Raw genomic sequence first — 61,490 nt, forward strand, 5'->3', positions numbered from 1 at the left:
GAGTTCAACAAGGCCGCTGCAAGACTGAAAGGATCGTCGGATCCGAGAGACACAAAGAATACTCAGAGCAAGCCCGAGGGCGGCTCAAGGAAGGGGAAAGAGAAAGTAGGAGCTAGAGAGATGAGCCCGAAGAAAGACGGGAGAAGGGGTGAACTTCAACCCAAGTACACCAACTACACTCCACTAGCTCTGCCCCGAAAGGAGATATTCAGCCTCAATAGAAATGACGAAAAGTGGAAACTACCTGGGAAGCTCAAGTCCAACCCAGCTCGGAGAAACAAGAACAAATGGTGCGAGTTCCATGATGACTTCGGTCACCATACCGAAGAATGCAACTCGCTGAAAGACAACATTGAGGACCTCGTTCGCCGAGGCTACCTGAAACAATACTTGTTAGACCGAAGGGAGGAAAAAGAAAAGGCCGCAAGCGGCAAACAACACGAGCAACCCCAGAAAAGGGTCTACGAAGCAACAGGGCACAAGAAAAATGACATCCTAGTGGTGTTCGGGGGACAGAAGTCTGGCCAGGCCAGCAAAAAACACCTAAGAGCCCTCTCCCATCGGGTCAACTTCAGCACGGTTGGAGACAACCAACCACACCCCCCGAACATGACCTTCACTGCTGATGATTGCTTCGGAGTCCAGTACAAACATGACGATCCTCTGGTCATTTCCATGGACCTCAACAACCACAACGTACATCGAGTGTTAGTCGACGGAGGAAGTGCCGTCAACATCATCTTCAGAAACTGCTTCGAGCAGCTGATCCTCGAAGAACCAGAGGAAGCACTGACGAAAGTCAGTTATCCTCTGATCGGATTCAACGGATCCGCAGCTATCCCTCGAGGAAAGATCACCCTGCCAGTCACAGTGGGCGAAGGCCAGGCAGCAAAAACCCTTCGGGACGAATTTTTGGTGATGGACTGCGACTCCGTATACAACGTAATCATGGGGAGAACCATGATTCACAAGATGCAAGCAGTCCCCTCCACATACCACCAGCTGATGATATACGTCTCGGATGCAGGATTCGCCGAACGAATCAGAGGTGATCAAGAAGTGGCGAGAAGAACCTGCCACACTGCTGTCCGAAAACCCAAATTGGAGGACGGCCCCGAGGAAGGAAAGGGAGCTAAGGGAGAGGAAAGCGAGGCAAAAAGGAGAAGAGCAAGCACGAGAAGCTTGTCTCCCGCAGAAGTTGATGCCCGCCCCGAAACCCTATCTCCCGAACCAGATCAAGAAATGGAGGATATCTTCCTCGAAGATAATTCAGACAGGAGCGTCCGAATAGGCAAGGGCCTAAGCTCGGGGCTCCGAATCGATTTGATCCGACTATTCAGGGATCACAAAGACATCTTTGCATGGTCAGCAGCAGATATGCCAGGGATAAATCCGAAGCTGATTTGTCACAAGCTGGATGTCAACGCTGAAGCTCGGCCAATCAAGCAAAAAAAGAGAAATTACTCCTCGGAGAAAAACAAAGCCATCGCCGAGGAAGTTAAAAAGTTGCAAGAGGCCGGATTCATCGAACCATGCATGTATCCGAAGTGGCTGGCCAACGTGGTGATGGTCAAGAAAGCGAACGGCTCATGGCGAATGTGCGTAGATTTCACAGATCTGAACCGAGCCTGCCCCAAAGACTGCTATCCCCTGCCAAGGATAGATCAACTGGTTGACTCCACCAGCGGCCATGCACTGCTCAGCTTCATGGATGCCTTTTCAGGCTACCACCAAGTATTCATGCACCCCGATGACAGGGCAAAGACAGCGTTCATCACAAGCGCAGGAGTGTTCAACTACAAAATGATGCCTTTCGGCTTGAAAAATGCCGGAGCCACCTACCAGAGGTTAGTTGACCACGTCTTCGCCGACCAGAAAGGGAGGAATGTGGAGGTCTACGTGGATGACTCCATCGTAAAAAGCATCAAGGAGGAAGACCATGTCAAAGACTTGGCAGAGACCTTCGGAAATCTGAGGAAATACAGCATGAAGCTGAACCCAAAAAAATGCGTCTTCGGGGTGAAGTCAGGGAAGTTCCTCGGATTCATGGTGAGCGAAAGAGGAATTGATGCGAACCCAGACAAAGTCCAAGCGGCATTGGATTTACCCGAGCCGAAGACCAAGAGAGATGTGCAGAGGCTAACCGGCAGGTTAGCCGCACTAACAAGGTTCATATCAAAAGCCTCGGACAAGGGAGCCCCCTTCTTCAAGGCACTGAAACCAAAGAACCTCCCCGGAGGAGAAGCAGAACCAGTCAAGAAAAAGGGGGTCCCGGGGAAAGTGGATCCCGAACTGATATGGGAACAGGAGCAAAAAGAAGCTTTTCAGCAACTCAGAGCCCACCTAGCTCAACTGCCGACACTGGCCAGACCAAAGGAGGGGGAAACCCTGTACCTATATGTCGCAGTTAGCCCTGGAACCGTCAGCGCAGTGCTTCTTCGGGAAGAAGAAAAGAAGCAACAGCCAATCTACTTCACCAGCCGAACACTCACAGGAGCCGAAACCCGGTACCCACTCATCGAGAAAGTCGCATATGCAGTAGTGGTAGCTGCACGAAAACTGAGGCCATACTTCGACTCCCACCAGATCACAGTGCTAACTGACCAACCGCTCGAAAAAGTACTCGACAAAATAGAGAGGTCAGGAAGATTGGCTGCCTGGGCCTTCGAACTATCAGAGTTCGGCATCAAATATCAGCCGAGGACAGCAATCAAAGCACAAGCATTGGCAGACTTCTTGGCCGAGTGCTCATACCAGGAAATGTTGGATGATACGAAAAGCACTTGGGAGGTCTTCACTGACGGATCTTCCACAGTAAACGGCTCAGGGGCAGGAGTTGTACTAATCCCCCCGACGGGGAAAAGCATAGAGTATGCATTGAAGTTCGGCTTCAAAGCAACCAACAACGAGGCCGAATACGAGGCCGCAATCGCAGGGATAGAGCTTTGTTTATCCCTGGAGGCCGAACATGTTCGCCTCAAAACTGATTCCCAGCTTGTAGCCAACCAGATCCGAGGGGAGTATGAGGCCAAATGGCCCAGCATGACAGCCTATTTAGCAAAAATTAAATCCTTAACGTCAAAGTTAAGATCCTTTGAAGTCATCCTCATTCCCCGAGGACAGAACACGCAAGCAGACGCACTGTCAAAACTCGCAAGCTCAACACTCGTCGACCTAAACAGGTCGGTCCACGTGGAAGTTCACCAAAAGAGAAGCATCGACTTGCTACCCACCACAGTATGCAGCTTACGTACCGAACCTAGCTGGATGGACGCAGTAGTTGCATACAAAGAAAGGGGAGAACTTCCCGAAGATAAGCTGCAAGCGAGAAAACTGAAAAGATTCAACAGATGGTTCATCATCAGCGCCGAAGGAGAGCTCATGAGGAAATCATTCTCTGCTCCGTTGCTAAAATGTGTGGGTCCAACAGACGCTGACTACATCCTAAGGGAAATCCACCTCGGGATATGCGGAAACCACATTGGAGGTAGGACATTAGCACATAAAGCCCTTCGGGCTGGGTACTGGTGGCCCACTATGGTTTCCGAGGCAAAGCAGATGGCAAGGAAATGCGAGAAATGCCAAAAGTTCGCACCAGCCATCCATCAACCAGCTCAAACCCTACAATCAACACTGTATCCCTTACCATTCGCACAGTGGGGGTTAGACATCATTGGTCCCTTCCCCTCAGCGACGAACCAGAAGAAGTGGTTGATTGTAGGAGTCGACTATTTTAGCAAATGGATCGAAGCCGAAGCTGTCTCCTCCATCACCGAACCTCAGGTCCGCAAGTTCATATGGCAGAACATCATCACAAGGTTCGGCATACCAAGACTGATGGTCTTCGACCACGGGAAACAGTTCGACAACACCCCGTTGCAAAAGTGGTGCAAACAGTTCGGCATACACCTAGCGTACTCGGCAGTCTGTCACCCACAAAGCAACGGGCAAGCCGAAGCTGCTAACAAACTCATCCTCAACGCACTCAAGAAAAGAGTCGAGGATGACAAAAACAAATGGTTAGAAGAGCTACCCGGAACGCTATGGTCCCTTCGGACCACTGAAAAAGAAGCTACCGGACAAACACCGTTCCACCTTGTATACGGATCCGAAGCTGTAATTCCTGTGGAAATCGGAACAGAAAGCCTGAGGATCCAGGCATACAACAGATATGATGGGCTCCAAGGAGAAAGCAACAATCAACTTCTATCCGAAGCTCTCGATCTACTGGACGAAGCTCGGAACGATGCAAGGACACTCAACGCAGCCTATTTGCAGAGGGTCAACAAGCATTACAACCGAAGAGTCAACGCCAGACCCCTAAAAGTCGGTGATCTAGTACTCAGAAACGCCGCCTCGGTTCAGAAAGGACGGATCCATGGCAAACTCTCAGCCACTTGGGAAGGACCATACATCATCCATTCCGAAAAAAGGCCAGGCACGTATATGCTGAAACAGTTAGATGGAACAATCCTGAAGAACCATTGGAATACCGATGTTCTCAAGAAATATTTTGTATGATCCCTGTCTGTAAACCAAGTAAGTTGTTTAATGAGAAGAGGAAAGCCATTGGCACCATGTGTTTCATTAAACTTATCTCTATAATTATTGTCCCTTTATATATATATGCAGCCTCGGATCTGATCAATCCGAGACTAAAAACAGGTTGACTTTGCCCATTCCTTGATAAAATGCAAGAAATGACCAAATCATACACTTCAGGGAATCGTCCAGAATCCTCGGATTCGCGGTACCCTAATAAAATTTGTTCGCAACAAACAGTCGCTCGAATCAAGTTATAAAACTCCGGCTCAGATCCACGGATCGCCGAAGGCATAACTAAAGAGGCAGACTAGCGATCTCTTGCCCAGGTTTCCGAACCACAAGAGATCGGAAGAACAATCCAAACCTCTGAGCAGATCGACGGATTTGAAGAGTCTGGAAACTAAAGAGTCTCTTAGCAGATCTACGGATTTGAAGAACTCGCAAAACTAAAGAGTCTCTTAGCAGATCTACGGATTTGAAGAACTCGCAAAACTAAAGAGTCTCTTAGCAGATCTACGGATTTGAAGAACTCGCAAAACTAAAGAGTCTCTTAGCAGATCTACGGATTTGAAGAACTCGCAAAACTAAAGAGTCTCTTAGCAGATCTACGGATTTGAAGAACTCGCAAAACTAAAGAGCCTCTTAACAGATCTACGGATTTGAAGAACTCGCAAAGTCAAAGAGTCTCTTAGCAGATCTACGGATTTGAAGAACTCGCAAAAGTTAAAAAGTCTCTTAACAGATCTACGGATGTAAAGAGCTCGCAAGATCAAAAGGTTTTTAGCAAGTCTACAGAAAGAGGAGCTCGAGAAATCTACGGATCTAAAGACCTAAAATTGCGAAAGTACAAATTGAAAAGAAGCAGCCAAGTAACAAACATTCATTTTTTATTCAATATTTGGGGGGAGTACAAATACACTGAAAACCTCAAAAATTGAAAACAAAATGAAACAGTTAAAATCGGCAGCCATCAACAGACAATACCGGCCTACCGAAGTACTAAAAGAAAGCAAAAAGAAATGAGTACAACGCAGCGCCGAGGCAAAAGGGGGAAAAGCAAGCACATATTCGGAAGTCCTCAACTGGAACCGACCGACTCTGAAGAAGACGACTGCCCGAATCCCTAACTCTTGGGAGTCTCAGGAGCGGCCCCTAGGGGAGCATCCTTCGAAGAACCCCCAGCAGTGGTATCACCTTCGGAAGTTGCCTTCTGGGCCCGAGCCTCTGCAAGAGCAGCTTGGCGTTCAGCTTCAGCTTCATCTCGATCAGCTTGGCATTCCACCAAGTGGTCCTCGGCCTGCATCCATAGAGGAACTTTCTCGTTCCAAGGGAAGTGAGGCATGTGCTTCGCAAACATGCGCCGAGCACCCAGGATTCCGTTCCAGTACTGCTCTCTACACTGATCAGCAGTGTAGAGGTTGACTCGCTCCTGCTCCAGCTTCCGAATATAGTCATCCTTTTCCCGAAGCTTCAGTCGAAGGACAGGCACCTTATCAGCTTGCTGCTGGATCAGCTCCCGATGCTGGACAAAATGGTGGAGCCTTAACTCCGCCTCTTTATGCTCCTTGTCGGCCGCTTCAAATTTAGACTTCATCTCCTGGAAGAGTCTATCTTTTTCCTCAAGTTCGCTAGCGAACTTAGCGGCCATATCCTTCTTTTCCTCAGCAAAGGAAGCGATCTTCTCAGCATCCTCTTCAACTCGGAAGATGAGCTGGCCAACCTCGGTCCCGATCTTCTCAGCAGACTCTCTAGCCTCGCGACTATAGTGAAGGTACAGCTGCTTGAGTTCCGTAAGCTCGGAGAGGAGTTGCCCAGCCTTCTGGTCCAAAATGGGAATATCACGAGCATAAGCCTCACGATATTTCCTCAGTTGTTTCTCCTCAACCGAGCTACACTCGGAAGCGAACGAAGACCAGAAAACAGCCTGGGAACGAGAGAAAGATGAGCAAAATAGGAAAAACATAAAACGAAAACACAACTCAAAGAGAAAAATCTAGCAAATTACCTCGTTCAGATAGTACTGGGCCATCATAGCCGGATTCCTCTCTTCGGCACCAGGAACCCTCCACTGCGGGTTAGCACGAAGCAGATTCTCCCGAGCAGCCTCGGGGCCCACCAAGGATCCCACGTGAGCCAAGGGGTCCTCTCCCAAAATCGGAGCCCTGGCATATCGAGCCATCGCCTCCCTTACTTCTTCGGGGATCCGTTTTAGCGGAACATCCGAACAGGGATCAGCATGGATCAGCCTATCCAGGGCCGAGGTAGAAGTAGAACCCAAAGTTGAGTGGCGCCTCTTCCTCGTCAAACCTTGCTCGGGCTGCTCCTCCTCTCCAGCAGAGGGAACCTCCTTCTGAACCTCGGGGACCGCAGCTTCGGGGCCCGAGAGATCTATCATCTCCTTGTCTGGACTCTTCTCCCTCTCGAAGGGAAGATCAGCAGACTCCTTCTTCTCCCCAGCTACCTCAGGGACATCCGAACCAGGAACAAAATCGGCTTCAATCGCCTCCATCACCTCGGTGATATCCTGGATTTCGATCCCCAAAGCAGCAGATGGTTTAAGGGGAGAAGGGATGATATCTTCCTCGATCAGCGGCTGATCCACGGGCGGCGGTTCAGCAACCACCACACTCTTTAACTTCTGCCCTGGCAAGGGCATGAAGTGAAGAAGATTCTTAGGAGGAGGCATGACTTCCGAAACCGCTTCCTACATAGCAAGCGTTCAAAGATTAGTTTCCGAAAAAGGGAGAAACGAACTACAAAAAATCCAAGTCAGAACAAATACCTTCTCCGAGGGCTGAGAAGCCTTCGCTTTCTTCGGATGCGTGGACGGCCTCAAAAGAGTGCTACCCTTCCTTTTGCGTTGATCCTAAAAAGGGGAGACCAAGGGTCAACGAATATAAAAGAAGAAAAAGGAAGAAATAGAGAAAAAAGCGGGAAATACCCGGTTCCTAGATAAAGTGATATCTATCCGAGCCGGAGATGAAACCGAAGGAACGGCACGCGGCACAGCGTCAGTCCCAGGACCCTAAAAAGATGGTCCAGGACCAAGACGTTAGCCGACGGCCAACCGAAAAGAAAAAGATAAACAGAAAATCGAGCTTATAAATGAACACTCACCGGGTCCGAAGTTGTCTTCAACTCAGGAAGCACAACCTTCACAGGAACAGCTTCAACAGAAGAGGCGGAATCCCACGGATCAGCTCGAACTTCGGATATCCGAGCAACCCCCGAAGGAGACAACACGTAATCCTTCAGACGAGGATTACGAGGGTTATCTTTTCCGAACTTGTACTCGGGAGCCGGGTCGTGAATAGTCTTCAAATCCAAAGAAATGCCCAACTTCTTAGGATCAATGCAGCTAAAGCCGTACTCTGCAAAAACAAAGCACAAAACATGTCAGCAAAACGAAACAGGAAAGAGGACAAACTCACTGAAAAAACGGTCTCAGCCGAAAGACACCTACCCCTGTCAAAAATCCTGCTGAGACCGGCAACAGCAAGAATGTCCTCCCTCAAAATGTAATTGAGATTCGGGAGCCAGCTAGACGGCAGTCGATGGTTATCCTCTTGAGCCAAGAACCACTGGAGGAGGTCCACATAGTGGCGATGGTTCCGATCTGGAGCTGCCACACCCCTCATATCAGGATCAGGAGCCACGAACCACTTCGGAGGACGATAAAAGTTGGGATGCTTCGGATCCGTCGGCACACGGACGAGCAACCACTCCGTCTTCCAATTGTGGTCAGAGCTAAGGTAGGGGTACGCCGTGATGTAGTTCGGATCCCCCCTCTTTCGGGACTTCTTGTTGACAATGGTCCACCAACCATACCCATCACCCTTGGAAGCATGGTTGAGAACCAGATCGTGAAGATCCCGAAAAATAGCGACAGAGCAAGGGAAATTGACGAAGTCACACACCCATCTAAATCCGATTATGTGCCTCATAGATTTGGGTGTGAGCTGGGCCAAACTAATGTTGTACGACACCAAAAGCTCGGATACGAACGGATCCAAAGGAAAGCGGAGACCATTCTCCAAATGGTGAGTGTACACGGAAATGAACCCCCTCGGTGGATGAGTCACCCGAGGACGCTCTTGTTCAGGAAGCTCGCACCAGTACCCCAAGGCATGCTGAATTCCGTATAGCTCCTCGGCCTTCCGATGATAATTCCCTAACTTCGCTTCCACCAACCAGTCACCGCTGACCGATTTCTCCAACGGACCGTCGATCTGCGTGGTCTCGTGCAAAATTGAGGCATACTTACCCTTCGGATCAGCTTCCGTCCAATGAACTGGAAACTCGGAGTAACGACGACGAGCACCCGAAAAGCCAGCTCTCTCACCAGAGGTTGCGCGTTCATCTTCGGAAGCATCCCAACCAATCGAACTCTTCACCAACGGCCTCTCCGAAGGTCGACCCCTCGAAGATTTCGGTAACCTCCCCGAAGGCACGTTCTCTCTCTCACTAGAGGAACCAACAACGAACTTGCTTTTGCCCCTATTCTTTGCCATGGTCGCGAAATCTCGATCTAGGGTTTAGAGTGAGGGGTAGAAGGAAGAGCGAAGAAAAAAGGAGAACTCAGAAGCAAATTACCTTTTTCCGAAGCGGAATTCGCCGATAAAGCGAACAACACAAGTTCCCGAAGTCTAAAGTTGGCCGAATTTCGTAGATCTGAAGAAGCAAATTGCACTGCGATCGCCGGAATTTAGAGAGAGAATGGGTTTGAAATAAGGAGTAAAAAGTTCAAAAGGAGCAAAGCACCCAGTATTTATAGAAAAGAGAAAGGGCGCATCAACTTCCTCAAACCCACGATCTCCATGACACATTACAATTCCCAACACTTGTCATCAATGCAAATCATCCCTTTTCAAAAAAGAGAGGGAACTTTCGGACTTCTGACAGCTGGAAACCCACCCATTTAATTCTAAATGGACCGGGTCTGGGGGGCATGTTGTTTGGGCTCCCAATTGATTCTCAATTGGGCCACTAAGTCCAAAGCCCAATGGCTCTAAACAACAACATCAAACCTACCAATGGCTATTCAGCCATCCATTAAGGCCCAAGGCCCAATAACAATAAATGACCTATGGGCATTTATTATGCAAACACGTCCAATTTACCGCCTTAAGACTACTCTTCTAGAGAACTTCTCTCTAGAATCCGAGCATCATTCTTACTTAGGCATCGGAGGGGCTTTCCTCGGAAACACCCCCGAGGCTAGTGACTTTGCTCTTGTGCAGGTGAATTCGGATTCCACTCATTCAAACAAGCAAGATCTTCAACACATACAAAAGGGCCTTCATTCGAAGCCCATTGTTTCCATCTTTACAACACCGGAACACTAAGTAAGTAAGTATCATAGTTTTTGTCAAATTAAATTTTTCTAGCTCTGAGTTCGATTTTTTCTTCCATATTTGGAACACTAAAGTTAAATTCTTGTCCCTGATGTTAAACATGTCAAATAGAACGGTGCCTTAATATCATTTCAATTACAATAATTTGCTTCGAACTACGCAAGACTCCATTAACATTTGAAGAGTTTGTTACTTGGGTTATAAGTAGAGCTGTCAAAAATCGACCCGACCCGAAAACCGACCCGAACCCGACCCGAAAATACTGGGTCCTGAACAAGATTTTGTGACCCGTAACCCGATTTTATCCGAACCCGAACAACCCGAAAAGGAATGGGTCAAAACCCGACCGAATCCGTTTTAGACCCGACCGATTGAAAATCATTGTATTTATAGTAATAAATGAGATTATGAGAAAATTTAAGCATAAAAGACACGTTGTTTTTACTATTGTTCTGTGTAATATGATTTTAATTTGAATTATACGCCATTTTATGATTGAATTTGACAAAATATAAACTTTCGTAGGAAAATTTGTTAACTTGTGCCAATATTTTGTATATTTTTCACCTAAATTAATGAAAATATAATGCGCGTTTTAAAATCTCTCAACCCGTTGGGTCGACCCGAACCCGAAAGTTCTGGGTCTTGAACAAGCATTTGTAAACCCGAACCCGAAAGTGACCGACCCGATTCAACCCGAACCCGAAAATAAAATTTTTACAACCCGACCCGACCGACCCGTTTGACAGGTCTAGTTATAAGGTAAGAGTTTTCTACCTTTTGGTATGTTTCAGACTTTGCCTTTCAGTTGGAGTCCACACAGCCGGACAAGATAACCCGACCCATTTGCCATTAGACTAAATATTACTCTGTTAAACTTAAAAGGGTACAAATTAGTAGTCTACGTACAGAGTACTTCCTCTATCCCTTTTTGTTTGCTTCATTGGACTTTTCATGGTCTCTAAGATGCAATTTCATACATAAATATTTACAATTTCATATATGTAAAAAATCTAAAAAAAATGAATCTAACAAAACCCCTTGTAACTATATTTGTCAAGGAATAATACAAAAACAATATCATTTCTTATAGGTTAGTGAGAATTCATGGTGTAAAATGTTTGACCTGAGAAATTGAATGGGACAAACATTTAAGGACGGATGGAGTATATCACAATTTTTTTTTTATGGATTTATATCACAAGTTAGCCTCTCAAAACCCCTATTTTACACCACTTGAGAGGCGCTTTATTTTTTGCTTTTTTTGTTTTGGGTGAAATACCACTCGAGAAAAGTGGTAATAGCTCTAGTTTCAGTTTTTAAACTTGCTAGATCCATATAAAGTAACCCTTAATTTTAATACGAGGTTTTTTTTTTTTGCCATTAATACAAAGTACTTTACTTGCAACACTTCCTTAAAACAGAAACATAACGGTACTTGTAAAACACTATAAATGGAAAATTATTTTGCATGCAATGACATTTATATTCTCGCTTTATTCTCTTTACTAACTCCCAATTTCTCACCCACCAAATAAAATAATGAAAATTTTCATTTACGCCCTCGTAAATTGTAATAAATAGTTTGATTCCCTTTTCTTAAAGTATACGAAAAAGTGTATATTACACCTATATAGAAACAGATGAAGTATTTTTTTTTTAAGGCGAGGAAAACATTCTCCCAACCGGATTCTTAGAAAATGCCCACTTCCAAAGTGTCCTTAGTGAGTTAGTGAGGCACTGGGTTCGATCCCACAAACCTTATACCCTATTTTAGCACGATATACTCCGACTTTTTTGGGTATGATGGTCTCCAATTATTATAAAATGAATCCACTTTTTTTTACTGTTTGAACAAATATCTCAGAACAAAGTCGCCTAAAAGCCAGAAAACTCAGATAAAAAGCAAAACATAAACAATTACTACTACTGATTTTTGCAAGTGTTAAATGAGTAATGAGGACGACATTGAATATTTGAATTGAGAATTTCCATGAAAATAAGCATTGAGCACATTCGTCTTCACTTTCTTTACATACATGTCAGAAATCTTCATCTGCCATTTCTACAGAGACCCAACTTCCATCCAACTTCCATCCCCTCAACTTCCATTCTATTATCTGACTCAACCTTTTCTTTTACAATCAATAAAATCTTAGCATCAACAGATCTAACCCATAATACACAACACAACTGGCAAAAAAATTGATTATAAAAAGGCGACAATGAAGAAGGAATAGAAAACGAATCCTATTCAGGGCTCGAGATTGAAGCCACAATGAACTGACCAAGAAATTTACTTCGAAAGCACCAGAACAAGCATACATATGAATTTGCTAACCTTAAACTATCTACTTTTTTAAACACTTTCTAACAACCAGGGTAGGCTTTGTTTCTCCCTGTATGCCATAAAAACACAGATGGGAGCAATTTAGCTGTTACCACTTCATACGAGATTTACAGTTTACTACTTTTTCCCCCCGAGAATATAACATAATTGCCTTAGATTGATAAGATGAAACAGCCTCGGTTCAGTAAAATAGGCAATCTTACTAAGTTACTATCGATGTTCTTCACCGCCATCCTCATTGGTGTGGTTCAAATTGGGGTGCACAGTGCCATATGTGAGACGAAATAGGACTTTTAAGTGAAATTAGGGATTGTAGAGACAATTGACCCAATTCGGGAGGAAAATCAATAAATTAATGATGATCAAAGTGAAAGACATTGTACCCTATCAGGAACATTCCTAGGCATGGGATGAGCAGACACATATCTCTGGGGACACGGTTTCTGAACCATTGCAATTGCATCAGAGGACGATGAGGTCTCGACCCCATCAACTTGACCTCGGCCATGGAACCTAGCAAAACGATTAATGACAGAAAATCTCTCCAGATCCTGACAATCCAGTCTGAAGTCCAGAATTGATGCACGCTTGTCCAATCTGTGAACAATAACAAATCAAGAAGAGTCATGAGCAGTTCAAAGCACGACAACATGACATGACACAACACAACAAATGTACCCTACCCTAATTAGGCTGTGAGGATGTCCAGACTCATGCAGCACTTAACCGAAATATGCACACCCCTAGCTTGACCCCTTACCCCTCTTATCATCATTAAAAACAATGAACAGTGAAAGCCAAGACAGCCAAAGCCAACAAAGAACCCAAGAACCAACTTGAAAAACAAACCTAAAAGCAGCCCGATACAATTGGTTCATGAATACAGCTTTAAGACCCATAATTGAACATTTATATGGCAAGCCCAACCTGATTTCTGTTGACCAATCAGGTCAAAGACATACACATTTTTTGGTCAATAAAGTATTGTTAAAAGAAGGCAAATTTGTCAAAAACTACCTTAAAAATTCGTGCTTTTGCAAAAACTACCTTATTAAAAAAAAATGTTGTAATTAACTACCTTATAAAAAATTTATGCCGGAAGATATTACCTTTTCCCGAGTTATGAACGTTGACTCAAAATTCCGGGATTGACTTTACCATATGCATCTTACGTGTCATTTAATTGCCCCTTTTCCCGTGAGATACACCTAGTTAAGTTAACCCCGGAATCTTGAATCAATGTTAATAAATCTAAAAAATTTATAAGGTACTCCGTAGTTAATTACATCATTTTTCTATAAGGTAATTTTCACAAAAAGCTCGATTTTATAAGGTAGTATTTGGCAAATTTTCCTTAAAAGAAAATGACTTGATTCATACTGAATCGATAATTTTAAGGTAAATCTCATTTTAAGGCTTTATTTTGTTGGACTTATGTTGTTACAACTTGTATTGTCTGACATTAATTTCCCTGTAGCAGAACTTATTTTGTGTGAAAACTTATTTTGTCATAACTTATCTAAAATTATTTTGTCTGAAGTACCGTGAACTTATTTTGTTATTTGAACTTATTTTATTTTGTCTGAACTTATTTTGTTTAAATAACTAAATTAAGTTGAAATAGGGTAGAGAACATTTCAAATTATAGCCATTAATATTTTTTTTAAAAGGGACTTATTAGTTACCCATTGGGTCAACCGAAATCCGAATTCTGTTGCCACTATGATTGACCTTCTAGCCCGGATTGAAATAGCTCAACCTACACTTGGCTTTTAACCTAAAGTACCTAAACTAAACCCGGCAAAGTAATTATCAATGAATTCCCAAACAATTCTCAACGAACATCTGCGATTCATTCCTGTAGGACAATTCACTTAGGACCCAATGGCCACTAGAAAATGTCAATAAGCATTTACAACAATGAAAAGGTACAGCTCTCCAACTAAAACAACCCAGAACTCGCTTTTGAGAAAAACAATGTTCTCCCCAAATAGTAAGCAACCCTAATATGCAGATGAAAAGATCTTTTATCTTCCATTTCAGTTAATTCCATCCAGAGTCATTTCAGAAGAAGAAGAAGATACCATGGAATTGTGGACACAAACAAGCTGAATAGCATCACAAGCCAAGAAAACTGATGGAAGACCAAACATGTTTCACAATTACCAACAGATAACTAAGGCCACAGCAGACAGGTTACACCCCAATATTTAGGTACAACCCCCACAAAATTCATCAACATTGCTAATTGCCACAGAAAACAAGACACCGGTTTTGTTGTGTAAAAAGGAATTAATGAATCAAATAGCCATTCTAAAGAAAAGTTCTCTAGTTCCAAGTCACATAAAGCAGCATAAGTCATCCTTCTTGCCTAATACCTTTAATTACCTTATCAAACATTAATCAATTTCTTTGACCGGGCAAAAAATATAGTCAGCTATCCCAAAAATCCGTAATATGTGCACCCTAATCTGAAAAGTAAAAAGGACCAGGATACAATCCGAAGCACAGAGAAGCAAAAAAATTACCTTAATAAATCACTTTCCAGCTCCTTCGCCCTAGTAACAAAATCTTCCACAACTTTTGTGAAGTATTGATCTTGAATTCTCTCTGAGGTTTTGACCTTCCCAGACAGTCTACATCCATGGTAACAAAAATCAAAATTAGTAGAATAACATATTTCTTATAACCCAGTAAAAGTGTATTCAAACAAGAAGAGAGGACAAAAAAAACAGCGCTTACTGATTTTGACCATCAGCTGGTGAATTACTTTCCACGCCACAAGTTAAACTGCATGCATCACCTAATATGGATCTCGCAAGAGAATACACAATAACTTCATAGTTGGAACTTGCATCAAGTGAGAGAACTGCGGCTGAAGGGGGTCGAAACACTTGCTGCATAAGCTGTGTCGTTAACATGAGCCTTCTTTTTGGTCTAATCGTCGGCATCAGTTCAAAGAAGTTATCAGTTTCATCTTCAATCTGCACAAGAGTAAAGGCGTCACTTTCAGTAGGAAGATGAGGAACGCTCGAGTACTATGGCTTACAATACAATAATATGCACACCTTTTCGATTAATCGGTTTGATGATTGTGCCCAGTCTACTTCCGCAGCACTGCATATAAGAAGATTCAGCAAATGTAAATGAAGAGTGCATCACAGCAACAACAAAAGACAGTAAATGTTTAAGGTCTCCATATTTTTTGTTAGCCAAAGGTCTTCCTAAATCAACTTACTATCACAAACGCATTACATGATAAGAAAATAATTGCCAAATATAAGTATGTCATTGTGAAACTCTCACTTCATCCAAAGTTAAACAAAAATTGTTATTATCTTAGGCGAAATGAAATTTTCTTGTACGGCAGTCTACACTAGAAAGAGTAATATCTTTCTTTACTGATCTGTAGAGCTGAGAAAGCAACAGCACCCACCTGATATTCTGAAGCCTCTTGAGATTCTGTCCTATTTCTTTATTCCATGGGAGAAGATCAGATGTGGCAGTCTTCCGCTTCTTGGGCCTCATTGATGCCAAACTTGGAGCAGAGACATGGGGGACCAATGCATTTAGAGAAGAAATATGCTCACTCGGAGTATAAGCATCCGCAGTTTGGAAAGTTTTAGTAATCTGATCAGTTTCAGTGACAGCAGCAGCCAACTGCACCGAATTATGTACAACCAAATTGCTGGGAGACTTCCCACTGATAAACGGATGTTCTGCATTGGACATCATTGGACCTCTAGGAAAATTATGCGCTGGTAACAACTGTCCATTTTTGAAGGTTCCATACTGCTCAAACCAGGATGGGGCCATCTGTGGACTAATTCCAGTATGCTCGCTTCTACAAGTAACGTTGCCAGTTGCAAATTTTTGAGGATCACTACGACCAAACGAGAGCATATCCTGCGAAGCAGCAGTTCCATGTGGCAACTGAAAAGAAGTATTTCGATTTCCTAGCTGAGGCGAATAGTTAAACGTCTTGGCATCTACAGCAGAATCTGAGGTCTGGCTCATTGACGGATCTCTAACCATAATATTCATACTACCTGAGGCAGGCTCTGCTTCCTGTCCAACTATCTGTTGAGGATCAAGAATACTATCCTGTCCCTTCAATCTCTTTGATTCACGGTGGCTAGGGTCTGTACCCATGCTCTTCATAGCTTGCATTTGATGCAGCAAAGAGTAGCTGTTCTGTGCAATATTATTTGGTTTAACTGAATGATGAAATGCTTCAATATCTTTTTGGCTGACGGCAGAAGTTGATGGAGAAGCATCCGACTGATGCCTTGCAGAAGGTTCCTCTTCCTGAGATGCGCCAGCTGCATTCATAGTAGATCGGCCTTCTCCTGCTTGGGTCTCCTCCCCACCTATGATACCTTGAGAACTTAAAACATCAACTCTTTTCGGACCATCATTTTCATCCTTCTTCTGTTGGGTGAAAGACGTTTCTGAAAGTCCAGATGATTGAAATTGAGACTTGATCAACTCAGGAGAATTACAAGCTTGGCCCCCCAACAACTGTTGTTGAGAAGTCCATTGACTAGATCCTAGCGGTAATATGTTGTTATCCTTCCTAGACACCCCGGCCATAGCAGCGCGAAATGCTGCTGGCATTTGATGCACCAACGATCTCATACCGGACTGATTCATATCTCTCCCAGACACTAAACTGTCGAGTGAATTACTAACAGGATGACTGGTCATAGCCTGAAGTTGAGAATCACTTAACTGTTGATCAGGGTAAGCATGCCTATTAAGAGACATGGCAGAAGATTGATCGCTAATAAATTGTCCACCTGGAGCAGTCATGTGCTGACTCTGAACTGGATTTCTTGAATAAGGACCAGATGATAAGGGTGCAGAATGATTCCCTTTCAAGTTAGACACCGAAATATGAGCATCGGAATTTCCAAACCTACCCGATTTCATTTGAGTTGGTTGATGTGAAGGTGGTAGACATTGAGCAGAAGAAACCGAAGCCAACCATCCATGTGTTTTATCTCCTTTTTCAGAAGCTACCTGACTGGACCCGGGAGAATCGACAGTTCTTGAAGAGCTTTGAGCAGCATCATTAAAATTTGAAGGTGTGATTCCTTGAGATGGAGGAGCTAGTTGCAAATTAAAACCATGAGAGGAGGAAAACTGACTCTGACTAGGTCCAGCAGGTCCACCAGCAGGTATTTCAGAAAGCCTATTATGATCAGTAGAACTGAGGTGAGAGGTAACATTTTGCTCCTTCGATTGATCAACCTTGTGAAGAAGCTCAAGCATGTTCTGACTGCAACAAGCATCAAGATTATAAAAATTAAATACTCCTACGAAAGAGTAGCACAAATCAGTGTGCAAACGACTTCAAAAGAAACTGCAGCATACTCATTAACCAAGATTCACCAGAAAAACAATAAGCTATAAGCAGTTGCCTTCTGCAGGTTATGATACAGAAGAAAGAACACCATCAACGAATACCATGACTACAAAATGTTCTTCATAGCTAGTGCCGCTATGGAGAACATTGCAATATACTTCATCCATTCCAAATTAATAAACACGTATTCCTTTTTGGGAAGTTTCTTTTTTAGTTGACATGTTTCTATTTTGGGTAAGTTTACCCTTCGTAACTTCTCAAACTCCTCTCCTTTTTCTCTCCTCCCTTCACCGTGACAGATCCTCTCTCTCTCTCTCCTCTCTTCCTTTCTTTTTCCTCCATTGTCATCTTCGACAACACACCGCCACCACCACCAAATATTTGACAAAGACCACCACTCCACCTCACCCCAGCACTTCCCCACTTTACCCTCGCTTTCTCTCTCCTCCCCGCCTTTTTCTATTTTTGTTGCCCACCACCACAATTCCACCACCGTATGAAGTGACCTAAGAACTTCCATCCTCATTTTATCCCATTTCCGCAACCCCATTTACATGATTCTTCCTATTCTCGATTTTCTCAACATTAAATTTTCTCTCTCCTCCTTTCCCTTTTCTCTGGTGGTGGAAATTCGACCCTGTTGTGGTCGAATTTGGCCGGAATTTCCAGCTTTGGAACTATTCCCCAAATTCGACTACTGTAAGGTTTAAGTGTGGCCAAGGCTTGAGGAAATTGCAGGAGGTGAGTTTTGAGGTGGAAGAAGGTGGTGATGAGTCATATGACGGTACCAAAGAGGCTATGGTGAAAAGGGGGGTTGAGGAGGTTGGGTTATGGTGGTCACGAAGGTGGTAATAGGACTGAGAAATAGGTGAAGGTGGGTTTGTATTGGTGATTTTTTACAGAAGGTGGATGTGTGGTAGCTGATTTTTGACAGGTGGGGTGGTGGTGGCTGATTTTGGACAGGAGGTGGGTTTGTGGTGGCTGGCTTTTGACAAGAGGTAGGGTTGTACCGTTGTAGTGGTTGATTCTCGGCAGAAGGAGAAGGTTGCATGGGTAAAGGTGAATAAGGGTCCTTTTGTCTTTTGCCTTTCTCTCTCACTTCTCCTTAATGTGTGTGCCAAAATGAAACATGATACCTAATTGAAACAAAGGAAGTACACCAGGTCTAACCCTTCGCAGTCCGACATGAGTCACATGATCCAAGGCGGCTATATCATGGCTTCCTCCCAACACAACACACATCGACGGTAGATGGATTACCATCACCACTGACGAGCCTCCGTGCTTCCCATTCTCTTATCAGCACTAGTTTTCTCTCACCTCTAAAAAGGAGAAACGTCGGCTTTTCTCCATCTCTTACATCTCCCTTCTCCAGTGATTGATTTTCGACCCTATGGTGGTCGGGTTTGGCTACAATGGGGTGGAATTGTGGCTCAAAGTATACGGTGGTATGGGTTTCTTTGGGGTGGTTAGGGTTTTCGATTGTGACAAGCATTTAGGGTGGGTTGGTGAGCATTGTTAATGGTGGTTGGCGACTTGGTGTTACTAATGGCTTTGAATTTAGGTAGATGGGTGACTAGCTAGGGTTGACGAAACGGAGGTGAAGGTTGATGTGGGTGGCGGTTATGGTGCATTTAAGGTGGTGGAAGCTAGTTTCTCTTGAAGATGGTGGTGGTGGGGCTGGACGTGAGAGGGAAAAGTGGGACGGTGTAGGAGAGGCAGTAAAGCAGAAGGGGTTGTGGCCTTGTGGGGTTGTGCTAATTACTTAATTTGGTTGTTTAATGTTGGTAGTTATTGTGTAAGTAAGGGCATAATTAGCAGTTCCATGTTTAAAACTTGCCAAAGATGGAAGTGTTGCAATCATATTGAAACATCCCAAATAGGCAAGTTCAATTTTAGTGAAACGGCGGAAATATACGAAAGTCAAAACATCTTAAACTTCAAAAAAACTTATAGATCCACAGATGCTTAACTACCCTAGTATTCTCCAGTCTCCATCTATGTCAATGAAGGAAAAAATTAGGAAGTGACAGGAAATCAAAGACCCTGAAAATGTCCTCTTCTGGAATACAGTGGGTAAAATGAGAGGGGGGAAATCGAAACAAAACATTACCTGGGCGACATTTGTTGGTTTGGCGAAGAAAGTTCACCAGATCTAACAGAGGATGCAGACATATTAGGTAAGTAGCCAGGATGAACAGCACTGGACGATACTCCACGTGATGCATTAGCAGCTCCACGAAAATTAGATACCCTACCCTGCAGTGAAAGAAAATTAACCATCCATGCTGACTCATTTTTATAACGAACACATGTTTATTGGATAGAAGTATTCACGTGTAAAAACAAATAGGGAAAGGAAGGAAGGAAAGGAAGAAAGAAAGAAAAATCTGCTAGAACAAGGAAGCATAACTGACCTCCATATCTGTGATGTTAGTGCTCAATGGACCAAGAAACCTTGGGTTTGTTTCTTGGCCTTTCATTCCTGAGGAAAATTGCTGAGACATGGGCTGTGAATGCTGCATAACTTGTTTTGCTGCAAAAGAAGTATTTGAATCCATATCCACATCCCCCATGGGATGATACTGGAATTTCCTGGGCATGGGTACTCTTTTGCCAGCTTGACCAGATGGCTTCTCTTTGCCTCCAGGCAAACTACGTCGATCAGAAGCATCTGACCACAAATTCTCTCTTAAACTGCCGACTGGAGCATTATGGAGAAAATTGCTGTGGTGGCTGTCATTGGAACTCTCTCTTCTGTCACCATTTTCTGTCTCGTGCACCTCAGCAGCTCCACCATCAAGACTATTGTCCGAAGTCTCCAATACAGGGGGTCCCTTATTCAAATTATGCTGATCCTTACCTGAACCCTCCAATCCAGATTTTCCAGAGGAATTGACTGATTTCCACAAATCAAGATGATGGTTATTAGGAAGCCTTTGGCTGGATTCAAGGTTAACCTTCATATTGCTCAAACCAGGAGCAACATTGTCATCTTTTGAACTCACAAATGAACTCCCCGTTGTAACATTAGAATTTGGGACAGGCTCAAGCCTAATAGCAGCACCACGACCTGTATCCATGAACATCTGTGTGTTACAATCTTTATCAAGCAAGTTATCTTGGTTAGTAGAGGCTATAACACCAATTCCTGGTGCAGATCCAGTAAAATTCGAGTGACTTGGTCGACTGGATTGCTGGGCATTGTTGTCATGCAAAAGTGTATTCTGCTGATGGCTCCAGAAGGCATTATCTGTCCTGGAGCGGTCTCTGGAAGAATTAGAATTTTCAACCACTTGTTTCTCTTCAACATGTGGAGCCTGCTGGTTGCTCAGCCACCTCCTTCCTTCCTGTGCAATCTGACTTTCTGTCTGTAAATATTCTCTTTTCTGATTTGAAAATGGCTGCTGCTGCTCAGAACTGTTAACATAATTACTATTTGTGATTGAATTATGGGCCATATCATTGCTGCTAAATCGAGAACCCGGTTGTGATTTCTCATTACCGTGAAAAACTGTAGGATGCTGGTTGCTAGACTGTGATTTGGAATTTTGAGAACCTAGGCCACTCCACTCTTCCTGCATCCCAGCATCAGTACTGGAGGTTTCTGCCACTGCAGACTGCATAAGAGCACTCCAGGTCCCACTTTGCAGTGAGGGAAAGCCATTAAGGAGATCTGTGGCAGTCTCCCCATCTCCTGTGATTGATGGCTCACCAAATGCTTCCCAAATATTAACATCATTTCCGAACAAAATCTTTTCTTCAGTCGGATCTAAAGCAGCAGCCGATTGTGTAGAAGCACCCTGTGAAGAAGAAGCCTGAGTTCCAGATTTTTCAGTTACCAATTCTGAACCACCAGCAAAACCTTGTCCACCACCTTCTGACATGGGCACATTCCTCTGCTGCACCTGGGTAAAGCCTCCCAAATTAACCACATCCCCCAAACGTTGACTAGAGGCCTGCTCAAAAGAACGTTTTCCTTCATTTCCGTACCTAGATATCATAGTTCCATCCTTCATACCCACCTGCTCTGCAAGTGAACCATATTGATTGCCAGAAAAGGAATTATTTGAAGCTGGAACCTGATGCATTCCAGGTTTATCAATGTTGCTGTGAGAGAATGCATTAGCACTTCGTGAACTAGAAACAGGAACCCCATATAAAGACTGCGAATTTTGCTGAGGAATCAAACCCATAAATTGCATTGCTTGGCCTTGCTCTGGGGTGATCATAAATCCATTAGAATATCCTTGCACAGACGAGTTCAGTCCACGCTGCTGCCAGTTTGTGTTGCCAGCCATGACTTGAGATGGCCATGGATAATTAGATGTATCACGCATGGCATTGCCATTAATACCTGATTGATGCTGCCCTGCCACCTGATTTGGGAAGGAAGAAATGTGGCCCATCCCACTTCTTTGAATTGCTTCAAACTGTTGAAGCTGTTGATGCCTCTGTAGTTCTTGCATTTGTTTCAGCATAATTTGCTGCTGTAACTGAGTATCATTATTTCCAGGCTGTTGCCGAGGCAAGGACTGCATCATTCCTGGTTGCTGACTGCTCATCTGCTGTTGACCGCCTAGAAAATTGAAATTCATTGGTGATTCCGAGCCTCCAAAATTAGCTGAACCTGAGTTTTGTGAACTACTCCTCTGCTGTGAATCGTTAATGGACGGACCCCTTGACGTCATATTGTGCCGATCAGGTTCTGAATCCACTCCCAGAAAGTTTGCCTCATTCTGCCTTGTATTATGGCCACCTTGAGATGCATGCATAAATCCATTCAAATTCAGCTGCTGAAGCTGTGATGGACTTTTGACAAATTCAGGTCTCAAACTTGACCGTGTAAAGTTTAAACCATGTGAACTTAGTGAGAATTGATTCCCTTGCCTCCTCTCAATGTCTACACAATACAAAAATGTAAAATTTAGGCAACACCTCAGGAGAATGATGGCCAAAAATAGAAACAAGAAAACCGTAAGAGCAAACAAAATCAAACCACAAAGAAAGGGAGGAAAAAAGAAACCAAAATCTTTGTTACCTGATTGTTGTGCACTGTAATTCTCAGAACCAGAATTCACGGGCCCGTCAGTTTGTCTCTCGTTTGCATTCCATATATTATTATTATTATTATTGTTACTATTAATATTATTATTATACCCTGGCCAATTCCCCGCAACAAGTTGTGTATGACGTTGGTCCTGTGATAAGTTACCTTGGTCAAAGAAATTGTGGACCCTATCACCAACTTCGTTTCCAGGCATAGATTATTCTAACTGCAGTTCTTCAAAAGCTACATGCATATCAAAACACGGTTCCCTGGTACAGAAACAAAAAAGCTCAATTGTTGAAGTACAATAATTTTGAAAATTGATTAAAATCACATGCCAATGATAGGAAAAATCACATGTACACTACAAAAATATTTTCTGGTTCATTCACATTTGGATCCAAAAATTGAATATACTATTTTTATCAAAACTCTTCAAATCTCATATCGCGTCCATCACTTGAGTACATCAACAAAACCAAAATCCACTAACTTCATTTACTGATGTATGGCTAAGTAGTGGTGAGTTAAGAATAGTTTAATGACATCCGAAATTACCTTTTAGGAGGTATTCTGCTAAATTTACCAAATCAGATTCCATAAACCTAAAACTCTAAAAGTATATATATTTTATAGTTATTTCACTTTCAACGAGTTAGCACTTAAGCATCAAACTTACCTTCCGAAACTAACTAATTATTATACCTAAGTTTCTAAATAAATAATACTATATCAGTTTTGTTCATTATCCTGCACCAGCAGGAACCTATGAGAAACATTTACAATAAACAACTGTTTTGAAGGTTAGCTCTAACCAAGAATATATAACCACTAACAGCCAGTTAAATAGCTAACTAGTAGTAATAGCTTCTACAACGACTATTTTTACCAAACAATCCCTATTTTGAACACCAAAACTTCACTTCAGAGAACCTTCTTCAAATAAATGCATATTCTGTAACAAACTTTCAATGTTTCAATAAAATTCTTGAGCAAAGAGACCAGGGAACTCCCACCAAAAAATCTTTTTAAAATAATATCTTGACGCCAGCAATAGGGCCCAGTAGCTCACCATAGACGACTAGATCCCTTATTCAACATGAAAGTTGATCATTTTTCCTAAACTAGCCCTTCTTATTATGTCAATTAATTAGCTTTAGGTTCAAAGACTCTAGTCCAAATCCACTAGCTAGCATAATCACTCGGCTAAAAGCTCCTAAGTGCACCGATAAATATCGATTAGTTAGCTTCAGGTTTAAAGACTCTAGTTCAAATCCACCAGCTAGGATAATCACTCAGCCCAAAGCTCTTAAGTAGACCGATAATCAACCGCCCGTAACACTCCTCAACCAAAAATCCGTAGTAAAGAAACACATAAGTTACCATAAAGAAAGACATGTCTATCAGCTATCATGTATGCGAAACGAGATATTCTAGTCTTCCACCAGCTGACACAAGTTACTTACACCCAACTCAATGAGAAGTGTCACAGAGATAGTACGAAACGGCAGTAGAAAACTACTAAGCTCAACTCTTCCAATACCTAAAATTCAGTTTTTCCATTCAAAAAAAAGTATCACTTTTCTTATCCAGTGATCACGTACAACAAACCGCATACTGAGCCATAATTTGCTTTTAAAAGTAATGTGGGAACACTACAAATCAACATCATAATTGAAAACAATAGGGTGCATCATATTCATAATCAATTAATCATGATAATTGAAAACAATAGGGTGCATCATAATCATACTAACTGGAAACTAGTGAATCCAAAAAACACATAAATTTTGGACTAAGAGAACTGATTTTTAATATAAACCCTAATTAACGGAAATTGGATACCCGAAAACCCCCAAATTATTGATTGAAATAACTGGAATTCAAACACGAAATCAAATGAACTTGAAAAAAAAATAACGAAATTCAAGAAACAAAATTACCAGACTCGATCTTCAAGCTGAGCGAAAATGTTGTGATTTATGGAGCTGCAAATGTAAAATGGAAGGGAGGAGAGAGAAAGGGAAGGGATAGGAGGAGAGAGAAAGAAGGGGAAGCGATACGCTGGAAGGAGCAAGTCAGTAGAAAAGAGAAAGGGGGAGGAGAGAGAAAGTGTGGGTTTTAATATTTTAAATCTTGGCCGTTGGAGGGTATTAAAATCTGAGATCTAAGGGCCGAGATATTTTCATTCTAATATTTTTCTCATTTTCAATTTTTCATTCTGGCCAATATCTGTTTATATATTAATCAAGTTTTTTCATGAAAACCTTCATATAGAACTGATTCAATGTCAATAAAAAAAAAGTTAATCAATAAACTTATCTTAACTTATTTTATCTTACTTTTTCTAAAATAAACTTATTTATGAAATTATGTGTAGAAATATTTGGAAAAAAAACTTATTGTTTCTAAACTTATTATTAAATTTGTGAAAACTCCGTGAATCTGAGTGTATTCCATTGATCATATTTCTCGTGTTACGATAGTCCTTATTATATTAGGAATCTAAATGTGATTATAATTGTACAATTTATATCATAAGAGAATTTTATTCTTTATCACACCCCGCAGTCATAGCGGGAGGAGGTCGTACGCTAAGATTGTTTCTAAAATCTAAAAATAATTATCGTGGGAGGTCTTTTGTGAATACGTCTGCAAACTAATATCTGGAACATGAACCACTCGGACTTGACCTAACGCAACCTTCTCACGAACAAAACGGATATCCATCTTACCGTGTTTAGGCACTGGTGGTGTTGTGATTGGTTGCAAGTGAGGTAGATTGCACTGATATTATCACAATAAACAATAGTAACCTTTCGGAAAGGACAACCGACAACGTAGCTCGAGTAAAAGATTACGAAGCCAACATGCCTCAGCAAAAACATTTGCGACGCATCTATATTGTGCTTCTTCACTTGATCTTGACAATGTATATTGACTTTATAGCCTAGAAAACAATAATAACCCGGAGTCATCACTTATATTATCTTATATGAAATTATCATAATTTATCTGAACTTATCTATCTATCTATATATTATACTAAAAGAGAGGAAATTAATGTGGTGATGACAAATGTCACTCATTGATTGACTTCTCTTTTAATTTGAAAAATAATGAAATAAATGATTCTATGGGATTATTTCTATAAAAATAGTAAAATATTTTAGTGTATGATTATTATTTTTTTGACTTTCGCTATATAAAAGTGAGATTTTTCTAATACTTCATATATACTAGTTGTTGGCCGACGCGCTATCGCGCGCCGTCCCCCAAGGTAGGGAAAAACGTATGGCGTAGTTATTTTTATTAAAATATATTAAGAATGTTTAATTAGTATTATAACCATGTATTTCTAGGAAGAAACCTATTGTTTAAGGATTACTAATAACATTTATTTTGTAAGGGAGCTGATATATCACGTTGCAACACCTCCATTTCCGACAACTGAGGATCTGAAATGATAAAAAAAATTACAAATATGCAAACACATGAGGTATATAAATAAGAAATCAGTTACAACAATTCTTGGGCTATTATGCAAACTCGTTGGGACTATGTTTTTATAGCAACCAACACCACACCAAGTCAATCTGACCACTTTGGTTAAAACTTCACGGAGCAACAAACACAACCAGCAACAGACAACCAGACTACCCAGCAACCCTGAGCTAACTTGTTGCACTGCCACGGACCAGCAAACTTCATGCAAGCCAGAACACAAAAACATCAGCACACTTCGGAGAATAGAACTGTGGCACCAGTATTGCTAGTACTTTGAAATAACAACTAAGAACAGCTGACACAACAAAAAACTAAGTGATATGAGCAGGACAGAATGCGCTGAGTAGATTAGACCCAACTCTGAATAAGAGTATATATAAAAGTCACCCCTAAACCCCCCCATCTCCACAAAAATAATTACAAAGAACGTATTAACCCAACTTGTTCTGTCTTCCTATCATCCATAGCTTTATCGTGTACCTATTTCCCGTTGTATGTCGTCTATCAACTATCAATCACATAAACGAGCGAAAAAGTTAGGTTAAGCCAAAAGTTAACAATTTAAATACTCACCATCACCACACATCTGTGTAAATATCAATCTTTTCTCCTTTCCTCACCTTCTGAACACTGCCCTGCCTTAAAATTTCGCATAGCATAGACTTGATCATGCACAATGTACACCAGCCTTGTCCGAAAGAAATTTCATTTATGAACAAAAGTTTATTTATACAAGTTAAAAAATCAACCAGCTGCTTGAAAATCCCTAAAGTCCTCATCTGTTGTATCTTCTGAACTTTGATTTTCCTTAAAATTAAAATCAGGTTGAACCTGCTCTTTACTGGGATCTTCTTTCTCCTCTTCTAATATTTTATTAGGATTAGAACTTGGGGATCTAGGAGTTTTAGGAGAAGAAGTTGGTGAGAGGGTTGGCGGTGGAGGACTGTGGTGGACTCAGTAATATAGAAATGGGGGTCCAACTTTTTACTTGTTTAAAATACAAAATTGCTTATCCTTCTATTTTGCCCCTTTTGGTAAGGGGAATTAGGGAACGTTAGGTAATAAATTTTCTTAATATTCATAACAAAATTATGCAGTGAAGATTTAGGAATTTGTGTGTAGGCTTAAGAGCAATAGAAATCAATATATCAGTACAAACAATAATTTACAGCGATTCATCTCAAGAAAAAATTATTACGAGTGTATACGATGAGTTTTTACATGTTATAAGAAATCTGATTCATTACAAATTACTAACAAAAAGAATGACAAAACTACACTATTGTATAAAAAAAGTTGCATCTTTTTCAATACTTATGGGGCATATTGTTATTATATAATTAGATCCCTAAAAAATGCAATGAAATTATGCAATTATAAAATATAAATACAGTACTAAAATCAGAAGAAAAAAACAAAAGAAGAGCAAGAAATAAAACATGAAAACATCAGAAAATGGTAAAAGTAAAAAAATAAAGCCAAAAACATTTTAGAAATTAAGAAACCATGAAGATGAATGGTCACGGGTAAGGGAAAAAGTGTAATAGCTTTGAAGAATGTAGGGTCGGGACTCGAACACAAGACTTCTGCGTTCAAAGGATAGAGTTACAACAAGTAGATTAACCACTAAGCTACATCAATTTATTATTATTCTGAGCGGACATTAAGCAAGAATATATAGATTCCTGGTTTATTTTTTCAGAAAATGGGGGTCCCTTTGGTCCCCTCAAGGTCCATGTTTGTTGAACAGTTTCATCAGTTTTTCCCCATTCAAGAGATCCATCTCTAGTTGCACGGTGTTCATTCCCATTTTGTGACCCGGGTGCTGCGTGTAGGTCTATTATAACCTGGATACCGTACTTTCTACAGGAAAAAGTTATGCAATTACTCACAATTTAAGTCCATTTATTTACAGATTACCATGTTGTAATCAAACAAAAAAAATGTGTATTAAAAGCAATCTGTTTTAAAAGCATATTATATTTTAAAAACATCTAAATGACCATAAACCACAATTGCAGATGATAAATAAACAGTAAACCACAAGAAAGGGCGGAAGAGAAACACACCAAGGCCCAGATACCGGAATCGTCATTGTAAACCGTCTTATCATTTCTAAATACATTTATTTATTTATTTATTTCTCATCCACATTTACACACCAATAGTCTAGCAACCCTAGTCATAATGAATAAGATGAAAAAAAATAGAATGTCACCTCATCTCGAGTATCCTAGTGCTTTTCAAGCTCTGTTTCGGAGACTAACAAAACCCTCAAACCCTTGATGGAAAATTTTACCAAACCCTTACTAAAACAAATTTAACAAACTCTCAAAACACCAATAAAAACTCTGTGCCTTACATTCTACCAAATTCACATTACGTAAACTTCAATTCATATCAACAAAACTATAATTATACAAGATTTAAAAAGTTCACCAAGCTGGTGTTTTTCTAGAGACATGGGGGTAACTAACAGTTTCGAAAACACTTATGATGTACGATTAACTTAGCCCCATGTATAAATTACATACTTTCTGAACTGGATGCAAGGTTAAACAGATTAATTCATCAGAACTCGAGTCAAAGGAAGAAGGTAATAGGAAGAAGGTAAACTACTACAATTACTACCATGCATGGGAGAATAGAACCTCGCTGTTTAATCATAGACAAATTTCCATGCATCCAATGCTACACTATATAGTGGACAATCAATCAATATGTGCCCATGACCCTGAATGATATTGCAGACAACATAGAAATGTTCTACGAAGTAAGCCAAGGAATGAGGAATGTAAGCTGTTTTAATTATGTAAATAAGCTTTTATAATAAATTCAGCAGCTGACCACCAGATAAAAGAAAGAAAAAGCAGCTAACTTGCAACATACTGATAGTCTGACAGTTGAAAAACATCTTTAACAACATTGACAACTTAACACTAAATCATAACCTTCAGTTGCCAATTAGCATTTATAAACGTACATGGGCTTTTAGCATATTAGCCATGGCTACAGTAGAGTGTAAGATGAACAATATTGTAAGAGAATGTTATGCATCAGCATAGCTACATTAGAATTTATAGAAAGAAAAGAGAGGTAGATTGATAATATGGAATAACAGAACATAGAGGATAGTTGTCAAATAAAACTAAGATAACATTCTGGATACCTTTCTCTTTGCCTACTCTCCCTTATTTATAGTAGTATTTTTTTTCATTTGCCTCTAATAACCGACTAAATTATGCAACTACTAAACTACTCTTTCCTATTAGGACAGTTCACTAAAAAGAAGGTGACGGAAATTGATTACGAGTGAGTATATATGGAGTCTATAGAACGACTTCTAAGTGAGTCCTCCTACCAACCTCAAATACCTTTTGACCATATGCATAATTTAAGGACTTTTAGTAGGTCATGTCACATATTCAGCGCTTATAAGTACACTTATAACATAAAACAGAAGCATGGGAAAAAAAATATTAATTGCCAAAGATGCCAAATTATTGCACTTACGAGAGTTGTTGGCTTCCATCTACTTGTTGATGCAGCAACGTACTGAATTATGTCCAATAATCACTCTACCTCCATGCATTTCTCTCGTCTTTTGTACAGAAAATTTGTTCGATACTGGCGATCTTATAACTTATTGATTCATACATGCTTAGTTTCTTAATACCATCATAGTCTGCTGCGTTATATCGAAAAGCTTGGATCAGTTTCAGCAATAGTTTTTGCAAATGAACATTTCATAACAGACGTAATAATCTTACCCCAATGCTATTTTTACTCCTATTGCCTGATTTCCATGTTTTTCAAAATGGCTTGATCGAAGATGAATGAGCTCTTGCGGATCCTCTCTGCTGCTAAATCCATTTAGAATCAAGGAATTTCTGCTATTCCCATTCACGCTTCCTATACTATAAATCCAAGAAAAGGTAAATTGATATGATGGGATCATCCATCTTAATCTAATCTAATACATGAGCAATTTGAACAAGATTAAAGAAACTGAAAATGTGAAAGCATAAAATATGTGTAGCTGTGTAGGACCTTACTTTAGAGAGCAATAAGGCACTAATTCAAAACAAGGAATTTGTAGAGAACATTATTGAGATCGATGGTGGTATTATGTCGATTTCTACATAGGGTCATGTTTTCTCAACGGCCTTCTCATACCTTCTTATACGAGTCGGTGTCACGGTGCGTTCTTGGCGAATTAGGTTCACTTTCTCGCATAGTTCCATATTTTCCTGCTGAATGATATTCCCCTGTAAAAAGAAATTGGGATTTGAATATGGTAAAATGTGCAATCATACTTGTGACAAAATTAAAAGAAAGGTATTTCCTTTAAAAGACCTTGTGATTAAGCTCTTGAATCTCATTTATAAGGATTTGTTCCTGCATTTGTAGGATGCAGGGTCAGTTAACTAATATTCATAGAGAAATTAAATCAAAAAAGCTAATTTGACTCTGAAGGCAATGAGTTTCTTGCCTTCTTGCGAACTCCTTGCAGGCTCTTTGGGAATTCAGAGTAAAAGAACTCATTTTGGCCAACTATAAAAAAAGCCTCAGCCATTCCAGAAATCCAATGGTGAAACAGCAACCCGTAAGCTGACATGTCAGTCACCCCTTTTGGATCATCTGAGAATCCTTCCTTAATAGCTCTCTCATGTCGAACACCCTCAATTATCGCGCACACAACCATTGACATGAATGAGAGTATGAGACCAACTCCCTTTTGTTTCCTTACACTCAATTGTCCTGGTTTTCCTGTTATTCTCGTGTTTAAAGGAATCACAATGCGATCATAAATGACAATCCATAACATTATAGATGACTGTGAATGTCCCGAAGGAACCAGCAGGAACTTGAAAATTTGAGGTGATATGACGATCCATAGACCCAGCTTGTAGAACAGGGAATGTGAGCTGAGTGGTAGTTACTGACATCATAATCCTTGTTGACCATATTGGGATTACCTTTATCAGGGATTTTAGCTCTTCAACCTGATTTACAGTACAAAGGTTCCATGGATCTAAGGCTACTCCATCAGGTGTGAGTTCTTCCTCAACATTTCCAACAATGCAAGCCTTATTTAAGAACCTAGGCATTGAAACAGCATCAGTGAATTATGTGTCTGAAAATGTACTAACTTTCAAAACTAAGGTTTCTTCCCTCTGGATAATTTTAAGTTTGTTGGGGTCATAATTCATTTCAAAAGGAGTAAAGCATAATAGAAGACTTAAAACTTTGGGACATACAACATTAAACAAACAGGTTCAGCTATTATGCAGTCATACAAGGGTTAGGTTAGCTGAAGAAAATAAAAGGTGTCTCTCATATTCAACCTCTTAAACCCACACCCACTGGAGAGATATTCAACCTCATACATGTTTTATCTGACTCCTAATGTCCTAAGCTAACCTCTCTGGACATCACTGAACCCTTGAGCTAGTTAATCAAAATATTAGATCTCTTATGCATAAGTTCAGATGAATGATTGTTTTCCTTTGTTTATATGCTGTTACGACGTATATTATCAAGCATAAATTGAATTAAAAGTTGGTAATAAATTGTACATATTACAAACATACTGTAACACCCCGACAATTCTCTCTTTTCTAAAATAATCTTTTAATATAAAACGTAGAGAATTATCAAGGCATTATCGCCCGTGTAAAAACGTAACGGCTTATTCAGAATTTTGCAGCGGAAAACATAAAACTAACTTTTAGGTTCATAAATAATCTATTACATATTAGGTCCAAACCAATTAACTGAAATAAGGAAATACGAATAGTACGACAAATTTCAAATCCAAGTTAACAAATTAAATCACTCAAGTAAACAAATAGAACAACAAGCTCTCTAATCCCGATCCCAATGGTGCATCATCTTCAAACCTGTAGATGGGCAACGCTTATTGATCCTTAGAGACTGCTCACCAAAGATGGGTCATCACAGGATCAATAAGGCATAGCCATGATCAACACACACAAACAAAGCACGTAATCAGCAAAGCTGAGTACTACATACTAAAACAACAACAATCCTAGCATGATACTATCAAACCAACAACCCTAACATGATACTAATAAATATAAGTAAGGACAGACAAAACATAATAATTTGACGATTATACTTGACTAGACTAAGCTAGGCTTAATAACCATAATATTATTTTAGTTGAAATAGACAATGGACCGAGTTGACCATCCAGAAGTCTTCACTAAGGAAGACGAGGTACGGGCGCGACTCCGTAACCTCAGTGACCTGCGATATCGAGGAACGTTTAAATAAAAAATAGGACACGGTGATCAATCCGGTCCCAGAAAAGGCCATGGGCTACCACCATGAACCCCAACTCCTGTTTGTCCGTCACTTCAGACGTGCACAGTCTAAAGCTATTGCTATTCAGTTTCACTTTACATGATTTACAAATTGAGATTCCGTTATGACTCAACCATTACATAAGACAGACAATTCACATTTGTTCACAACTGTTTTTATCTTGGAATTAAGTAAGTGATCATAAAAGCATCAATCAAGACTCATTCCAACTTAACCAACCTTTCCTTTAACCATGAGCAACCCTGTATATGGGCATAAAGTTTCAACTTACTAAACAAGGTCCTCCGCCCTTATAAAGTAGTGAAAAGATAGAAAGGGAACAACAACCAATTGATCCAACCCAATCATATAGAATAATCTAGTGTTCCCAACCAACATGTTTGTATCAAACATCCATACTAACATGTTACAGTTCTTATAGTGCAAAATAAGTTCAATAAGTTTGTCCAACAGTATTAAACATGCACATTCAATATAACCCAGTTCGTCCATAATATCAACATCACCAAGTTCAACAATAATATCAACATAACCAAGTTCAACAACAAGATTCAACATGGTTTCATCAATTAGCACACATTCCAAGCACACAGGTATGTACGTACCTTGCATAAACAACTAATAGGCCACTTTAACACTTTCAAAAGTCGCCTAAAGAGAATTCTCCGCCTAAAACAACCAACAAGGATTCCCAATCAATTTCTAATCATTCACAACTATAATAAAGCATTCTAAATACATCCTAAACATATTTAGAACCTTCCCCAATATCCAAACTTGAATGTTTGATTTCCTAACATCATAATTATTAAATTACTGATTGAAATTCGTTGAAAACTCTTCGCAAACATCATACTTTAAATTTTCAGCAATATAACTAATTTCAAACTACTCCCAAAACTTTGAAATCATAAAAACAATAACTTTAATAATTTATAATCATTCTACCATGATTTCAAAACTATTAAACCTTTAAAACCTTAAAATTTCATGCTTTAAATAATTAAAATTCAAATTCCAATTCAATTACATAATCTGAAAATTAATAATTTGATTATGCAAAACATATAATCTGAAATTCATAATTAAATTATAAAACTATAAAATTTAATTCAAGAAAACATAAATTAAATTAATTAAACATAATTAAAACATTAAATTAGCTTAGGGTTAGGAGTAAACCAAAAAGTGAAGGGAGGAAGAGCTGACGGCGGTTGGTGCAGCAGCACGGCGATGCCACAGTGGCAGCGCGGCGATGGGTGGTGGCGCAGCAGGGTGACCGAAGGTGGCTGGTGGTGCAAGCAGGAGGAAACGCACGCAGAGGAGAAAGAAAAGGAGGAGTGTTGATGCTTCGCGAAGGAGAAGGGAAGGGGCCAACGGCCGGTGCTGGTTGGTTGGCGGCAGCGACGGGGTGCAGGTGGCTGTCGCAACAAATGAACACAAGCATTAAGGAGGAGAGAACGAAAGGGAGAAGGAAAACCGAAGGAGAAAAGGAGGAAGAAGAAGTTACCGGCGAGGAAGGTTGCACGCGACGGAGGAGGAGCGTCTGAGGTGGTTGGCCGGCGGCGTGAGGGACAACAGCAAGGAGGGCGGCGGTGGCTGAAGCAGAGATAGAGTTTGCTTGCTTTTCACGTGAATTGGAGGAGAGGAGAGAAGAGGGTTTTTTTGGCTTTCTTGATTTTACGTGAAGTTGAATTATGGGTTGATAATATGGGTTTTCTTGTTTTGGGCTTTGTCAATTTGGGCTAGGATTAGAATTGAGTTTGTTTGAATCCAAAACCAGTTAATATTGTTTTCCAAATTCAATCGAACGTGTTTTCGCAATTCAAATTCTTTTCAACATAAAATTCTAAAATTATTTTTTTGATTTCATAAATCGTTGAAATATTTAGAACGTATAAAAATAAATTACGTTAAATATATATTTATTACTAAACTTCATAAATTCTATTTAATTATAAATAATATACGTTAAAATATATTTAATAAAATTTATAAATTTACGGGGGATTACACATACCACGCTCTACACATTAACCAAATGCAGAAAAGAATATAGCCCCCCAAAAAGCGGTGCATTAGAAATCTGTATACACTGTCATTCTGCAATCATAGATTTAGATACATGATAACCTTGGTGGAACAGTGGGTATTTCACAGAAGGCAACAAATCAACCCCCTGAATGCAATGCTAAATATATTTAAGCACATGCTAACTTGGTGAGTCTGATTTCACAGGAGATTGTAAATTTGTAATCAATCCAAAATGCAATGTTAAACAAGGTTGTATACAAACAAATAATTATTAAACAACAAATTAACCAGAGCATTCACTTTCACATTTCAATATTGTATATTCAATGAAATTAAACCAAAACCAAACCATATCCCTCTTGTAAAAGCAATCAATTACAACAAAATTGCTCAAACATGAAACTCGAACAAAATAAATTTTCTATCTAATTGATTCAAACAAAAGTAATGGCGAACTCGGGATAAGAGCGAGAGAGAAAAAGTACCGGCTCTAGCAGATCTTCAGGATTGGAGGGATGAAGAACTTATCAAATTGTCTGAAATCCTATTGCCGAAATCGATAAAATCTGTAAGCGATTTGAACTAATCGTCAAGCAACAATGTCAAATATGCAAGCAATTTGAACTAATCTTCAACCAATTCGATCAAATCAACAACAACTCAAACTAAATCGAATTAAACCTAAACCTAATCTGAAGAAAAATTACGAAACTAAGCGAAATTACCATAGAACGCGGAGATGAGAATATTTAACATAAATCACCATTTTCGCCGCGAGGAAGCCTTGGGAAGAGGAGATAGAAAGCAGCAAGGAGGAGGGGGGGAGCCGCAAGGTAGAAGGAGAAGAAGACAGGGGTCGAAAATGATCCGCGAGAAAAGAGGAAAGAGAAAGGGTGAGAAAGGGTGAAACACAGAAAGCGTAGAGGGGAAATAAGGCTAGAGGCTGAGATCAGTGAGTTCCAACATGTGGGAGCATCCAACAGCGAGGATAAAACCGTAGTAAAGAGTTAGAGTCGGGGGCAAAATCGTAACAGCACTATTGGATGAATAGTGAATTTGGACTCTTCACTTTTAAAAGGTTGTAGATTAGAGATGATTACAGTCAAGTAAAGTCAAAATATATATTTTTATAGAAAAAATTTATAATCATGATTACAATTACAAAATCTATATTCTATGTGATGATGACAAATGTCACTCATTGATTGGCATCACTTTTAATTTGAAAATAATTAAAACAAAATAATATCTTATACACTAAGTATACATAGTGTATATTAATTAAAGTATAGCAAAAAAAAAAAATTACTGGAACAATTATGCATATTAACCCATTTAGGTGGCTTTACATGGAAAGGAAACAATAATTAAAAAAACGAAACTATGCATACAAAATAATCAAAATAATTGGGACATATGGAATGTAATATTCTTCCTTTATTTAATACGAACGACTTAGCAATTAAGTATATGCAGACATTAAAACTGAGATTAATTCGGAATAAAATAGCCTCAAGTCTTATATGTGACCAACCACACCATCAACTGATTGTGTGGCGTGTTCACACTTATAAATAAGCCCAACGTGTTTAAATCCCATCGTGTTAGTTAAAGAAATATAAAAGTAACACCAACATATAAAATAAAGTAACACCAGTCTATACAAGAAACCTCTAACATGAAACTGCAATAAAAACAAGAAAAGTAACGGCGAATACAATGTATAAGTAACACTAGCATAGAAAGTCGAGTACCACCAGTATATGTAAGGAACATGTAACATGAAATTGAAGAACATTTAACAAATATATATACTTTTTTATGGTAACTAATGTCTATATGTTTGTATTTATAATTTACTAACTTCTAGAAATTAAATACTCCCTCTATCACTTAATACTCGCACCGCTTTTCTTTTCGTATCGTCCCTTAATACTTCCACCGTTTTTATAAATGGATTTTTTTACTAATATTATATTATTTCTCACACTTACCTACTAACCCACTTACACCCTTACTCCCTACAAAAAATCATATAAATAGGGTGTTATTAATACATTGAATCTTCCTCTACACTTCCTCCACACATAATGGAAAAACGAGAAATATTATAGCAAGGGGGTAGTACATACTTAACAACACATTCAGGGGGGAAAACAAAGAAGGAGACATGAAAAGGGCAAAAATATTATTCGAAATCTCATTGCTTAATTAATTTATTGGTTATTTTTGCGATAATTACTGTATCAATTCATTATTGTATTAATATGTAAGAAAATTCTCTATGTATTATATATTTTCTACAAATTTGATATTATGATTTTCAAACTGTGCATCGCATGGGTGTTATACTAATTTTGTCTAAAATAAATCAAACAGAACAGACTTAATCAACGAGAATCTACTTCCTACACAGAATATTAAAAAAAGAAGTTTTTGGATACTTGATGTGTCATGTGGTGTTTTCAGTCATTCAACGAGTTTATGCATGTCATCCATGATTCTTTTTAAAGGGAATAAAATTCATGCCATCCACAAAGCACGAAACATTCATCGCACGATAGTTGAATTTCATTTTTTTTTTTTACGCATAAACTGAGTAATATATTACATTAGCTTAAAAAGGATCCCAAGGGAGCCTTAAGTTTTTCACAGGACTAGCAAAATAACAACTATGAGCCATTACAATACGAACCTTCAAAAGCCTAGCCATAACTGAAGAGGCCAGTAACGCATAAGAGTAAATGGCTACCTATAACACGGAACATCAAGCCATAACCCAATGCAGACCAACTATGATTGTTTCTGGAAGCAAAATAGGTTAGATATTTCACAAAATATTATAGTCGACTCCATAGAATTTAAGCATAAGTGAGGGACAACAGGTCAAGCTTAGACAGCAGGAGGGATTTCCTTCTGATAGCATTGCATAATACTCTTTGGAGGTTGGAAGTGATAAGTGCACTCCACATCCATGGTTCGACCAATATCAGCTAGCCCATGATCCACACCATTCACAGAACTGTTCACATGGAGAATGATCACATTCCAGTTCCTTTTAAGCAAAGTAGCAAGGTCAATAATAATTGAAGAAGTTTGATCGTCATGATAGTCCAACGGGTTTTCCGGCATTTTTTGAGAGCTTGGGCGTCCGTTTCCAGTTCCAAATTGGTGATTTTTCCTTCCCCAGGCAATGAACAAACCTTTCTTAATTGCTAGGAGCTCAGCTGGATCAGGTCCAATAGTCTTGAATTTCAGGGAGAAATCAATTTGCTAGTTGCCTTTGTCACAACGTATAACACCACCACCACCAACATTGTTGATGGATACCCAAGAGCCATCAGTGTTCAACTTGAAGAAGTTATGTTGAGGTGGCGCGCAGGTCCTAGGAGGAATAGCCAAAGAGGATGAGGAGGAGGCCACCTCTTTCCCCTTATCCATCTGTAACAACTGGTTAGTACATTTATAGTCAACCCATAATTTATTGTAGAATGAAGAAGCATTCCCCATCTTTGCATCAAAGACAACTTTGTTCCTATATGATTAGATATGCCAAATATCAATAGAAAAAAATAACCTTCCATTGTGTTGAACCTGAGAGATTATTGCTTATCCATTCATCTCAACTTTTAGAGTAAAAAGGTGTGTAATCAAGGTCAAAAGAGTGTCCATGCTATTGGAAAACCATTGACCAGAAGACAAAAGTACTATGACAATCTCTGAAAAGATGAAGATGATTTTCAACATAACAGTAACATCTTACACAAATTGGATTTAAACCTAGAACCTTACGGGAAAGGATTTCAGCAACTGGCAAAATTGAGTGACGCGGGTTCCATAAAAGCATCTTATATTTATAAGGGACACTAATTTTCCACATTAACAATGGGCAATGATCATAATAGGTTTTAGGAAGATGAAGAACTTGAGTGCTTGAGAAGGACTTCAATGTAACACTCCAATAACTCCTTGCCTTATAAAACCCTTTTTCAACTTAAACAAATGAATTACTAAAGTATTACCGCCACCGTGATAACGGTTAAGGCTAGTACCAAAATCACGCAGTGAAAATAGCTAACTTTCAAAATATAATTAAATAGTAGTTAATGGTCTTACTACAAGTTGGAACCATAACGACCCAAACCAAAATACTTTAAAACAAATCCATTAACTAAGCTTGAAGTAGTTATAGTCTAGACTAATTAAATAATTAGAGTTATGCTCTCAATCAATCCCATTGCTAGATAAATTCACTTGTAATAGTCACCTCTAAAAACTTGTTATTGATAAACTACTCCCCAAAAATGCAAGTGCAAATGATGGATCATCATAGTATCATCATAGGGTCATAATAATTGAAACTGCATGCAAAAGCCAACTAATAAACAATTAGTCATGTAAACAATACTCGACTCAAGACACGACTCTTGACTCATAGATTAATTAGAATAAGAATCGAACGAGCCCAAAAAGAAAAGTACATTCGGACGGGTGTTGGGAGACAACCAAACACCAAAAGAATAAAAGTGACCCATGTCGGACCATACCGACATAATTCCAACGTATAAAAAGAATGAAACAACGCCTTGTATCATTTGCAGGAGTATAACCCCTTGGTGTGATACTCCCCCATAGTTCATACTCAAGGTATATACGTTCCAAGAGTTTTGAAGCTTATTCAAATTGCACTTTATATTTATTAATATTTTATTTGAAAGTCGGCTTGAGACATAACCAAATAAGACATTTAATAAACGAACAATCAAACAATGCTTCTTTTAGCATCATTAGGACTTGTGATCAATACGTTCAAGACTCAAATAAAATTACTCCAGGGTTCCCTCTCAACAAAATGTTGAGTCCACGACATGCCTGTTAACATGCATGTTGTTCACTAGACACAAAAGTTTCCTAATTCAATTTACCTTGACTCTTAAATGTATACTCTACATATGCGGTGGCTTAAGAGAGAAGGCCCTTCATATGTGGTCAATAAATAGTGCAACAAGGTACAAATAGACTTGGCTCATAAAAGGCTAGACCTACGTACAATAGCATAAATCATTCCTTGCATGTGAATAAACCATACATACATAAAATATACTTGGACAACATGCTTGCACTAGAAGAAAAAAGCTCAAGTGCGGGATCATTTTAAGGGGTTAAGTGCGGGCTTTTACATGTGCAGCACATGGCTTGCCCGCACTGTTTCTCAAGTGCTGCCAATTTACAAAATGAGCCCGCACTTGACAAATTTGGTGCTGCCAATTTTGCAATATGAGCCCGCACTTGACAAAGTTTGTGCTGTCAATTTTGAAAATGAACCCGCACTTGATAAATTTTGTGCTGCCAATTTTGGAAATTAACCCGCACTTGACCTAAAAATGGGCAGCACAAGCATAAAAAAGAGCCGCACTTGATATATAAATGAGCCGCAATTGATCTAGAAATTTGTTATATAACTGATATCCCTGCTACATATATTATACAATTAGACCACGCACTAGTTAACCCCCATACATCACATAAATAAAGTATCCAATAATATAGATAATTAAATTGAATAGTATGTAATTATAAATATAAAAATTGATTACATTACAATCCTATGAAAAACTAGCATCTATAATCTAAGATTCACTACAAGAAAATATCAAAGAAATAAATGGTAATGAACTTTGCCAACTTTTCTCGAACTTCATTTATCTACTCAATGGTAAAAGGATGCTCCCTCGGATTGTTGAATACCTAAAGAAGATTGATCATCGAGAAAAAAAAACACGTTAGTTATATTATAAATATTGTATGGTACATTGAAGTAAGACATAATTTGCTCACAACAATGAAATAATGAACCTTATAATAATAAAAATGGCTTATTTCTCTCCTACCTTTCAACCAATGAACCAAAATAAGTATTTAAAACCTTTTGGATGTTTAATATACTTAGTTTTAAGTTTCAAACACTCATTCTCACCTACTTTGTTCATGTTATGCACATTTAAGGCTCATTTGATTATTATAGGTCACATTTTAACTAAATGGCTTATTTTAGTCCTAACTTTTAACTAATGAACTTAAATAAGTATTTTAAACCTTTTACATGTCAAATATACTTAGTTTTAACTTTCAAATACTCATTCTCACCTTCTTTGGTCAAGTTATACACATTTGAGGCTCATTTGATCATTATAGGCCATATTTTGACTAAAATTGCTCATTTTAGTCCCAACTTTGAACTAATGAACCTAAATCACTATTAAAAACCCTTTACATGTTTGTTAGACTTATTTTAATGTTTCTAAGCCTCAATTGCTATTTAAATTCAACAAACATAACCAATCATAACATGCTTGCTCACATAATCAAACATGAATCAATTAATCCAAGTAAACATGAATCACAACATATAAACATAACATGTAACCACATGAATTAAGTTGGGTCGCTCTAGACTTGTACGTACCTTGAATATTGATTGGAACGGTTATGAACACCGTGTTTTGATATTTATTGATGAGATTGGTTTTGATTCAAAAGAATTATAATTTTCAGATTTAAAGGTTAATTAAAGTATCAATTTTTAAGGTCAAAACATGGTTTTATTAATGATCCACTAGTAGGATTTTAATTCCGATTGTTCAAGTGATTGATTCCCATAATTTAATGACGATTTAAATTATGGGAATCAACTTAAATTTTCAGATTTGTTATTAAGCTTTAAAGAGTTAATTTTAATGATTTTTAAAGCTAAAAAATCAATGTTTTATGCTAGGACTTGAGTTGACTATTTGAGACTATTAAATTAATGAATAACGATTAATTTATAATTAAACCAAGGGTTTTAGTTTCTTAATAGTTGCTGGAAATTTAGTAAACATGATTAATAATTAAGTTTCTCCTTTGTGTTTATAGGAGTTGATTTCTAGTGAGTCGTGATTCGCACAGTGGCCCCCGTACTTAAGTATTCCATGTACGTACAAGACAAGGGTGACCACCCATCCCTTGAGGACTTTATGAAATGAATTGAATGCGAATCATGTGAACTTATGTGTTGGAAATTCATGTTTGATGTGTAGACAAGCATGTGAGAATTATTATGGAATCTATGTGAACGAGCATGTTATAAATTGATTTATGCTTTATAGATTTTGTTGAACTATCATGTTATGGACTTTTATAATCGTTGAATTATGTCAAGCATGTTGTTCAAGTTGGTATGCATGTATGAGTGTTGCGCATGCAAGTTATCATGATTATGCTATAGTACGGGATGTCTAGCATACTTTGAGCCTATTGAATATTGTCGGAGTGCATTGTTTATTCTACCGCAAGTGTAGAATATGTTTAGAGAGTCTATGTGAATTGAACTAAGGATAATTCGTGCTAAGGGCACACCCCGGTTGTTAATAGGCAATGTCAAGTTATCTCAAACAGTGTTTTTGAGAAGGAACAATGAGAGTAATTTCACTTGAGTCCTATGTTTGATCACAAGTCCTAAAGGATTAAAATGAAGCGTCATTGTTGAATTGTCTAATTGTTTAATTGTTGCATGTTATGTCTTGTGTAGAGTCTTGAGTCGCCTTGAACATAACATACTAATTAACGTAAAGTGTAACCCGAATGAGCTTCAAAACTCTTGGAACGTATATACCTCGAGTATGAATAATTGGGGGAGTCTTGCCGGAAAACTTGTACTCCTTGAATGATACAAGACGTTGTTTCATTCTTTCTTTTTATGCTATTATGCATTGGAATTTCGTTGGTATGGCCCGACTGTAGGTAGGAGTCCGACTTATTATTATTTGGTGTATGGTTGACTCCCATCACCCTTTTCTTTCCTTTTGAGGATACTTTATTTACCCGTTCAAAGCTACTTTATTAAACTGTGAGTCAAGAGTCGTGTCAAGTGTCGAGTCTTGTCTCCATGTTTACTTGTTTATTAAATGGCTTTTGCATGTGGATTATTATTAATTCGTTGAGTGAAGCATGTTAGGATAGAACGTTATTCTAGCTTGTTCGTACTCAACTTTCGCTGACTTCGTGCTTCATGTATTTTGGTCATGGTCTTCGCCTTAATGACCCTATGATGATCCATCATTGCATTTGCGTTGTTGGGGAGTAGATTTTAATAAAGCAGGTTTGTAGAGATAACTTGCGGGAGAAGTTATCATGGGATTCGTGCTTGAGAGTTTATTTATCTTCCGTATTTCATAAACTCTATTTAATTTCTAGTCATGAGTACTACTTAAATTATTTGAACTATAGTAATGGATTTTAAATTATTTAATACTTTAGTTTTTGGGCTTAGTGGTTCCAAGTTGTTAATTGACCATTAACTATTTAATATGTTTTGAAAGTTAGTTATTTCCGATGTGTAATTCTGGTAAATAGTCTTAACCGTTATCACGGTGGCGGTAATATCTTGGTAATTTCTTTATTTTAAGTTGGAAAATGTTTTATAAAAAGCATGGAGTTATTAGGGTGTTACACCCATGACGTGCAGAAGAATGGTGATGTACAGGTTCTGCAGATTCGTTCGAGTGAAAATTGCCAGACCTATTTACCAAGGTGCTTCCAACTGCTACTTTCAAGAAATTAGTTTACCAGATTGGATTGCATCGTCTCAAAGATATCAAGTTATGTAATCATGTGGGGGAGTAGATGCGCGCTGCACTCTTTTTCCCTTAACCATGGTTTTTTCCCACTAGATTTTCCTGGTAAGGTTTTTAATGAGGCAACATCTTACACGCATTAGAAAATATTTTATTTTAAGAGAGATTTTTTTTTTGTATAATAGACATCCAAGATGGAGTGTTATGAAATATAATATAGATGCCTATTTGTAGGGGGTGTTTTTGGTCGCATCGCAAGTATGCTCTTTCCCTACAAGGGGGCGGTTTTTTTTTGGAAAACCATTGTATTTTTGTACCTCGAAGGAGTCGCCACCAAACATTGTTTAAAGTCTCGCTTGGAAAGACCGCAAGTGACTCTATTTTGGATAAGGCTTTGAATCCTCGAAACGGATGGGTGAGATCCGGGCACGGGAACGAGATGTTTATTCCGCGAGCGTTAGAAATTATTCAAGTACGTGACATAGCATTTTCGAAAATATACCCTAGATTAGACTATGTGGGTTTGAATTTTAGAGCAAATAGAATCTCTACTTTGTATGGTGGTCACTTTGCTTTAAAGGTTAATTTAAAGGAACCTAAAATCGGTTTGTCCAAGAAATTATCTTTGTTAAGCGTGATGTAACCTTGTATTTTGTTGTATTTAGCATGTATGGTGATGAAAGCAATAAAGCAAATAAAGAAACATCACAATAGTAAATAAAGTGCGGAATTAGTAAATACAAGACCCCCTAGAGATGGACTAGGGAGTAGGTCCACATTGCCTAGAAGGACTAGGCAAGTAAAGATGCGGAATCGAAAGTGCGGTATTGAAATTGCGGAATTGAAAGTGCGATATTGAAATTGCGGAATTGAAAGTGCGATATTAAAATTGCGGAATTGAAAGGTGCGATATTGAAATTGCGGAACTGAAAGGTGCATAATCGAAATTGCAATATTGAAAGGTGCATAATTGAAACTTGTACTTGGGCACATGAGATTCGAACGCCAAGCGGCTCCTTAAAAATAAGTGCGCCCGACACGAACTCAAAGCCAAAAATCTCAACTTGGGAGAAGTTGCTCATCCCAAAGTATCCTAGATTTTGCATATAAAACTTGAACTTGAAAGTTTGAATCTTGAAATATTGAACTTGAAATACTTGAACTTAAAATATTGAACTTGTACTTGAAATATTGAAACTTAAGAGACTTGAATCTCAAAGATCGGGCCTTTTAATGTTGAAAAGGTTAGATCTTTGATGTGCTCTTACTTTGAAAGGATCCTAGTTTAGGAAAGTAGTCATGAGCAACCCTAGACATTGTGGGATCTTGAAATTTGAAAACTTGAACTTGTATGAAAAATGGAGTCTTGAATCTCAAAAGACTAACCTTTAAAAGTTAAAAAGGTGTCATCTTTGATTACTCCATGTTTGAAAGTGATTCTAGTTAAAAGAAGTGATTGCAAACAACTTTGAACATCCTTGAATCTTGAAAGTTTGCATTTTTGTATTTTGAAAAGTTTGGATTTTGAAAAGATGTATGATTGTTGCAAGTGACATTTTTAGTAATAAAAATGCCAACTTGCTAATCATTTTTGAAGTAGGAAAATCAAGGAAACATGATTTAATATGGTGGAATTCGGAATTACCTATTTAGGTTTAGGCAAGAATTCCTTTTAGAGCTCCCAATTGCTTAGAATTTTGAAGTTTGTATGTGTTTTTTGAAGGATTTTGATTTGTATTTTGAGGCGTAATTTTGGTATTACGACGTTGTATTTGAAATCTGCCTCCCATAATGCTGGGATAAGGGGGTTTTTATAGGAAAAATGGCCGCAAAACGCCAGCCATCGCCAGCGCAGCACGCAGCTGGCAGCGCTGGTGACGTGGCATGAATGCCGCCAAAAAGGACGGAAATTAAGATGTCGTCCTTGATTTGTCTTGTATGGGTGTACCTTTGACAGGCTAAAGTCGTATTACCTAATCAAAAATAACCTAAGGTCCACTAGCTAGGTAGCAAGGGAAGTCAGGATCGAATCCACAGGGAAACAGTGTTCTTTTCTACTATTAATCAACTAAATTAGACTATTGGGAAACAAGAATTGGTTGGGTTGTATGCTAAGACTACGAACGATAATTACACAATTAAGAATTCAGGAATTAAAGGATCTATGGCATAGGTTCACCAACAAATAACAATCCAAGACGATAAACAATCACAATAATCAACAAAACAATCAATTAGACTAGCATGCTCTCTCGAATCGATACTAATCATAGACTTAGAATTAACGGGCTCTCGCTACGTATTAATCCTAATTCCACCTATTGACACAAGCCTAAACATCAAATTGCATCTCTCGAATCTTAACTTGATATTGCCAAACTACCACAATTAAACCTGCGCAAATCTAATTGTATAGTAATAATAACCAATCAATAGGAATTAATTTCAATGCCAACAATCACAATTATTCAATGTCCCTTCATGTTATTCATGGATCCCCAAACCCTAGAAATTAGACTACTCAAGCATATTAACAATAAGCAAAGCAATTGGCATGATTGAAAACATAATTAAAGCTTAAACAAAGAATTGAAATAAGGAATAACACCTAATTGAAGAACAATGGCAAATGAAAGCTTCAATTTTTGATTGAAAATAAACTAAGTGTCTAGAACAAATTAGAGAGAAAAATTAAGCTTAGAGAAATAAAACTAAGTGTTTTAATACTAGGATATGAGATAATGAAGTACCTCACTAAATTAACAAAGGCTATATTTATAGTTTAGCCTAAAAACATAAGGAAAAACCGGAAAAAAAATAAAGAAGGACGCGCGCGCACAGCGCCTTGGGTTGTCGTCGCCCGGTCGGGCGGCTCTCCGCCCGACGGGCGAGAAGCTCGAAGTCCGCCCGACGGGCGTAGGGCGACTTTCTGGAAACCTTCTCCGCGCGCCCGGTCGGGCGGCTCTCGCCCGTCGGGCGGAGAGCGATTTCTGCTGCTGCTGCTTCTGATGGGCGCCCGGTGGGCACCGGGCGAAACTCCGCCCGTCGGGCGCCCTCTGACGAACTGTTCCTCTGCTTGCTCGCCCGATGGGCGAGGGGCAATCCACCGGGCGGAGGGCTAAGTGATCCGCCCTTCGTCCACAACACCGAGTCTAACTTCCGGGGCTCGATCATGAACATCTAGGGCTCCCGTAAGTCGACAAAAGTCGTCCCGAACTCCCTCGGGATCCTGTAGTGGCCTAAATCATCAAGAAATGGGCCTAAAAAGACCAATTTCTCACTAAGTATTCCTGAAACTCACGGCACACTAAAATACACAGATTAGTACTAAAATGGCTCCTAGGAGCTCATTTGACGCATAAAAGTACTAAGGGACGGGGGTGAAAATATTATATAAAACGCACATATCAAACTCCCCCAAGCTAGATCTTTGCTTGTCCCTAAGCAAAGAAATCATCGATGAACACAAAACCAACTTCACCCCCAACATATTTCAAAATGAACACATAATCCAAGGTAAAATCTAACAAGTATGCATCAATGTCAACCAATCAGGTCCATTCAATTGCTAATCCTCCTTAACAATCGTCACGCAAAGCGAACCACAAATGCACAATGGAATTCAAGACTAGTGCTCACACACTCGTCACTCATTTATGTGGCGGATAAAAGATGTACCCGTTCGCTCTCCTCCCAACATATAAGTGAACAATGCCCTCCCAAACTTACACACTCGTGTGTCTAGAAAAACATACACTCAACCTAGTAGTCGACTCGAAATGTGTCACGTCATAACTTGCATTGATAAACAACTACTTTCACATTAATACAACTCTATGCACAAAGGTCGGAAGGTCTTTCAAGCTTGTAATGATAGGTTTAGGTAAAGGTGCGGTAAATTTGGGTAAAACGTGAGCTTAAAGCCTTGGCTTTGGGGAGCATAAATCCTAGCAAAACCATGGTCAACCACAAGTGATGACCACAACCACAACTTCCCACTCAACAGTTAACACATGATGAAACAATAAACAAACCACACTATACTTTCTTGGATTTCACAATTGTAACCAATCACTCATGAACTTTTACAAAAAAACCCCTTAAAAAAAGGCTGAATAAATCCGTAAAATTACTTAAATACCCGTGAACTTTTATTTTACAAAATAAATTAGCCACGAACTCGTCGTAGAACCTCCGACCTCACTGCAGGCAGCAACGAAAAGAGGAGAGAGAAAGTGAGTGTTCAAAGTTCCTCCGCAAATATCAAGCTATCGGAAGAGGAGAGGAAGAGAGAGATACACCCGATATTTTGAAAAGATGAAGGACGAAGGAGAAAAACGGCAACAGATGATGGAAAATCTTTTCGGAGTGAATTCCGAAGATGAAGAAGAAGAAGAGGAGGTTGATTCCGAGCATGAATCCAATCAACACCGCCCTAATTATGTATCCGTAAGTTTTATTTTTTTAAAATATTCGTTTTCTTCTTTCAATTTGATTTTTATTTTTTGATGTTCGCTTTTAATTTGATTTCAGCAATTGCTGCTATGATTGGGTTTATTTTTAGTTTTAGGGTTTGATTAAGTTTATAGATTGATTTAGTGGGGGAAACTTAGGGACTTTACTGTATCGTAAAATTAACACGAACACGACCCATTTACCCGAACCGGCAGCTCTAGACAAATTGTGTTTGTCAATTTACACACTTTATGTGTAAAACAATGTAGGGAATACAATTTCCCTATATCTCGATTGCGAGCTAGAGCAATGATATTAAACAATGTAGGGAATAAAATATTAACGAAAAGGGACGGGCGAGCATAACTTACACTGATACAAAATTACGAAGAAAATCCCATATGGGGCAGAATCATGGGTGGGGAGGGGTATGGACGAGAATATATAATCACTGTCAAGTGTCAACAATTCGATAGGGCTCTCGAATCCAGCTCAGGTGAAGTAGTCTTTCAAATCAACTATTCTAGTGAGGTTGACTTGTAAGTGGATATTTCTTGATGAAAGAAGGGAGACTAGCTCAAACTTTACACATGCGGCCAAATTCTTAATCTGAAGAGCTTGCTTGCTTATTTCCTTTATAATGCATATGAAAAGCATGTATGAATTGTGGCCGAGTTCGTCTTCTTTTCGTAGTAGAACTTATATATTGATCCCTTATTGATTTCCATTGTGACCCCTCTTTTCCCACCTATCTGTATATACTCTGGTATGTGCTTGGGAATTTTCAGTACTGACATTGTAAATGGTTTGTATTTTAACATGAGTTATTATTGGCATGTGGATTGGCTGCAAGTAGGACGAGACGAGCAAGCTTTTCCACTTATTTCAGTTATGCCTGTGGCACCAATTTCTGCTTAGTGCTCACTACGAATCTTGTATTGGTATGTGTAGGATGAAAATGACGGAGTTGCTGAACAAGAGGTCGAAGCTGAAGCTTATGTAGAGGGGCAAGGTGAAGCAGAAGGTGAAGCGGAAGGTGAAAGTGAAGGTGAGTATCGTGAGGAAGAGCCAGAAGTTGGAGAAAGTGAAGGTGAAAGAGAACAAAGTTCTCAAGAAGTTGAAGTAGGCGAGCAACACGAAGAGAGCCAAGCAAGAGAAACAGACAGCGACGAGAAAGAGGACTATGCCCAAAAAGTAGTAACTAGTAGAAGAAGGGATTTGGTTGACAGTGGTTCAGAGAGGTCCGAAGAGCAAGAACCCCATTACATTGACCCTGAAGATGAAGAAGTTGGTCAGACTAGAAGCCGAGGGTAATTAAAAAAAATTCACTTTTAACATTTTTTCTTTTTCATTTTTTATTGTTTACTACCACCCAGATATTCCTTGAGCTGTTGTTTCTGCTGAAATCTTCTATTCTGGATAGCATTGCATAGATAATACGACTAATCTTCCTATAATTCTTAAATGGACTTGGTCCACACTAAATTTATTGTTGACCATGCCTATAAAGAAAAGTGAACAACATGTTGTGCTTGAATGCTGTGATTTTCAGTCACGATTCTCTTTTAAAAATATTGGGTTACTATATCTAAGAAAATTGGTATTTGATTTATTATAGTCACCATGTGAACAATAAAGGTCACTATGTATGTAAAAGGGGTGTTAGACTAAACTGTTGGCTTTGGGTCCACAATAATATAGTCCATGCAAAAATAATCCATGCTTCTTCAGTAGAGAGCTACAAAGGCAAATAAACAATGGAGTTGGTTCCTTTTTTCTCCCTCTTTGTTATTTCAAGTGGTTCATGCTAGTTCCCCAAACCCCCTTTTAGAGGTTGTCTTCTCGCTTTGCTTTCTACATAAGGAGCTTACTCCTCACATCATAAACAATTTGATTTGTGTCATGGTATCCTCAATTCCTCATGCTGTGGTTTCTCACTGGAAATACTTACATGGAATCATGGATATGAAATCCTCTTGAGTATGTTGTAAATTGGATTCATGTTGTGTTCCAATCTATCATTAGCTACTTTATTTTATTGTTATCTCTTATATGCTTCTAGTATACGAAGAATGGAACTCGGGAAACTGGTATGAGTCATGCTATGGTTTCACACTCTAAATCTTTACATGAGTATTTAATATTCTCAAAGTATGTTATAGAATAAATTAATGTCTTTTAGTAGAAAGATGAAGTATGATTTTCCGTTCTTTTTTTGTGTAAATGGATTTTAGGAGTTACAAAGCATATATAGTCCATTGAATTTCCTTTCCTCATATCAATAGGCTAGTTTCTTACGACAAGCATGATGTTATTTCTTATTGCCCAAGATTCAGCCATTCAGGTCCCTCTTGTGTACTCCCTCTGCCGCCTTTATCCTTTTTAGTTTGACACTTTGAGTTTTCCCCCTACTATAAATGAATATGAAGGACCACTGGTTTACTCTCACACTCACTATATTTGGTCCCACCAATTTTCTATCTCAACAATTCAGCCTAATCAAAACTTAAAAAAACTAACAAAACCCTAGTTGGGAAAACGACAGGAAACAGAGGGAGTAGTAGTTTATAAAAAAAGTACATTTTCTTGTGTGGGTAACATGACAGCATACCTGTGTTATTTCGTTCATCGTCAAGTCTGTCTGGGAAAAAACGGGCTGAGATCATATGTCCCACTAAATTTTAGCGGTTTTAGTAATTTTCAGCCTTAACCATGGTTAGCTATTGATATTTGATTGTTTTCCTGATTAATACGCCATACAATGGGAAGTGTTGGGTAAAACAGATTGTTAATTTAGCTGATAAGGTGAAGTAATTTATCAACGTGTACTCAAAATCTTTAACTTTCCTTTTCAAGGGAGCAGGACTACTTGCCTTGCTAATCATAAAGAAATTCTTAACCGAAGGAATAAATATCATAGTATCACATCGTATTGTATTGAATACACCTGTAAAAAGATTGCTCCCTACACTTATTGAATCAACACTAAATTAACCAATCTACTTTACTTATAGCAGTGAGACAAAACCTGTATTTGGTCGTATGCTAGTTTAGTACTATAAAACATTTTTGATATTTACTTTTAAGGTGGATACAGCGTGTGAGAAGAACAATTTAAACTGTTGCGATACAAGTAACAAAGGGAAAAGTGAAAATTGGTTAAATGGTTTTTGAAATTGGAAGAGCCCACTAGAGAGAACTTTGCTTAGATTGCCGTTCTAGAATTTGTATTTTGAACACTCAAATAATGAAGTGTTAAAAAGTTGGAACTAGAGAGGTAAAAACACTTCGATGATTAACATAATTCATACTCCCTCTGTTTCAGAATAATTGCAACACTTTCCCTTTTTTTTTGGCAACTTTAACTAATATTTTATTCGTCCCCTTCCACTTATCCCTCTTCCTATTCTTTTATTATTTCTCTTTCCTCCCACTTACCTACCTTTTGTTTTAATTTATGTACTCTCTATGCGTGAATAAAATATTACTCAACCCATCTTTATTTATTATTATTATCAAGTACCCACTTGTTGAGTTAAACAAATTAAAACAGATAAGTGCATTAAACTTCGTGAAAAAGCAAGTGTTGCCCTTATTGTGAAACGAGGGAGTATAAGGAGAGGGGAGACTGTGAAGGGGCTTAACAAAGAGTAGAATTTGGGTGAAGGGAAGGTGCGGATCTTAAAAGAGAACTTACTAATTTACTAAAGAGGTATGCTTGGCAGGGAAAATCTAGATGGGAAATGAGACACTATCTTCCCTAGTTATATTTTTTTCAAAGGATGTTTTAGAAATCCTCTTTTAAAGATTCAGATTCTGGGTTACTGGGTTAGCACTTAGCAGTTAGACCTGGGAAAAACACTTAAGTACTGTTTGAAACACCATCCAGCATTCAGTTGTGTAATAGTATTCATATTTAATGACAATAAAATTTTCCACAGCGAATCTCCTGAAGAGGAGAGAGATCTGACCCATGTAGCTCAATCAACTGCTGAAATTCGTGATGTATTTGGAGACTCTGATGAAGAAGAGCCAGCTGATTATGGTGTTCAGCATAATATGGAACAAGTAAGACATCAGTTGTATTATCTTCTTTTGTTGAGTTATATTTCCTGTTGCTGCGTTATCATGCGTAGATTTGAGCACATAGAGTTGATACATCTCTCTTTATTTAATAGAGATCGCCTGTTGAAGAAGAAGAAATGTACGAGGAGAATCTGAGGCCAGATGATTTAGTGCGTGATGAGGATGCTCAATATGGGACAGAAGAGGAAATTGAAGCTAAGCTTAAGGAGAAACCTGTTGGTCCCCCAATGGAGTTAGAAATTCCTTTGCGTCCACCTCCTGCACACCCTGAAAAGGTTTTATCCTCTCCTTTTATTCAATACACACAAGTTCCACATGTCTAAGTGCAGTAGTGCACAAAGGCATCAATATTGCAGATTTGCAGTTACAGTCGTTGTCACTGATTCAATGATTTGTTCCTTAAACCCATTTGTCCAATGTTGGAGCCTGTATGTCCAAATAAGAACATATGCCTATTCTCTCTATGGGATTGGGGCGGGGTGAGAAGAGAATGCCGGTCACTATAAATTTTTCAGAGGGCAGAGGATATATTTCAGAATCAACTTATTGTCAATTGTCATTTTCTAAAACTCTATGGTTTGATGGTTTTGTTTACTTCTTTTAACTAGCTTTTTGGCCTTTTCAAGCTCGGACTGTTAATAGTACAATTAGGAGTAAAACAATTGTTTCTTCTTTTTTTCTTCCCCTTTTTCACATGCTTCTCTTAAAGAAAAGTTTAATTTACAGGAAGAGGAAGGGGTGAATATTGAATATACTCATCAAGTTTTAAGTTAGGGGGAATAAGAAAGAAACAATACTCCCTCCGTCCCTTAATACTCGCACCGCTTTCCTTCTCGGGTCGTCCCTTAATACTTGCACCGTTTCTATAAATGGAAATCTTTACAAATATTTTATTATTTCTCACACTTACCTACTAACCCACCTACACCCCTATTCCCTACAAAAAATCATTTAAAAATTCACACCCTCCACTCACCACTCCCCACCCTTTACACTTTTCCCACTAACTATATTAAAAAAATAACCCACTATCAACCAACACCCATTAAATTAATAAGTCAATTTAAGTGTCTTAAACTCCACACCGGTCAAACCGGTGCGAGTATTAAGGGATGGAGGGAGTATTAGATATGTATGTTGACTTAAGGATAACGCGAAAAAAGGGAAGTTCAAAGGAGAAAGGGATATTCGGCCCTAGTGGTATTAGTTTTTAAATACTAGGTTGTCTAGGTATAGATTCACTTTACAAAATTCAGTGTGAACTATTGACAAAAGTTTATAATATGGACTATACTATCTTTGTAAGAAGAAACTTTTGTTTTATATGGTGGGATTCGGTTAAATAAGAACTGTCAAGTGATACTTGCAGCTTGACAGAGTAGTTCTTTTTTCCTCCATCAGGTCTGCCCCTTCTTTCTATCCTGAGAAGAAAGAGGAAAGATGCTACAGCGGCCTATATTCTGATGTTTTTGCTGTTTCTATATCCTTACTTACAATATAGGATTCTGAAGAAGAGCCTATCTGTAATGAAGTGTTAAAGTTTCTCTTTGTGCACTGCTCTCGTTTTGAGCAATGAGCATATCACCCGGTAGGCGAGCTGTATTCTTTGACATGTGTCCTAGACCCTGGCATTAGTGAAGCAATGGCCTGGCACCCCGTTTTTCACTTTTTCTAGACTGGTAAAGAATCATTATTATTAGCATGCACCCAGTTTTCTACGGAAGGAAAGTTGAAATTTGTACCCAATAGGAACTAGAGATGATTCTATCTTCCAAGTTCCAACCTAATTGTGGTGGAAAATGGTTCTTTTTCTCATCTGATATCTAGTTAGTCTATCAAAGTTACGTGGTTTCAATCGCCAATACTACTTTATCGGAGTTGTGTGTGGAGTGTTTTGTGGGAGATCTTGATACTAGGTTCGCTTCTTAAGCTAAATTGTGTTGCAGGCACGCATGTTTGGTCTTTCTTTCTCTAGTTCTCTGCTACTGTGTTTTGGGTGCATCTCAGATTGTCAGATGTCATTTCAATATCTCCTGCAGCTTGACACACACAATGCACGCCACTGCACTTGAGTGTTGTATGTTACAGTTGTGCCAGTTATGCTCTTGTTCACTGTTTACTGTTCTTGTATACTACATAGCATGGTTGTGGTCATCAGTTGAGATTGCTATGGATTTATTTGATACGCATCCCTGCTATTTCCCTATATAACGAATTAAGACAGGTTGTTTTGTAGTTAATTGTGCATGGTACCTGCTGCATAGCAGTTGGGTTTTTAGCAGACATGATCAGAGTTTCGTATACCACAGCCTTTTATCGTGTAATTATTTCTTGTATTGCTTGATAAGTCATTGTTGTGATGCTGTTCTCAATCTGCAAAGCTTAGTTGTAGTTATCAGTTTAGATTTTTACTTCCAATGGGCTAATCGGATAGTCGTCTTTGCTAATTGCTCAGGTAGTGAGTAAAGGCAGATTGGTTTGTTGTTAATCATGTTTGGTACCTGATGCATAGTAGTTGGGATTTTTCGCAGATGAACATGATCAGAGTTTCGAATATCATGGGAATTGATCCAAAACCATTTGATCCAAAGACATATGTGGAAGAAGATGTCTTTGTGACCGACGAATCTGGTACAAAAAAGCGAATTCGCTTGGAGAACAACATTGTGCGTTGGAGAAATGTGAAAAAGGCAGATGGAACAATATCTGTATGTGAAACTTCTCTATTCTTTACACGCATTGACACATTTACTTCATACTTCATTGTGCAATATGTTACCTTCGTCCTTGTTACTTTTTACTAGTCTTCCACCCACAACATATTCGTATGTTTTATCTGTAACAATTTTTTGAGGGGAGGGCGGTTGAACTGCATGCAACTTGTGGAACTGTAGGGTCTATGTTGCCTAGAGTCGCTAGACCATTCGTTGGAGAGGAATAACCTCCATTATATCATGGACATTAACATCAGCTGGTGACAAAAAGAAACTTGACAAGGCATTTGATTTTTTCCATTATGTGATGTGGATATATGACTGAGTTGAAAATTGTCCATTAGTCAATTCTTATGCTGTTCTGTTATGCTTAAGTAATCATTTTATGATTCCATATTTTGTTTATACAGTTTTTTTTAATCATCTCGTTGTATAAGAGATAGAATGAGACTGTATGCTATATTAGTATATTACTACATTGAAGACTGGATCTTGCTATCTAAATTTTCCCTCTATCCACCTTCCATTAACAACGGTTGTTACTATCCATGCCAAAAGTATCCATGCAAGTTTTTCCGGGACGGATAGAGATTTGGTTTATGTTATGCATACAGCCCGTCTGACTTTGATTTGTATTTTTCAGCGTGAGAGCAATGCACGGTTTGTGAGATGGTCAGATGGAAGTCTACAGCTACAAATAGGGAATGAAGTGCTTGATATATCCATGCATGATGATCAGCATGATAACGCATACTTATTCCTTAGACATGGCAAGGTACTTATTTTTGTTCCTTTTTTACTATGTATTATTTCTTCCGTCTGCTGCTTGAGATTTTATTCTATATTCCTAAATTTGTGGTAGCTTTTCCTTTCAAGCCTGCCAAAGTGGGTCCTTCTGAAAATAACTCAACCGATCAATTTTGTTGGTCTATGATAGTTTATTTATAGGACTTAAAAGCATATTTTTACCAGAGGTAAGAGCAGTGAGCTGTTCTGAGTATTACTGGTTGAATTTACGATTCTGTGGCCTGTTGTGCACATATATTAAGACTCATTAACTGGTGAAAGGATTTAGATAATAAATCTAGAATCATTAAAAAAAATACTATCTCGTTCTTTCTACGGAAGTAATCTTTACTTGTGCAGATAAAGTTGGTACGTTCCAGTATACACGATTATTAGTTTTTATTACACCCTATGTTACCCTTGGCAATTTTTTTGGCGTACCAGTGACGACAAGGGATCTGGTTTGGAATACTGGTTAGACCCTTTAGTTTGCATTCGCTCATGCGCACCTCAAGGAGCACACAGATTGGAGTTTAATGTATCTAAAAAATGTAAAAGATTAAGATATTTATTTAATTAATGCCGTATCCTCGACTCTCTGTACTCCTATCCAGATTTAGCATGGTTTCCCCGTGTCGTATTGGACACCCTTGATCCAGGTGGCATAGGTAACACCTATTAGAAGAATGCCTGTGTGCGCAATCCCGTAGGCTTGCTATTATCCCTGTTTACAACAACTTGCATTTGGTTGTTGGGAAATAGGTTTAGCAAGACCCTTGACTAACCTGACGATGTTTAGGACTTAGGAGTTACACTTACATGTTTCATGATCCATATGAGTATTATCAGGTATTGTTGCTTATTTTTCTGTATTTCTTGGTTTTATTCTTGATGTCTCATGGACTTGGATGTTATCAGTTCGAGTCACTTGCAAATTTGTAATCAGATAGTCCTTTTGCAAAGCTCAGTTGCGTACCATATGTATCATGCAAAATCGTTTTTCTTGGTGTTTGTTGTACACATACGAAAGGATATCGAATAAATTTGAACCCTGTTATGTAGAGCACTAGAAGATGCTGGTGCCCTACTATATTGTTTCCCTTTATGTTTTCTGCACGCCTTACACTGATGAATGCTAATGATATGATTGATTAATGGTTTTCTTTATTGTTGAATAAATAGTTAGCAGATTTTATACCCTCCTAACTTGTATTTATGTGATCACTTTGTTTTTACACTCTTTTGGTGGCCCAAAATTCATAGACGCATTGTGGGGGTCCGTGCCTCAGTGGTATGAACTATTGTGTACAAACTTTTGAAACATTCATTGGATGACTCTGTTCCTAAGCTTCCACTGCAAACAGAATAATCACTACTAGTAATTTACTTTTTTCCCACCTGATAGCTTCCTTATAGCGTGTGCTTGCCTTTTGGGAAAATTAGGACCAACTTTTTATGGCTGTTGACCGTCTTGCTCAATTTGGCTACTAGATATTTGACACCTTAAGTGTATGATTTTGCGTATAAAATGTCGGCCCACTTTGACTTATTCAGTAACTTTGCAACAAGAACAATAATAATCACCTAGTATGCAGCCTACCTCTAGGTTCAAGCCAGTGCAAACTCACTATCCGACACTAGTCCTGCTAAAGCTTTCACTGCAAGATCACCTTCTATTTTTCATTGACTGCATTTCATTTGTAGCTTCTTTCTTGTTGTCATGCATATATATTCTCTAGACAATTTTTTAACCAATGCTCTTGTGGGTATTGTTTGTCTTGCCTCAATTTGATAACCAAAGTCTTCTGATGCTCAAGTGTTCTTGGCTTATATATATGAGTACACAAATTTTGAGGCCTTGTTAATTGTTGTGAAGCTGCATAATGAAGTATATTTGAACTTCTACTTCAAACCTATAACTACCATTACTAGATTTTTTTCATTTGATAATTGTGTTTTGGTTATACTTGTGACAGGGAATTCTCCAATCACAAGGCAAGCTTCTTAAAAAAATGAGATTTATGCCATCATCCTTGACATCAAATTCTCATCGTTTATTGACGGCGCTTGTGGACTCTAGACATAAAAAGGTCTACAAGGTTAAGAACTGTATAACTGATGTTGATCCTGAGAGGGAGAAGGAGCAGAAAGAAAAGGTAACTTATATCATTGAAAAGCTTTGCTTCTTATGAACCGTATGTGCAGATGTTAAATTTATGTCTTTGCAGGCTGAAAGTCAGACGATAAAAGCCAATTCACTTCTGAGTAGGAAGCGGGAAAGGGTGAATCGAAAGTACGCAAAACCATTGGAGAGAGGCCGGCAACTTTCTCCTGGATTTTTAGAGGATGCACTTGAAGAGGTTCTTCTTCCTCGCCTGTCTCTCTGTCTATAATGTACCAGCATTTTATGCAAAATGATATCCTATAACTTTGAGGTTTTTGTTTCACATACTTGTATAGTGATATGCCAAACTAGGAACTTGTCTACCTCTTTGCTTTATGACCATGTTTTTAACAAGGGAAGTGATACCGTTGAGATGACTATGTAGTTTGCTAGAATCTCAACAAACACGATTGATGTTAAATCTTAACAGGATGACGAAGCGAATTACTATGATTCTCGTCGCCCAGCCTCCCGGAATCGTTTTGAGGAAGAACTGGAGGCAGAATCTAGAGCTGAAAGGCGCATTATTAATGCAAAGAAGGTAGAAATTGATGTTAATTATCCTCATTTTTGTATGAAACAATATGTTCTACTTCATATTGAATGATCTCTTCTTCCTTCAAGGCCCAAGGACTAAAAGACATTCCACGGAAATCGTCTGCTGCTCCAAAACGCCCAGTGGATTTCTCTGACAGTGAAAGAGACGAGTCAGAATATGAAACTGATGGTGCTGAAGAGGAAAGATCCCCTGAACGTAGAATGGAGGATTCAGAGCCAGAATGGCAGGATTCAGAAGATGAAGAGCAAGAGGCAGCCGTAGCTGCTTCAGAAGAGGAGGCAGAGGTGCGTAATTGGCCTATTATTTTTTTCCTCAGCTGAAAACAAAATGTGCTTGTAGTGATTTTAAACATAATATTCTAGTTACATGAAGTGCTAGTTTACTGTTTTTCTGTGTTTTTATCTTGAACTGAGTCATGGTCTAGTAGTCTCAAGGGGTTCCTTGGCAGTCCACTGAAAATTGTGTCCCTATGGGTAACGTCATTTTAAATCTTATAATGCCTATTATACATATTCATTCGCGGGACGGAGCCCAAGTTTGTTACATAAATTTTATAAATACCATTTTTGTTTCAAGGAACTTATGTTTAATTGAGAAAATAAGTATTAGCATTTAATAGTGCATATATAGATGTTTTTTTTTGAAGTTTTAGGCTTTTATGTTTAGACAGAAAGACTATAGGAGTGATTGAAAAGCTGTCATGCGTATACCTGCTACATGCTTCAATATCTGGATTGCAGCTCAGCAGAACCCTTTTTTGATATGTGCTCAGTGTGTGGACTTGGTTGTTGCAATGATTTATGCATGAGGTTTTCAGTTTCATCCTAAAATGCTTCATGCCTTTATTTCTGTATTTAGGAGCCAAAGCAGGTGGTTAAGGAAGCTAGAGGTAGCCTTAAACGTAAGGAGATAGACTCAGATGAGGAGTCTCCTCGTAAAAAACCTGCAACACATCGCCGAATGACAGTTGTTTATGAGAGTGATGAGGAGTGAAGCCTTTCAGATATGTGAGTATGATCCTTCTATTTTTGCAAGCACATTTTTTGTGAACATAAATGACATCATTGAGTTATCTGTCTGTTTGAGTGTTTGTGATGACATCAAATATCTAGTTCTTGATGTGTTGTTACTTTATAGAACTGAGGTAAATGGAACATGAAGAATCAGTTACTTTCCCGATTATTGATGACTAATATTAATCTGAGCAGAGCATGGCTTGAGAAGTTATGTTATCTTTGATTTGTTTTCCTGTTACTTTTCACTTAGGCTCCGTTAGTTTTGCCAGAAAATGATTTTCTTTGTTTTGTTAGAGTGGAAAACGATTTTTCCAAAGGTGGAACTCTGCTAAGGTGGAAAACATTTTCCTTTTGTAAAGGACTGCCACATTTTTCACTTCCGCCTTCTTCTCTATTACTTTTCTTGCAAGGAAACAAACAAAGAAAACTACACAATTGTATTTTCCTTTGAATTTTTTTTTTCCCGTTAAACAAACGGTGCCTAAATTTTGAGACTAACGAGGTAAACCGTAAAAGTGTAGAAATGTATGGATTCCCTCTATTACCATTTTTGTTTATTGGAAACAATGACAAAAGTAAAAATGTGGAATTATGTGGAAATCCTTATAAATTGGGCCATTATAAGCTTTCTTTCAAAATCAATGGAAAAAGAATGTGGAAGTACTTGTCACTTGTCAGTGTTATTAGTTTCAATGGTTTTAGTCATTAAGCTAACCAGAAAATGGATATTTTAAAAAAAAACTTTTCAATAGGGTTTCTCATTAAACAATCAAGCAAAGTGAAAATTAGTACTTTTAGTTTTGCTTTTCTACCTATATTTCCATAGTTTACTTTTCGACAGATATCCCCACTAATCAAATTCAGAAAACACTACTGGAGCTCCTGCCTATTGAGTTGGGATGCCCTAGATTATGATTTTTCAATATGCACAATTCATCACTGAATGTGACTCAACTCTGTGTGTTTTCTTACAAAAAACTTATCTTTACCTGGGACCGCCTTAGTATTGAGACAATAAATTACAATATATCTTTTCTCTGCACGAATCTTGCGCATTTTATTCGAGTTGTTCTGTATAAATGAGTATTTAACTTATACTCTGCAATTTAACAAAATTTCAGGGCAGGAACCATATATTCATGTTCTGGACTTCTGGGGGTTTCTGCATGGTGCTTATCTTGCATGGTGCTTATCTTGATTGCTGTGTACAATGCAGTTTCAGTCCTTGGCGATACTTTGCCTTCAAAACTGTTGTCACCCCAGTGTAACTTAATTTGTGGAGGATTGGGAGGTTATGGAAGGAAGAAAGGGAATAATTAGGGTTTTGGATATGTTGTTATTTCTCATATAGTAGTGGTATAATAAATACAAATTTTGGCTACTTGTTCATAAGGTATATAGTTCATTTGTGTAAAATTGTGTTGCTAAAGGATAAAGCTCACAACATCATTCGATTATGGTCTTATTTAATTCACCTATTTCATGGTTGTATTACTTAAGATATAGTACAAGACCTTATATCTTATCTCACATGTGATTAAATTAGATCAAATCAGAAAAAAATAATTAAATATGGGTATATTTATTTTTTCTTATTTTATTTTGTTTTGTTTGGTTGTCTTTAGTATTATTGTACACTTAGTTTTATTTTGTTTTGTTTGGTTGTCTTTAGTATTATTGTACACTTAGTTTCAATTACTAGAATATGTTTGTATTGAGAATTCAAAGTTGTCAAATTAAGAAAACCACTTTTTATGGGGTACTTTATACTTAATTATCGAGTATAGTGAAATGGATTGTGTCATTGTAGCAATAAACTATGTTTGCCCGATTTAATTTAGGGTGTGTTTTATTCAACTTATCTAACCTGACCTGATATGATTTTATTAAAACTTATCTGAACTTATTAATAATAATAAATATAAAATAAATTATAATAATAATAAATATAATAACTACTAAAAACAATAGTAATAATAATATAACAATAATAATAATATAATAATAATAATAATATTAATAAAAATAACAATAAAAAGGATAAATTATTTTTTACCACCTATAAAAATCTAAAAATTATTTTTTACAACCACAAAAAATTAAAACTTGTATTTTACCACTTAAAAATAAATTAAAATTTGTTTTTTATCACCTGAAAGCGAAAAAATAGATGAAACTTTATGTATGGCTACCTAATTCAATTTTCCTTCAATATTTTACACTCATTGTGTGATTTTCTTTAACTCTTTCACCTTTCTCTCTTTATTTTCATTAATTTTTGTCAATTTTGTGAGTCAATGGTGGTGAAAAATTATGTAAATTCGTAGAACATAAGCAAGTTTGGGAAGTGAAGAGAGTTAAATACATGAAATCGTGGAAGAATAGAACATATAAGAAGTATTACCGTTATTGTGGCCCCTACATAACATTTTCATATATTTTTCATTTTTCAGGTGGTAAAAAACAATTTTTCCAAACTAAAAATATAAAAGAATAATAAAAAAGATGTACGGAGTAATATTAATAATAATAATAT

The 61,490-nt window shown here is 38.4% G+C and overlaps 4 protein-coding genes across 5 annotated transcripts; 1 reads left to right on the forward strand and 3 right to left on the reverse strand.

Moving 5' to 3' along the window:
- Positions 1 to 5,577: 5,577 nt before the first annotated feature.
- On the reverse strand, positions 5,578 to 8,424 carry LOC130461503 (uncharacterized). 2 transcript variants are annotated; one of them, XM_056829628.1, is made up of 4 exons: positions 7,663 to 8,424; positions 7,328 to 7,411; positions 6,551 to 7,249; positions 5,578 to 6,469 (listed from the first exon to the last, which is right to left on the reverse strand). In XM_056829628.1, the coding sequence occupies exons 3-4, from the start codon at positions 7,229 to 7,231 to the stop codon at positions 5,669 to 5,671; spliced, it is 1,482 nt and encodes a 493-aa protein (XP_056685606.1). In that variant the 5' UTR covers positions 7,232 to 7,249; positions 7,328 to 7,411; positions 7,663 to 8,424; the 3' UTR covers positions 5,578 to 5,668. The 2 variants fall into 2 exon arrangements, with proteins under 2 accessions (XP_056685606.1, XP_056685605.1); XM_056829627.1 differs by having other exon boundaries at positions 7,328 to 8,424.
- Positions 8,425 to 12,125: 3,701 nt separating this feature from the next.
- LOC110789882 (uncharacterized) lies at positions 12,126 to 24,891 on the reverse strand. Its single transcript, XM_021994597.2, has 9 exons — positions 24,611 to 24,891; positions 22,659 to 22,936; positions 20,035 to 22,520; positions 19,731 to 19,876; positions 15,686 to 17,530; positions 15,318 to 15,366; positions 14,992 to 15,233; positions 14,778 to 14,885; positions 12,126 to 12,846 (listed from the first exon to the last, which is right to left on the reverse strand). Exons 2-9 carry the CDS (start codon positions 22,879 to 22,881, stop codon positions 12,612 to 12,614), a joined length of 5,334 nt encoding a protein of 1,777 aa, XP_021850289.1. The 5' UTR covers positions 22,882 to 22,936; positions 24,611 to 24,891; the 3' UTR covers positions 12,126 to 12,611.
- Positions 24,892 to 31,849: 6,958 nt separating this feature from the next.
- LOC130461320 (uncharacterized) lies at positions 31,850 to 37,691 on the reverse strand. The gene is made up of 6 exons (XM_056829366.1): positions 37,458 to 37,691; positions 37,255 to 37,311; positions 34,546 to 34,628; positions 33,708 to 34,124; positions 33,131 to 33,194; positions 31,850 to 32,111 (listed from the first exon to the last, which is right to left on the reverse strand). Exons 1-6 carry the CDS (start codon positions 37,689 to 37,691, stop codon positions 32,043 to 32,045), a joined length of 924 nt encoding a protein of 307 aa, XP_056685344.1. The 3' UTR covers positions 31,850 to 32,042.
- A 9,653-nt stretch (positions 37,692 to 47,344) lies between these two features.
- On the forward strand, positions 47,345 to 60,479 carry LOC110789883 (protein LEO1 homolog). Its single transcript, XM_021994598.2, has 12 exons — positions 47,345 to 47,623; positions 48,581 to 48,939; positions 51,571 to 51,697; positions 51,808 to 51,990; positions 54,247 to 54,423; positions 55,073 to 55,204; positions 57,192 to 57,371; positions 57,444 to 57,575; positions 57,810 to 57,920; positions 58,004 to 58,222; positions 58,797 to 58,945; positions 60,076 to 60,479. Exons 1-11 carry the CDS (start codon positions 47,492 to 47,494, stop codon positions 58,929 to 58,931), a joined length of 1,887 nt encoding a protein of 628 aa, XP_021850290.1. The 5' UTR covers positions 47,345 to 47,491; the 3' UTR covers positions 58,932 to 58,945; positions 60,076 to 60,479.
- Positions 60,480 to 61,490: the final 1,011 nt, after the last annotated feature.

Source organism: Spinacia oleracea, chromosome 5, assembly GCF_020520425.1.
Source record: "Spinacia oleracea cultivar Varoflay chromosome 5, BTI_SOV_V1, whole genome shotgun sequence".
NCBI lineage: Eukaryota > Viridiplantae > Streptophyta > Magnoliopsida > Caryophyllales > Amaranthaceae > Spinacia > Spinacia oleracea.

What these genes read in the sequence shown, in the direction of transcription:
- LOC130461503 (XM_056829628.1), bottom strand. Translation starts at nt 7,231, where the DNA reads ATGCCTCCTCCTAAGAATCTTCTTCACTTCATGCCCTTGCCAGGGCAG. An exon ending in CCCAGTACTATCTGAACGAG is followed by an intron (nt 6,470 to 6,550) that starts GTAATTTGCTAG and finishes TCTCGTTCCCAG; the next exon opens with GCTGTTTTCTGGTCTTCGTT.
- LOC110789882 (XM_021994597.2), bottom strand. Translation starts at nt 22,881, where the DNA reads ATGCCTGGAAACGAAGTTGGTGATAGGGTCCACAATTTCTTTGACCAA. An exon ending in AACCAACAAATGTCGCCCAG is followed by an intron (nt 17,531 to 19,730) that starts GTAATGTTTTGT and finishes TGCTTGTTGCAG; the next exon opens with TCAGAACATGCTTGAGCTTC. An exon ending in AAGAGGCTTCAGAATATCAG is followed by an intron (nt 15,367 to 15,685) that starts GTGGGTGCTGTT and finishes TCTTATATGCAG; the next exon opens with TGCTGCGGAAGTAGACTGGG.
- LOC130461320 (XM_056829366.1), bottom strand. Translation starts at nt 37,691, where the DNA reads ATGCCGGAAAACCCGTTGGACTATCATGACGATCAAACTTCTTCAATT. An exon ending in TTATGGCTAGGCTTTTGAAG is followed by an intron (nt 34,629 to 37,254) that starts GTTCGTATTGTA and finishes CTATGATTGCAG; the next exon opens with AATGACAGTGTATACAGATT. An exon ending in TGGTTAATGTGTAGAGCGTG is followed by an intron (nt 34,125 to 34,545) that starts GTATGTGTAATC and finishes TCTCTGCTTCAG; the next exon opens with CCACCGCCGCCCTCCTTGCT.
- LOC110789883 (XM_021994598.2), top strand. Translation starts at nt 47,492, where the DNA reads ATGAAGGACGAAGGAGAAAAACGGCAACAGATGATGGAAAATCTTTTC. An exon ending in AGGCAGATGGAACAATATCT is followed by an intron (nt 54,424 to 55,072) that starts GTATGTGAAACT and finishes TGTATTTTTCAG; the next exon opens with CGTGAGAGCAATGCACGGTT. An exon ending in CTTCAGAAGAGGAGGCAGAG is followed by an intron (nt 58,223 to 58,796) that starts GTGCGTAATTGG and finishes TTCTGTATTTAG; the next exon opens with GAGCCAAAGCAGGTGGTTAA.